This window comes from Antechinus flavipes, chromosome X (assembly GCF_016432865.1).
Source record: "Antechinus flavipes isolate AdamAnt ecotype Samford, QLD, Australia chromosome X, AdamAnt_v2, whole genome shotgun sequence".
In the NCBI taxonomy this organism is placed as follows: Eukaryota; Metazoa; Chordata; class Mammalia; order Dasyuromorphia; family Dasyuridae; genus Antechinus; species Antechinus flavipes.
In genome coordinates this window covers 20351518-20422992 of record NC_067404.1, presented here as the reverse complement: position 1 = coordinate 20422992, position 71475 = coordinate 20351518, and the positions used below count along the sequence as shown (strand labels likewise).

The window sequence follows — 71475 nt, the reverse complement described above, 5'->3', positions numbered from 1 at the left end:
ATTTGCTCCCTATTTGGGAGTGGGCAGAGGGCTCCTTATATAATTAGGAGGCCCCCTGGGATGTGAGAAGAGTGGGTAAAGGAATGGCACTTGACTTTATCCCCATAGTAGCGAGTGTTGGTGATATTCGCTTTCCCTTTGGGAGGGAGGTGAGGGGTTCCAACTTTATTGGGGAGGAACCCTGGGGGGGGAAGGACTAGAAAATCAGAATTGACCTAACCTGACCACCTCAGAAAGAATGTTAATGAGATCTTTGCCCCCATTGGAAAGTGGGGGAGGGGCTCTAATAACATTTGGGGTCATCACAGGGCAAAGAAGTAAGACTTAACCTGATCTGATGTCCCAGAGTAGACTGTTAATGGTACTTGGAATCCTTTTGGGAGCAGAAAGAGTGGTTGAAATATCATTATATGGCACCTTGTCTTGTAGAGGGTCAGAGTCAGTGGGGAAACTCTGGGAGAGCTATAAGACCTTTGAGCCCAGAGGGAACCCGCTAACAATGTCCAGTCCGGCTGCCCATTTCCCCTAAGGGCTCTCGGCCTTTCTGAGATGTCAGGGGACAGTGACAGCAACAGACGTTGAGGCAGAGGGATAGCAGGTGGAAGAGTGATACCAGGTGGCAAACTCCATACAATAGCAACTCGTCTCTGTGGTCCCACATGCTGGGTGTTATTTTGGTGACATTGTTAAAAGGGGAAATAAACGGAATTCATTTGTCCACCCTCCTCAGGAGTCCTGCCTCATCACTTGTACACTAGGAAGGTATATTGAATCACCCTGGTGTGGGGACTCTAGAGAGCAACAGTACGTTTTGTGACCCCTATTTGGGGACTCTAGAAAGCAGGACGGAACACTGTCTTGGGATAATTTAGGCCAAGACATAAGACTTGACCTGCTGTACTCAGTAAGCTCTGTTGGTGATATGTGGCTTCCACTTGGGAGTAGGGAGAGGGGTTCTAATGCCATTACAAGGTATTCTGGGGTTTGGAAAATGGGGGCAAAGGCATTGGACGTTACCTTATCTCCTCAGTCATGTCTGATGGTCATATTTACTTTGAGCTCGGGAGTGGGGAAAAGAGTTCTGTTACCTCTAGGAGACACCCTAGGTTGGGAGTAAACAGAGTAAGAACTCACCTTTGACCTGAGCTGGTCTCCTCAGGAAAGACTGTTGGAGATGTTTGTTGCCCATTCTGGAATGTGGAGAAAGGTTCCGATATCATGAGCAGGCTCCTGTGGTTGGAAGAACGGGGCCACCGAAAGTGGACATAAAACTGACTTTTGGTGTTATTTGCTCTCCTTTTGGGAGTGGGCAGACGGATTCGTATATATTTAGGGGGCACCCTGTTATTGGATCAGAGAGGGCAAAGAGAGGAGACTGGTTTCCATACATGTGACTGTTGCTGCTGTTCTCCTCCCCTTTGGGAGTGGGGAGAAGGGTTCTAATATAATTAAGAGGCACCTTGGGGTGTGCGATTATTGGGCCCACACATGAGACGGGCCCCTATCTCCTCAGTAAAACTTGTTGCTGATACTTCCTGTATGTGTGGGATCTCAGAGAGGGCTTCTAATAGCACTAAGAAACACCCTCGGTTGGGAGTAAAGGGAATCAAAACTCACATTTGAGCTGACCTGGTCTCCTCAGAAAAGACTGTGGAAGATGGTTGCTCTGCAATGGGGAGAAAGGTTCTAATATCAACAGCAGTCGCCCTGTGGTTGGAAGAAAGGGGGCAACAAAATGAGACTGGACCTCATCTCCTCAGTAAACCCTGTTCCTGATACCTGCTCTGTATTGGGGAGTTCAGAGCAGGGTGCTAATTATCACCAGGTGACACCCTAGGTAGGAGTAAGGGGAATAAAAAGTCACATTTGACCTGACTTGGTCTCTTCAGAAAGAGTGTTGAAGATTGGGAGATAGGTTCTTCTATCACTGGGAGAAATCCTGCGGTTGGATAAAACGGGGCAAAATTGAGCCTGGATCTGAAGTGATTCCCACAGGAAAGACTGTTGGTGTTATTAGTTCCCCATTGGGGAGTATTGAGCAAGGTCCTGATACCATGAGAAGGCTCCCTGGGTGTGAGAATTATGGGCAAAGAAATGAGACATGACTTTACCTGATTCCTCAGGGTGGGCTTTGATGATATTCGTTCCCCTTTTCTGAAGTAGAAAGAATGGTTGAAATTTCATTTGAGGGCCCCCTATCTTGGGATAAATTGGGCCAAGACACAAGACTTGACCTGCTGCACTCAGTAAGCTCTGTTGGTGATATGTGGGTTTGATTTGGGAGTGGGGAGGGCGGCTGTAATGTCATGAGAAGGCAACCTGGGGTGGGAAAAATGGACGAGCGAAATGAGACTTGACTGTGTCTCCTCAGCCATGTCTGTTGGTGCTATTGGCTTCAAATTAGGGAGTGGGAAACTGAGTCATATTATGATGTGGGGGCCCCCGACTGAGGGAGAAAAGTGGGTATAGAAATGACACTGGACTTAATCTCCCCAGTGAAGAGTGTTGGTGATATTATTTAATTTCAATTTGGGAGTGAGGTGTGGGGTTCCAACATCATTGGGGGCAGCCTAGGGTGCGATTAAAGAAAATAAATCCCACCTTTGACTTAATGTAGTCGCCTCAGACACGGCTGTTGAAGGTGACTGTTGCCCCTTCTAGAATGGGGAGAATGGTTCTAATAACCATGTACTTGGCTTAAAGGGGGCAAAATCATGAGAATGGACCTGACGTGGATTCGATAGAAATGGCTGTGGGTGTTGTTTGCTCCCCCTTTGGGAGTGGGGAGAGGGAGTCTAATATAATTAGAAGAAAACCTGGGATAGAAGAAGAGAGGCCAAAGAAATACGGCTTGATCTTCCCTCCCCCCTAAATAGTATTGGTGATATTTGCTTTCAATTAGGCAGTGAGGAGACGGGTTCCATCATCACTGGAGGGTACCCTGGGTTGGGCAAAAAGGGGATAGAATGTCAGATTTCCCTGACCTGATCCCCTCAGAAATAGAATGGTGATATCTTTTCCCTGATTGGAAGTGCTGGAGAAAATAGGGCAAAGAAATACAACTTGGCTTGATGTGATGTTCTCAGAAGAGACTGTTGGTGAACCTTGGTCCTTTTTGAGGAGTGGAAAGAGTGGTTTGAATATCATTATAAGGCACCCTGGCTTGGGATAAATTGGGTAAAGGCATAAGACTTGAGGTACTGTAATCAGTGAAATCTGTTGGTGATATGTGACTTCCATTTGGGAGTGGGGAGAAGGGTTCTAACACCTTTACAAGATATTCTGAGTTGGGGATAATGGGGGCAAAGACATTAAACATTACCTTATCTCCTCAGTCATGTCTGATGGCCATATTTACTTTGAGCTCGGGAGTGGGGAAAGGGGTTCTGTTATCTCTAGGAGACACCCTAGGTTGGGAGTAAACAGAGTAAGAACTCACCTTTGACCTGAGCTGGTCTCCTCAGGAAAGACTGTTGGAGATGTTTGTTGCCCATTCTGGAATGTGGAGAAAGGTTCCGATATCATGAGCAGGCACCTGTGGTTGGAAGAACGGGGCTACTGAAAGTGGACATAAAACTGACTTTTGGTGTTATTTGCCCTCGTTTTGGGAGTGGGCAGAGGGATTCTTATTTAGGGGGCTCCCTGTTATTGGATCAGAGAGGGCAAAGAGAGGAGACTGGTTTCCATGCACATGACAATTGCTGTTGTTCTCCTCCCCTTTGGGAGTGGGGAGAAGGGTTCTAATATAATTAAGAGGCACATTGGGGTGTGAGATTATTGGGCCCACACATGGGACGGGCCCCTATCTCCTCAGTAAAACTTGTTGCTGATACTTGCTGTATGTGTGGGATCTCAGAGAGGGCTTCTAATAGCACTAAGAAACACCCTAGGTTGGGAGTAAAGGGAATCAAAACTCACATTTGAGCTGACCTGGTCTCCTCAGAAAAGACTGTGGAAGATGGTTGCTCTGCAATGGGGAGAAAGGTTCTGATATCAACGGCAGTCGCCCTGTGGTTGGAAGAAAGGAGGCAACAAAATGAGACTGGACCTGAAGTGGTTTCCAGAGAAAGCACTGTTGGTGTGATTTGCTCCCCATTACGGAGGGGGACACATGGTCAATATAATGAGGAGGCACGTTGCGGAGTGAGAATAGTGGGTAAAGAAATGAGACCTGACCTTATGTCCCCAGTTAATAATGTTGGTGTTATGTGCTTTTCATTTGGGTGTGAAGGGTGCTGTCCCAGTATCATTGGGGGGCACTCTGGGGTGGGAGTAAAGGGGATAAAAACTCCCATCTGTCCCAACCCGATCACCGCAGACAGAATGTTGGTGAGATCTTTGCCCTCATTTGAAGGTAGGGAGAGGGGATCTAATATCATTTGGGGTTATGCTACAGTGGGAGAAAATGGGGCAAAGAAACAAGGCTTGACCTGATCTGATTTCCTCGGAATCGACTGTTGGTGATACTTGGTCCCCTTTTGGGAGTGGAAAGAAGAGATTAAATATCATTAGAAGGCAACCTGTCTTGGGATAGAGGGGGTAAAGACTTAAGCCTTGGTCTAATGTACTCAGTAACCTTCTTTGATGCTATGAGGGAGGAGAAATGGGGGAAAGAAATTACACTTGACCGTGTCTCTTCAACCATGTCTGTTGGGGCTATTGGCTTCAAATTAGGGAGTGGGAAAAGGAGTAATATTATGATGCGGGGGACCCCGACTGAAGGAGAAAAGTAGGTACAGAAATGACACTGGAATTTATCTCCCCAGATATTATTTGCTCTCAATTTGGGAGTGAGGTGTGGGCTTCCAACATCACTGGGGGCAGCCTAGGGTGCGATTAAAGAAAATAAAACCCACCTTTGACTTAATGTAGTCTCCTCAGACACGGCTGTTGAAGGTGATTGTTGCCCCTTCTAGAATGGGGAGAATGGTTCTAATAGCATTAGGAAGCACCCTGAACTTGGCTTAAAGGGGGGCAAGAAGGTGAAACTGGACCTGACGTGGATTCCATAGAAATAGCTGTAGATGTTGTTTGCTCCCCATTATTGAGTGGGGGGGTCTAATATAATTAGGAGAAAACCTGGGATAAAAGAATAGAGGCCAAAGAAATGGGGCTTGACCTTCCCTCCCCCCTAAATAGTGTTGCTGATATTTGCTTTCAATTAGGCAGTGAGGAGAGAGTTTTAACATCATTGGGCAACACCCTGGATTGGGGGAAAAGGGGATAGAAAATCAGAATTGACCTGACATGATCACTCAGATCTTTGCCCTCCTTGGACAGTGGAGAGAGTAGTTCTAATATCATTTGGAAACACTCTAGTGGGTAGTGGAAAAAGTGGTTTGAATATCATTATAAGGCACCCTGTCTTGGGATAAATTGGGTAAAAACCAAAAACTTGAGCTATTGTAGTTAGTGAAATCTGTTGGTAATATGTGGCTTCCATTTGGCAGTGGGGAGAGGGGTACTAACACCTTTACAAGATATTCTGGGTTGGGGATAATGGGGGCAAAGACATTAGACTTTACCTTATCTCCTCAGTCATGTCTGATGGCCATATTTACTTTGAGCTCGGGAGTGGGGAAAGGGGTTCTGTTATCTCTAGGAGACACCCTAGGTTGGGAGTAAACAGAGTAAGAACTCACCTTTGACCTGAGCTGGTCTCCTCAGAAAAGACTGTTGGAGATGTTTGTTGCCCATTCTGGAATGTGGAGAAAGGTTCCGATATCATGAGCAGGCACCTGTGGTTGGAAGAACGGGGCCACCGAAAGTGGAAATAAAACTGACTTTTGGTGTTATTTTCTCTCCATTTGGGAGTGGGCAGAGGGATTCTTATATATTTAGGGGGTGCCCTGTTATTGGATCAGAGAGGGCAAAGAGAGGAGACTGGTTTCCATACACGTGACAGTTGCTGTTGTTCTCCTCCCCTTTGGGAGTGGGGAGAAGGGTTCTAATATAATTAAGAGGCATCTTGGGGTGTGAGATTACTGGGCCCACACATGAGACGGGCCCCTATCTCCTCAGTAAAACTTGTTGCTGATACTTGCTGTATGTGTGGGATCTCAGAGAGGGCTTCTAATAGCACTAAGAAACACCCTCGGTTGGGAGTAAAGGGAATCAAAACTCACATTTGAGCTGACCTGGTCTCCTCAGAAAAGACAGTGGAAGATGGTTGCTCTGCAATGGGGAGAAAGGCTCTGATATCAACAGCAGTCGCCGTGTGGTTAGAAGAAAGGGGGCAACAAAATGAGACTGGACCTGAAGTGGTTTCCAGAGAAAGCACTGTTGGTGTGATTTGCTCCCCATTATGGAGGGGGACACATGGGCTACTATAATGAGGAGGCACGTTGCGGAGTGAGAATAGTGGGTAATGAGACCTGACCTTATGTCCCCAGTTAATAGTATTGGTGTCATGTGCTTTTCATTTGGGTGTGAGGGGCGCTGTCCCAGTATCATTGGGGGGCACTCTGGGGTGGGACTAAAAGGGATAAAAACTCCCATCTGTCCCGACCCGATCACCGCAGACAGAATGTTGGTGAGATCTTTGCCCTCATTTGAAGGTAGGGAGAGGAGATCTAATATCATTTGGGGTTATGCTACAGAGGGAGAAAATGGGGCAAAGAAATAAGGCTTGGGCTGACCTGATTTCCTCAGAATCGACAGTTGGTGATACTTGGTTCCCTTTTGGGAGTGGAATGAAGAGATTAAATATCATTAGAAGGCAACCTGTCTTGGGATAGAGGGGGTAAAGACTTAAGCCTTGGTCTAATGTACTCAGTAACCTTTTTTGATGCTATGAGGGAGGAGAAATGGGGGAAAGAAATTAGACTTGACCGTGTCTCCTCAGCCATGTCTGTTGGTGCTGTTGGCTTCAAATTAGGGAGTGGGAAAAGGAGTAATATTATGATGCGGGGGCCCCCGACTGACAGAGAAAAATAGGTACAGAAATGACACTGGACTTTATCTCCCCAGGTATTATTTTCTTTCAATTTGGGAGTGAGGTGTGGGCTTCCAACATCATTGGGGGCAGCCTAGGGCGCGATTAAAGAAAATAAAACCCACCTTTGACTTAATGTAGTCTCCTCAGAAACGGCTGTTGAAGGTGATTGTTGCCCCTTCTAGAATGGGGAGAATGGTTCTAATAACCATGTATTTGGCTTAAAGGGGGCAAAATCATGAGAATGGACCTGACATGGATTCGATAGAAATGGCTGTGGGTGTTGTTTGCTCCCCCTTTGGGAGTGGGGAGAGGGAGTCTAATATAATTAGGAGAAAACCTGGGATAAAAGAAAAGAGGCCAAAGAATTGCGGCTTGATCTTCCCCTAAATAGTGTTGGTGATATTTGCTTTCAATTAGGCAGTGAGGAGACGGGTTCCATCATCATTGGGGGAAACCCTGGGTTGGGCGAAAAGGGGATAGAATGTGACATTTCAACTGACCTGATCACCTCCGAAATAGGATGGTGATATCTTTGCTCTGATTGGAAAGTGGGGAGAGTAGTTCTAATATCATTTGGGGACACGCTAGTGCTGGAGAAAATGGGGCAAAGAAATACAACTTGACCTGACGTGATGTCCTCAGAAGAGACTGTTGGTGAACCTTGGTCCCCTTTGAGGAGTGGAAAGAGTGGTTTGAATATCACTATAAGGCACCTTGTCTTGGGATAAATTGGGTAAAGGCATAGGACTTGAGGTACTGTAATCAGTGAAATCTGTTGGTGATATGTGGCTTCCTCTTGGGAGTGGGGAGAGGGGTTCAAATACCATTACAGGGTAATGTGCAGAGTACAAGTTACTCTCTATTGGGAAAAATGGGGGCAAATACATTAGACTTTACCTTATGTCCTCAATTATGTTGATTGGCCATATTTGCTTTGAACCCAGGAGTGGGGAAAGGGGTTCTGTTATCACTAGGAGACAAGCTAGGTAGGGAGAAAACAGAATAAGAACTCACCTTTGACCTGAGCTGGTCTCCTCAGGAAAGACTGTTGGAGATGTTGGTTCTCAAGTCTAGAATGGGGAGAAAGGATCTAATATCATTAGGAGGCACCCTGTTATTGGATCAGAGAGGTCAAAGGGAGGAGACTAGTTTCCACATGCATGACTGTTGCTGTTGTCCCCTCACTTTGGTAGTGGGGAGAAAGGTTCTGATATAAACAGCAGTCGCCATGCGGTTGGAAGAAAGGGGGCAACGAAATGAGACTGGACCTCATCTCCTCAGTAAACCCTGTTCCTGATACTTGCTCTGTATTTGGGAGTTCAGAGTAGGGTTCTAATATCACCAGGGACACCCTAGGTAGGAATAAAGGGAATAAAAAGTCATATTTGACCTGACTTGGTCTCTTCAGAAAGAGTGTTGAAGATTGGGAGATAGGTTCTTCTATCACTGGGAGAAATCCTGCGGTTGGATAAAACGGGGCAAAATTGAGCCTGCATCTGAAGTCATTCCCACCGGAAAGACTGTTGGTGTTATTAGTTCCCCATTGGGGAGTGTTGAGCGGGGTCCTGATATCATGAGAAGGCTCCCTGGGGTGTGAGAATTATGGGCAAAGAAATGAGACTTGACTTTACCTGATTCCTCAGGGTGGGCTTTGATGAAGTTCGTTCCCCTTTTCTGAAGTAGAAAGAATGGTTAAAATTTCATTTGAGGGCCCCCTATCTTGGGATAAATTGGGCCAAGACACAAGACGTGACCTGCTGCACTCAGTAAGCTCTGTTGGTGCTATGTGGGTTTGATTTGGGAGTGGGGAGGATGGTTGTAATGTCATGAGAAGCTACCCTAGAGTGGAAGAAATGGGGGAGCGAAATTAGACTTGACCGTGTCTCCTCAGCCATGTCTGTTGGTGCTATTGGCTTCAAATTAGGGAATGGGAAAAGGAGTAATTTTATGATGTGGCAGCCCCATACTGAAGGAAAAAAGTGGGGATAGAAATGACACTGGACTTTATCTCCCCATTAAGAGTGTTGGTGATACTATTTACTTTCAATTTGGGAGTGAGGTGTGGGGTTCCAACATCATTGGGGGCAGCCTAGGGTGCGATTAAAGAAAATAAAACCCACCATTGACTTAATGTAGTCGCCTCAGAAACGGCTGTTGAAGGTGATTGTTGCCCCTTCTAGAATGGGGAGAATGGTTCCAATAACCATGTACTTGGCTTAAAGGGGGCAAAATCATGAGAATGGACCTGACATAGATTCGATCGAAATGGCTGTGGGTGTTGTTTGCTCCCCCTTTGGGAGTGGGGAGAGGGAGTCTAATATAATTAGGAGAAAACCTGGGATAAAAGAATAGAGGCCAAAGAAATGCAGCTTGATCTTCTCTCCCCAGTAAATAGTGTTGGTGATATTTGCTTTCAATTAGGCAGTGAGGAGACGGGTTCCAACACCATTGGAGGGCACCCTGGGTTGGGCAAAGAGGGGATAGAATGTGACATTTCAACTGACCTGATCACCTCAGAAATATATTGGTGATACTTTGCTCTGATCGGAAAGTGGGGAGAGTAGTTCTAATATCATTTGGGAACACGCTAGTTCTGGAGAAAATGGGGCAAAGAAATACAACTTGACCTGATGTGATATCCTCAGAAGAGACTGTTGGTTCACTTTGGTCCCCTTAGGGAGTGGAAAGAGTGGTTTGAATATCATTATAAGGCACCCTGTCTTGAGAAAAATTGGGTAAAGGCATAAGACTTGAGCTACTGTAATCAGTGAAATCTGTTGGTGATATGTGACTTCCATTTGGGAGTGAAGAGAAGGGTTCTAACACCTTCACAAGATATTCTGGGTTGGGGATAATGGGAGCAAAGAAATTAGACTTTACCTTATCTCCTCAGTCATGTCTGATGGCCATATTTACTTTGATCCCGGGAGTGGGGAAAGGGGTTCTGTTACCTCTAGGAGACACCCTAGGTTGGGAGTAAACAGAGTAAGAACTCACCTTTGACCTGAGCTGGTCTCCTCAGGAAAGACTGTTGGAGATATTTGTTGCCCATTCTGGAATATGGAGAAAGGTTCCGATATCATGAGCAGGCACCTGTGGTTGGAAGAACAGGGCCACCGAAAGTGGAAATAAAACTGACTTTTGGTGTTATTTGCTCTCCATTTGGGAGTGGACAGAGGGATTCTTATATATTTAGGGGGCGCCCTGTTATTGGATCAGAGAGGGCAAAGAGAGGAGCCTGGTTTCCATACACATGACAGTTGCTGTTGTTCTCCTCCCCTTTGGGAGTGGGGAGAAGGGTTCTAATATAATTAAGAGGCACCTTGGGGTGTGAGATTATTGGGCCCACACATGAGACGGGCCCCTATCTCCTCAGTAAAACTTGTTGCTGATACTTGCTGTATGTGTGGGATCTCAGAGAGGGCTTCTAATAGCACTAAGAAACACCCTAGGTTGGGAGTAAAGGGAATCAAAACTCACATTTGAGCTGACCTGATCACTGCAGACAGAATGTTGGTGAGATCTTTGCCCTCATTTGAAGGTAGGGAGAGAGGATCTAATATCATTTGGGGTTATGCTACAGAGGGAGAAAATCGGGCAAAGAAACAAGGCTTGACCTGATCTGATTTCCTCAGAATCGACTGTTGGTGATACTTGGTCCCCTTTTGGGAGTGGAAAGAAGAGATTAAATATCATTAGAAGGCAACCTGTCTTGGGATAGAGGGGGTAAAGACTTAAGCCTTGGTCTAATGTACTCAGTAACCTTATTTGATGATATGAGGGAGGAGAAATGGGGGCAAAGAAATTAGCCATTACCTAATCTCCACAGTATTATTGCCTGCTGGTGACCTTTGCTTCAAATATGGGAGTTGGCAAGGGGTTCTGTTATCAAGGGAGGCTCGCTACTGTGGTTCTCTACTCTCTGCTGTGGGAGAAAAGTGAGGAAAGGAATGAGACTTGACCTCATCTCTTCAGTAAACCCTGTTCCTGATACTTGCTCTGTATTGGGGAGTTCAGAGCAGGGTTCTAATATCACCAGGGACACCCTAGGTAGGAGTAAGGGGAATAAAAACTCACATTTGACCTGACTTGGTCTCTTCAGAAAGACTGTTAAAGATTGGGAGATAGGTTCTTCTATCACTGGGAGAAATCCTGCGGTTGGATAAAACGGGGCAAAATTGAGCCTGGATCTGAAGTGATTCCCACAGGAAAGACTGTTGGTGTTATTAGTTCCCCATTGGGGAGTGTTGAGCGGGGTCCTGATATCATGAGAAGGCTCCCTGGGGTGTGAGAATTATGGGCAAAGAAATGAGACTTGACTTTACCTTATTCCTCAGGATGGGCTTTGATGATATTCGTTCCCCTTTTCTGAAGTGGAAAGAATGATTGAAAGTTCATTTGAGGGCTCCCAATTTTGGAATAAATTGGGCCAAGACACAAGACTTGACCTGCTGCACTCAGTAAGCTCTGTTGGTGCTATGTGGGTTTGATTTGGGAGTGGGGATGGCAGTTGTAATGTCATGAGAAGGCACCCTGGGGTGGGAAAAATGGAGGAGCGAAATTAGACTTGACTGTGTCTCCTCAGCCATGTCTGTTGGTGCTATTGGTTTCACATTAGGGAGTGGGAAACTGAGTAATATTATGATGTGGCAGCCCCATACTGACGGAAAAAAGTGGGTATAGAAATGACACAGGACTTATCTCCCAGTAAAGAGTGTTGGTGATATTTGCTCTCAATTTGGGAGTGAGGTGTGGGGTTCCATCATCATTGGGGGCAGCTTAGGGCACGATTAAAGAAAATAAAGCCCACCTTTGACTTCATCTAGTCTTCTCAGAAAAGGTTGTTGAAGTTGATTGTTGCCCCTTCTAGAATGGGGAGAATGGTTCTAATAGCATCAGGAGGCACCCTGAACTTGGTTTAAAAGTGGCAAAACAGTGATACTGGACCTCATGTGGTTTCCATAGAAATGGCTGTGGCTGTTATTTGCTCCCCCTTTGGGAGTGGGGAGAGAGGGTCTAATTTAATTAGATGAAAACCTGGGATAAAATAATAGAGGCCAAAGAAATGTGGCTTGACCATCCCTCCCCACTAAATAGTGTTGGTGATATTTGTTTTCAATTAAGCAGTGAGGAGAGAGTTTTAACATCATTGGGCAACACCCTGGATTGGGGGAAAAGGGGATAGAAAATCAGAACTGACCTGACATGATCACTCAGATCTTTGCCCTTCTTGGACAGTGGAGAGAGTAGTTCTAATATCATTTGGAAACACTCTAGTGGGTAGTGGAAAGAGTGGTTTGAATATCATTATAAGGCACCCTGTCTTGGGATCAATTGCGTAAAAACCAAAAACTTGAGCTATTGTAGTTAGTGAAATCTGTTGGTAATATGTGGCTTCCATTTGGCAGTGGGGAGAGGGTTACTAACACCTTTACAAGATATTCTGGGTTGGGGATAATGGGGGCAAAGACATTAGACTTTACCTTATCTCCTCAGTCATGTCTGATGGCCATATTTACTTTGAGCTCGGGAGTGGGGAAAGGGGTTCTGTTATCTCTAGGAGATACCCTAGGTTGGGAGTAAACAGAGTAAGAACTCACCTTTGACCTGAGCTGGTCTCCTCAGGAAAGACTGTTGGAGATGTTTGTTGCCCATTCTGGAATGTGGAGAAAGGTTCCGATATCATGAGCAGGCACCTGTGGTTGGAAGAACGGGGCCACCGAAAGTGGAAATAAAACTGACTTTTGGTGTTATTTGCTCTCCATTTGGGAGTGGGCAGAGGGATTCTTATATATTTAGGGGGCTCCCTGTTATTGGATCAGAGAGGGCAAAGAGAGGAGACTGGTTTTCATACACATGACTGTTCCAGTTGTTCTCCTCCCCTTTGGGAGTGGGGAGAAGGGTTCTAATATAATTAAGAGGCACCTTGGGGTGTGCGATTATTGGGCCCACACATGAGACGGGCCCCTATCTCCTCAGTAAAACTTGTTGCTGATACTTCCTGTATGTGTGGGATCTCAGAGAGGGCTTCTAATAGCACTAAGAAACACCCTAGGTTGAGAGTAAAGGGAATCAAAACTCACATTTGAGCTGACTTCGCCTCCTCAGAAAAGACAGTGGAAGATGGTTGCTCTGTAGTCTGCAATGAGGAGAAAGGTTCTGATATCAACAGCAGTCGCCGTGTAGTTAGAAGAAAGGGGGCAACGAAATGAGACTGGACCTGAAGTGGTTTCCAGGGCATGCACTGTTGGTGTGATTTGCTCCCCATTACGGAGGGGAACACATGGTCAATATAATGAGGAGGCACGTTGCAGAGTGAGAATAGTGGGTAAAGAAATGAGACCTGACCTTATGTCCCCAGTTAATAGTGTTGGTGTTATGTGCTTTTCATTTGGGTGTGAGGGGCGCTGTCCCAGTATCATTGGGGGACACTCTGGGATGGAAATAAAGGGGATAAAAACTCACATCTGTCCCGACCTAATCACCGCAGACACAATGTTGGTGAGATCTTTGCCCTCATTTGAAGGTAGGGAGAGGAGATCTAATATCATTTGGGGTTATGCTACAGAGGGAGAAAATGGGGCTTGAGCTGACCTGATTTTCTCAGTATCGACTGTTGGTGATACTTGGTCCCCTTTTGGGAGTGGAAAGAAGAGATTAAATATCATTAGAAGGCAACCTGTCTTGGGATAGGGGGGTAAAGACTTAAGCCTTGGTCTAATATACTCAGTAACCTTTTTTGATGATATGAGGGAGGAGAAATGGGGGCAAAGAAATTAGCTATTACCTAATCTCCACAGTATTATTGCCTTCTGGTGACCTTTGCTTCAAATATGGGAGTTGGCAAGGGGTTCTGTTATCAATGGAGGCTCGCTACTGTGGTTCTCTACTCTCTACTGTGGGAGAAAAGTGGGGAAAGGAATGAGACTTGACCTCATCTCCTCAGTAAACCCTGTTCCTGATACCTGCTCTGTATTGGGGAGTTCAGAGCAGGGTTCTTATATCACCAGGTGACACCCTAGGTAGGAGTAAAGGGAATAAAAACTCACATTTGGCCTGACTTGGTCTCTTCAGAAAGAGTGTTGAAGATTGGGAGATAGGTTCTTCTATCACTGGGAGAAATCCTGCAGTTGGATAAAACGGGACAAAATTGAGCCTGGATCTGAAGTCATTCCCACAGGAAAGACTACTGGTGTTATTTCTTGCCCATTAGGGAATGTTGAGCGGGGTCCTGCTATAATTAGCAGGCTCCCTGGGGTGTGAGAAATATGGACAAAGAAATGAGACTTGACTATCTTTCAGTAAATTGCTAATGTGGAGAGGGGTTTTAATATCATTGGGAAACAACCTGGGGTGGGGGAAAAGGGGGATACAAAAATGATATCCTTACCTGATCACCTCAGAACGACAGTTGGTAATATTTGCTCCCCGTTTTTGTAGTGGGGAGAGAGGTCCTAATATAATTAGGAGGCACTGTGGGATGGGAGAAAAATGAGACTTTATCTGGTCTTCTCAGAACAGATTATTGGTGATATTTGCTCTGAATTTGCAACTGGGGAGATGGGTTCTAACATCATTAAAATTCACTCTAACCTGGGAGAAAAGGGGATAAAAAATCAGACTAGGTCTGATCTGATCTCAGAAAAGACTGTTGGTGATATTTGCTCCCAATATGGGAGTGGGGAGAGGGGTTCTAATATCATTATAATATCATTTGGAGGAATCCTGGGGTGAGAGACAAGGGAACAAATAGAAGAGAATTGACTCGACACAGTATCCTCAAAAAAAGAAACATGGTGGTATTTGCTTTTCATTTGAAAGTGGGGAGAAGGGTTCTAAAATCATTGGGTGGCTCCATGGGGTGGGAGACAAAGAGAAATAAGACTTGATGGAAAATGAATGGATGCCCATCAATTGGAGAATGGTTGAGTAAATTGTGGTATATGAACGTTATGGAATATTATTTTTCTGTAAGGAATGACCAGCAGGATGAATACAGAGAGGACTGGCGAGACTTACGTGAACTGATGCTGAGTGAAATGAGCAGAACCAGGAGATCATTATATACCTCAACAAGATACTGTTTGAGGATATATTCTGATGGAAGTGGATCTCTTCGATAAAGAGAGCTAATTCAGTTTCAATTGATCAAAGATGGACAGAAGCAGTTACACCCAAAGAAAGAACACTGGGAAATGAATGTAAACTGCTTGCATTTTTGTTTTTCTTCCCAGGTTATTTATACCTTCTGAATTCAGTTCTCCCTGCGCAACAAGAAAACTTCGGTTCTGCACACATATATTGTATCTAGGATATACTGTAACCTATTCAACATGTAAAGGACTGCTTGCCATCTGGGGGAGGGGGTGGAGGGAGGGAGGGGAAAAATCGGAACAGAAGTGAATGCAAGAGATAATGCTGTAAAAAATTACCCTGGCATGGGTTCTGTCAATAAATGTTATTAAAAAAATAAAAGAAAGAAGACTTGACCTGACATGGTCTCTTTATAAAATGTTGTTGGTGATAATTTCTCCCCCTTTGGAAGTGGGGAGAGATGCTATAATATCATTAGGAGGCACCCTGTAGTGGAAGAAAAGGAGATACAAATATGATACTTGATGTGACCTGCTCCCCTCAGAAAAGACAGTTGGTGATATATTCTCTCCATATTACAGTGGGGCAAGGCGTTCCAATACAATTAGCATGCACCTTGGGGTGGGAGAAGTGGGGTAAAGACATTAGCTTGACTATCTCCTCATTAAAAAGGTTAGTGATATTTCCTTCCCATTTGGGAAGATTAGAACCCCATCTCCACATTTGGAATGAGGAGCAAATATTAGTAACAGTCTTTACTGAAAGAATGGGGATTCCCATTCTTAATATTAAGAAGCGCCCTAAGATGTAAGAAAAAGGGGATAAGAAATCGGACTTGACCTTATTTAATCTCCTCAGAAAAGACTGTTGAAGATCTTTGTTGCCCATTTGGGAGTGGGGGGAAAGGTTCAAATACAAATAGGACGCACTCTGTGTTGGATAAAATGGGAGTTAAAAACTTCTCAGTAAAGTCTGTTGGTGGGATATTCTTTCCACTTTGGACTGGGGAGGGGGGTTCTGATATATTAGGAGGATCCCTGGGGTGGAAGAAAAGGGAACAAAGATGTGTGAGTTGACTGGATCTGGCATCCTCAGAAAAGAATGGTGGTGCTATTAGCTCCACATTTGGGTATGGGGAAAGGCATCCTAATATCATTTGGAGGCCCCTTGCTGTGGGAAAAAAGGGAGCAAAGCAAGATGACTTGATCTGACCTTTTCTCATTAGACAAGATAGTTGGTGATATTTGCTCCCTATTTGGGAATGGGGAAAGGAATTCTCATATCATTAGTAGGCAGCTTATGGTGGGATAAAAGGGGGTAAAGAAATGAGACTTGACCTCATCTCTGCAGAAAATAACATGAATGATATTTGCTCTCATTAGGGAGTAGGTAAAGGGCTTCCAATAATATTAGGAGGTACCCTGGAGTGGGGAGAAAAGGTGATAAAGACTTGAGACTTGACCTTATCTTTCAGTAAAGACTGTTACTAATATTTGCTCCTCATTCCAAATGTGGAGATGGGGTTCTAATACAATTAGGAGGCAACATAGGATGGGGGAAAAGGGAATACAAAAGTGATACCCTGATGTGATCACTTCAGAAAAACTGTTAGTGATGTATGCTCCCCAATTTACAGTGGGGAGAAAGGTTGTAATATAATTAGGAAGCACTTTGGGGTGGGAGAAATAGGGGTCAATAAATGAAACTTGATTTGATCTCCTCAGTAGAGTGTGGATGATATTAGCTCCCCATTTGGGAGTAGAAAGAGGGGTTCTAATATATTAGGAGGCATAATGGGGTGAGAAATGGAGGCAAAGAAATGAGACTTGACCTTATCTTCTCAGTAAAGAGTGTGGGTGATATTTGCTTCGAATTTGTGAGTAGGGAGAAGGGTTCTAATATAATTTGGAGGAACCCTAGGATGGAAGAAAGGGGGATAAAAAAATCATTCTTGGCTTCGAATTTGTGAGTAGGGAGAAGGGTTCTAATATAATTTGGAGGAACCCTAGGATGGGAGAAAGGGGGATAAAAAATCATTCTTAGCCTGATCTGGTCTGTTCAGAAAAGACTGTTTAAGATGTTTGTTCCCCATTTGGGATTGTGGAGAAAGGTTCTAAGATCATTTGGACACATCCTGGTGTTAGAGAAATGGTTGCAAAGAGAAGAGACTTGACCTGACCTGGTCTCCTCAGAAAATAATGCTGATGGTATTTTCTTCCCATTTTGGGGGTATGGTAAGATATTCTAGTATTATTAGGAGGCACCCTGGGATGGGAGAAAAGGAACAAAGATTAAAGCTTTGACTAGACCTGGTGTCCTCATAAAAGAATGTTGGCAATATTAGCTCCCGACTTGGGTGTGGGAAAAGAGGTTTTAATAGCATTTGGAGGCCCCCTGCTGTGGGAAAAAAGGAGGCAAAGAAAGGAGACTTGATCTGACCTGGTGGGGTGATGTCTGGTCTCCCTTTGGGAATATGAAGAGGAGTTCTATTATCATTTGGAGGCATTTTGGGTTGGGAGAAAAGGGGATAATACTTAACCTGAACTGATCACCTCAGAAAAGACTTTTGGTGATGTATGATCCCCATTTTACACTGGGGAGAGGAGTTCTCGTATCACTATGTGGCATCCTGGGGTGGGAGAAATGGGGGCAAAGAAATGAGACTTAAACTAATGTCCTCAGTAATGTGTGTTGGCGGTATCTGTTCAGAATTTGGGGTTGGAGAGATGGGTTCTAATATCCTTGGAAGGCACACTGGCGGTGGGAGAAAAGGTGGCAAAGAAATGAGACTTAATCTGACCTTGTCTCCTTAGAAAAGATTGTGGGTGATTTTGGTTCCCATTTGGGAGGGAGAAGAGGGGTTCTATTATCATTTGGAGGCACTCTGGCCCTGGAGAAAAGGAAATAACAAATGATACTGAACCTGACCTGGTCCCTTCAGAAAAGACTGTTGAAGACATTTGTTCCCCAATCTGGAATGGGGAGAAAGATTCTAATATCCTTAGGAGATACCCTGTGGTAGGATAAAAGGGGACAATAAATGAGACTGGATCTGAGGTGGTCTCTTTAGAAAAGACTGTTGATGATATTTGCTCCCCATTTGGGAGTGGGGAGAGGGATTGGAATATCATTTGGAGGAACCCCGGGGTGAGAGAAAAGGGAGTAAATAGAAAAGAATTGACTTGACACAGTATCCTCAGAAAAGACACATGGTGGGATTTACTCTTCATTTGGAAGTGGGGAGAAGAGTTCTACTATCATTGAGTGGCCCCCTGGGGTATGAGACAAGGGCACAAAGAAGTAAGACTCAATCTCTTTATAAAAGACTGTTGATGATATTTGTTCCCCCTTTGGGAGTGGGGAGAGTTGTTCTGATGTCACTGGGAGGCACCTTGGGTTGCAAAGAATTCAAAGATGAGACTTGACTTGACCTGGTTGATTCAGAATGTATTGTTGGTTATATATACTCCCATTTTCACAGTTGGGAGAAGTCTCCTACTCTAGGGTGGGAGAAATGGGTGTAAAGAAATGAGGCTTGACCTTTATCTTCTCAGTAAAGTCTGTTGGTAATATTTGCTCCAGATTTGGGATTGGGAATAGGGGTTCTAATATAATTTAGAGGCATCGTAATGCAGGGAGAAGTGGGAGCAAAGAGAAGAAACTTGACCTCATGTGGTCTCAGAAAAGATACTTGGTGATATTTGCTCTCCATTTGAGAGTGGAGAGAAGAATCCTAATATCATTAGGAAGCATCCTGGGGTGGGAGAAAATGAGATAAAAAACGAGAGTTGACCTGATCTGGTCATGTTAGAAAGATTGTTGAAGATATTTGTTCTCCATTTGGGTTTGGTGAAAGGTGTTCTAGTCTCATTTGGAGTCTCCCTGTTGTGGGAGTTAAAGAATTAAAGAAATGTTACTTGACCTGACCTCATGTCATCAGACAATATTGTTGGTGATATTTGTCCCCATTTGGGAGTGGGGAGAGGTGTTCTAATATCATTTGGGGATGCCATAATGTGGGAAAAAAGGGAGTAAAGAAATGAGACTTAACCTGACCTGGTCTCCTCTGAAAACACTGTTGGTGAAACTTGGTCCCCATTTGGGATTGGGGAGTGGGTCCTATTATTTTTAGGCACACCCTTGGGTGAGAGAAAAAGGAGCATAGAGAAAATCTTTAACTGACCTGGTCTCAGAAAAGACTGTTGGTGATATTTGCTCCCCATTTGGGAGTGGAGAGAGGGCTTTTCTTATTATTAGGAGGCACTCTGGGGTGAATGAAAAGGGTCAAAAAATAATACTTGACCTTATCTCCTCAATAAAGCTTCTTGGTGATATTCTCTCCCGTTTTGGAGTAGGAAGAAGTGTTCTGATATCATTAGGAGGCATCCTGGCATAGGAGAGAAGGGAGCAAAGAAATGAGACTTGACCTTATCTCCTTAGTATAGACTGGAACATTTATTCTCCTTTTTGAGGTAGATCATAAAAGAGAAGGGAATCAGTGGAGTTGAGTATGATCCTAGTTCATCTGGTTTCCTCACATAATCATATTTGACAGGAATTTTCATCCTAGCAATGGGACAGGAAGCAGTGAATGGGGATGATAGAGTCAGTCTTGTTTCCTCTGAAAAGGCTGTGGAGGGAAATATTTACCCCCAGTCTCAGAGCAGGAGACAAGAATTGGCAGGAGAGATGTGTATTTGGGGGCAGTTCCAGTCTTCTGAGAAGAGATTGTAGTCTATATGTGATGGGGGGCTTATTTTTTTTATCTTAGTGCTAGATTGAGGCAGCAGTAAGGGGATGTGAGCATCCCCCGTTCAGTCTCCTCAGAAAATAATGGTAAGACAAAGGAGGGGAAGGGTCTTATACCCCTCACTTAGAAGAGAATGAATAAATATTTGTTTTCATTTTAGTAGGCGGTAGGAAATTAGAAAGGGGAGGCATGGGGAGGAAGAGGAGAAAGAATTCTGCTTTAGTGTCTTCAAAAATAGGCTTGGGGGCTTTGTTTGCTCTTCTGGAGACAGAACAGCAAAAACTGAGGGAGGAAATAAGTATTTATTAAGTGTTTAATATGTGTCAGGTAACATACTAAGTGGCTTATGTATTTCGTCTCATTTGATCCTCACTACATCTCTAAGAGGTAGGTGTTTTGGTCTCCATTTTACAGATGAAGAAACTGAGATGGAGTCAGTTGCCCAGAGTCACAAGGGGCTGGGAAGTGTCTGGGGCTATGTATGAATTCAGGTTTACCTGACTCCAGGCTAAGGGTGCTATCCACTGTACCACCATCTGCCACAGGGTAAAAAGGTCTCAGTTCAAGTCACCTTCAGAAAAGGCACTTGGGCAGCACCAACTTGTCTGCTGCCCAATGGAAGAAGATGGAATTAAGGGGACAAAAAAGCCTTTGGAACAGTTTTTTCAGGGAACAATGAGATTTGCTCTCCAATTTGAGGCAGATGATTAGAAGCAGGGAGCAGGCCAGTTAGAAATAGATCCCAGTCTTGTCTCCTCAGAAAAGGCTGTTGGGATTGGAAACAAGAAAGAGAGAAAAGTAGGGGATATCTCCAGTCCTCTCAGGAAAGATATTTGGGGATTATTATTTCCCATTCTAGGGCAGGAGACAGGGAATAGAGAAAAAATGGGGCCTCAGCATAATCTTTTGAAAAAAGACTATTGAAGTTCATTTGTCCTCCACTTTGAGACAAGACATGAGGAACAAGATGGGGGAAGATCTTGCTTCAGTATTTCCTGGGAGAAAAAACAACCATTTGGGGGACCATTTGCTCCTTACTTTAAGATAGGTGATAGTTATGATAATAACAGTTTTCATAAAAATCCTTAGAGGGTATTTTTTCCTTGTTTGGGACAGGAAGAAAGAAAGAAGGGGGAAAGGATGATTCTATAGTTGCGTTTCCTCATCAAAACACTTGGGGTACATTTGTTTCTCAGACAGAAGGCAAGAAGCGGGGCTCTCAATCCTGTTTCTTGAGGAAAGGTTGTTGGGGGTAGGAGAGAATATTTAGGGTAGGAGATTGGAGGCAGGAAGGAGAGGGAGAAGTTCAACTCTAGACTTCTAAGGAAAAAATATTGTGAGGTATGGAATTTATTTCCCATTTTGGAGTAAGAGGAAGGGGAAGGGGGAGGGAGGCCCTAGTCTAAGCTCCTCAAAGATGAGTTTTTAGATCCTCAACCCCCTCAACTAAGGTTGGAGTAGTCTTTGGAGGGGCAGGCGAGGGTGCTATGTTTTGACTAGAAAAAAATTTCTCTTTCTGAACATGTTATTGGATATGTGAACATCTTGGCTTAGGCGCAGTCTTGTTATAGGCTGAGCCCTGTCTAATTCTATTTAAGCAGTGAGAGAGGGTTGACTCTGGGCCTATGTCTAGGCTTGCTTGTACTCCAGAATTCTTGCTTCTAATTTGGGCCTTAAAGAGGAAGGAGTGAGTTGATTTGAGGGAAAGAAGCAGACCCTAAAGAGATAAAATGGATAGTTATAACCAGGAAGGCTATCTCATTTCTCTCCTTTATCTATCTGATGAAAACAGCCATGGAACCAATGGTGTACATCTGTTTCTTCTTTGCTTTTTACCAGGTAAGCTCTGACTTTTCCAGAACATGAGCTGGACACAGCTCTTCTTCTTCTCTGGGTGATTTGGAGGAGGGCCTACAGGATCCTCCCATCCCTTTCCAGCAACCCTTTAGCTGAGTGGATTGCACTTAAAGCTGAAAGTGGCTTTCTGGCTCAAGAAGTGTGCTGATCCCTTACCCTAGTCTTCATGTTTGGGGCAATTGCACCTCCCCAAACTGACTACTCAGGAGTCACTCCAGATGATGTACGGAAAGAATTTATTAGAATCTCGAGAAGCGGACCGTCCTGGCCTGTGGGCCCGAAAGGACAGCAAAGATACCCACAGGAAGAGAGTCATTCACTTGAAGATGTTGACAACTTTTATACATTTCAGACAAAGAACCCCCAAAATCCCACCCTTTACAGGCTGTGATTGGTTACATAAATCTTTATCCCCCCATTTGGACAATGGAATGCAGTCCAGGTCTCATCTAAAATCACGTGACTGGGGCCTATAGGCCTGATCTACTTTAGTTAACAGTCTCTGATCAATATGTGCGTAATCTGTAAGTTCTTCACCTTTCCACACATTCACATCATCATGTAGGAAAGTGATGGGAAAGGCTTCCTTATATGTTCCCTCTTCTCAGGAGGAGATATGTTCACCTCATCCTGGCCTCTGGGCTCATCTCGCCTTTGGGGAGATCTGAATTTCACAGAAAGCAGCAATCAAAATGGACAAATTCTCAGCCTTCTGAAGGGGACTGGAGGGCTCTATAATGAGGAGGCCAGTAGAATATCCGACAATCTGCCTTTGTCTTTCTCCAGGAGTATTTCTGATCTCATTCTGATGGGAGGTAAGAGTACAGAAAATCCCCCAACTCCATGTTTGTGTGTGTGTGTGTGTGTGTGTGTGTGTGTGTGTGTGGGAGAGAGAGAGAGAGAGAGAGAGAGAGAGAGAGAGAGAGAGAGAGAGAGAGAGAGAGAGAGAGAGAGAGAGAGAGAGAGACTTAAGCTCCCTTCATCGTGGGCAGCCATGAGGAATGGGGATAATACTGCTGCCTCTTTCCTTTCCTATTAGATCTACCCACAGGCCTTGAGCCCAGGGGCTGGCAAGGTAAAAGAAGAATCCCTCTGTTCTCCTGCCAGTTCTGCAAAACCTAGGTGCCCAGCTCTAAGCAACTAAGATCCCTGGACCTAACACCTTCCATCTCAGTGTCTTTGCCAGGAGCCTGAAGGCAGAAGCAGCAGATGAGAGGGAGCCTGAGGCAGGCCCAGGAAGCCTTCTGAGCAGCACTCCTAGCAATGGGCCAACTGGCCCCTTGGTGGCAGTGTTGGCATTCAGTGTCCTCTGACGTCTCTCCCTGAGCTATAATGAGATCCCCAGTGGCCAGACAGAGTCATGCCTCTGCCCCCTCCCCAACCCTCCTCCCCTCCCCTGTGGCCTCCAAGCTACACGGAGAGAAACTGGGGGGCCAGAGTGGGGGGGAAATGAGGAGGGTGCGGCTTAGAATAGTTCTGCTAGCTTCCTCCCACCCCCAGCAGGAAGTGCTGGGGATTCAGGGGTGCTGTGGCTGCTGCTTTGTAATCACTGGGTATTTGTTTCAGGAGAAGCAGTCTGCAGCATCTGCTGGACAGCTGGACTGGGCCAACAGAGGGGCTCTAGCTGGGGTGGACAGCATAACCGGGGTGGCTCCCCTGGTTATGCTCCCCCTTCCCCCCAGGTCATTCAAAGGCTCACTGTGGGAATGCCCAGGAACGTGACTTCTGGCTGCAAGAATCAGAGAAGGCCCAATAGAGGCAAGGGACTGGGCCTGGCTGTGGGCTGAAGAGGGCTGGGTGGAGATAATGCTGCCAGGTTTCCTGGGCGGCCATTTTGTGGTGCTTTGCAGCTGCTGTCTCTCGGGCCTCGAGACTGAGGTAGCCTAATGATATTAAGCAGTAACACTTTTCATTTGGTCTTACTTGAGTTTATGAAAATCCCAGCAGATTAGTTGATAGCCCTTTTTTTCTTTCTTTCTTTTTAAGAAACTGTGGTTTTGTGGGTGCTCAGCACTCCTGGAGTGTCAATTCCATCCCCTGATGCAGAATAGTAGTTGCCTATCACTTAGTCTGAGCAAGTTACCCGAGATACTTAGGAGTTAAATAACTTCCCCACAGTCACTTAGATGTAAGTGATTTAATGTAAATAATTGGTGATTTAGCTGGGTCAATTGATAGACATCATGAGCAAAATTTCCAGTCTAGTTCCTCCTTACTCCAAGATCTTCCTTCTTATAGCCACATCATTCTTACATTTCTACAGATAATTTCTGAACACAATATTATCCTAATTTTACCATAAAATACCAAAACCCAAAAAACTATCAACAGAGTTGTGAGAGATGTAAATTAACTTGTCCAAGGACATGTGGCTAGTGAGTTCCAGAGCCCTGATTGAGACCTAAGTTTTCCTGGTCAAAATCCAGTTGCCCCAAGTGGTGCTTCCTGCCCTTTTACATGGGGATGTTAGAGATTTCAGTAGCAAAGGTGGCATGTTTCTCTAGATCTCTCCCTATCTAAATATAATTTTCCATTTGAACCTTCTTCACCTAAGGCCTCAGTTTGTCTGCCAGTCCCTAAACCGTGACTGAGTCAGTCTACGACTGAGCTTCTATATCATTCCAACTTTGCCAATGCAGGGTAGAGTTGTCAAATTGAGGCACTAAATGAATGAATGAATGAAAAAAAAACATTTTTAAATACTTCTAGTTATCAAGCACGGTGCTAGGCTTCAGGGAGCAAAATAGAACAAGAGCCCCTATTCTTAAGGAACCCATGCTCTAACTTGGGAAGACAGCATATAAAATATAGGGTACATGGAAAGACCTGAAAGGCTTAAGGCAGTGGTTCTCAAAGTCTGGTCCAGAGCATCCTGGGAATCTCTGAAATCCTTTCAGAGAGTCTACAAATTCATAATTGGTTTTTATTTTTAATGTGATCAATATCTATAACTATAATCCACATAAACAAAAACTCTTTGGACAGTTCCTCCATTTTTAATAGGATAAAGATATTGAGAACAAAAGTTTGAGGACCACTGCCTTAAGGGTTCTGGGGAGGGCAGTTGGCCCAATCTAGGCAGGGGTCCTTAGCTAAAGTCAGCAGGTCAGATGACAACAGGGGTTTGTAGGGAAGAGAGACAAGGGAAATAATTGCTAAGTCTTATGGTTCTCCACCTCAGTAAATCAACTTGATGACTCCCATCTCATCCAAACCATGTGAGCAATGAGATAGGCCCAGATGTGTTCTGAATAGCTCTGGTCATGGCAAGGGCTGATGGCAAAGGCCAGTAAGTAGCTTCTAGATGGGGGGGAAAGAACCCAGCTGGGATTTCTGGGGTTTTGTTGATCAGCCTAGGTATGGGCAGAAGAAACCCAACAGATTGCTTTTGTGCCATATACTGGCAAGTCATAGTGATTACTGTGTAAGCCACAGGGGAACCACTGCTCTTAGAGTTTCAGTTGGGACCCCCTGATGCTCTATTGAGCCTGGGGCCAAACAGCTACCCGAATGAATGAACCCTTCTCTCTTCTCCCTAGAGTGTGGAGATGAAGCAAGACTCATTTGGAGTAACAAGCTGCAACAGAACTTAACCTACACATCCAACATCCTGGTTCCTGCTTCTTACCTGGACATTGTTAACAGCCCTCTCTCAACTGTCTTTAGTAACATCAGGGCAAGAAGACTGGTAAAGTTTCTATTCTACAAATACTTCTTATATCCAATATGTGAAAAACATTGCTAGACAATGGGGCTATCACACACACACACACACACACACACACACACACACACACACACAAACAAACCCATACACACAGAGCAACAACCCATGCTCTCAGGAACTTTCATTCTACTGAAACCTTAGCTATTTCCTGGGTTCTGGAAACCGTAGAGTCCCCATTTACAATAATGCCATAGCTGTTTCTAACATCTGGGATTGGACATCTGTAGAATTAAGTGGGGTCTTTTCTTCCAAAGGCAGTGGATGGGAAATCTAGGTGGGAAATCTTATCAGTGCCTCATTGGCCTTGGAACACAGACTAGATATCCCTCTGACAGCCTAGTGAGAACAAGGCCTTGGCACCAAGCCCAAAGCACCAGTCTGTGGTTCATAAGCTCATTGATTTAGAACTCAAAGGGACCTTAGAGTTCATTCTAGAAAAGGATGATTGGGTATAGGGTTCCTGTGGTATAGAAGTCAACCTCATTTCTGTAATGATATCATTTTGGCTCAGTGACCCATTCTAAAAGGCCCTGGCATTAAAATACTTGGCAATTTAGAAAGTGGAGGAAGGATTGAAGGAAATTAAGGAAGAGGGTACCTTAGGAAAAAATGTCCCCATGGTGACTCCAATATGTCTCCTCCCTCAGGGTCTTTACGAGACAAAATCAACCTGAGAAATCCTGGGGTATTGAGAAATTCTCCCTATGTCACACATCATCTAAGTCGGTTGTGTTCTTTGACCCATAGCCCTTGGAATGCTCTACCAAATGGATGTTACCAGCAAGTATACTGGTGAGCGGAGATGTAGACATGAAGCGTGTGTGTGTGTGTGTGTGTGTGTGTGTGTGTATTACTTGAGGGTTGGCCCCTTGTAGAGATTTCTAAATACAATCAATTTGTGACTGAGAGAAAATTGATATTTTTGCCTGAATCTTGATCCATATTTGCTCTATGGAATCTGCCCATTTTTTCACTCATTACATATCATTGTGCCTTTCATTCCCTTAGGAAAGAATGTATTCATAGCTTAGGATGTGTTGGGACCCTCTGTGGGGTACTAGGGAAATAGAAAGGTGAGTCAGAGCTGAGGCCCACCTTTGTAGACTAAGTAATACATATGAACAGCTTGGTCAGATTACTTGGCAACCAGTGCTGGCTGACCTGCTTCAGAAAGTAGTTGGAAAAATAGTAGAATGAGGCTGAAGAAGGTCAAAAAAGAATGGGAAAAGTTGCTAGGGAAAGAGGTGGTACACGCAGGGCCTGGAGGCAGGGAGATCTGAATTCAAATTTGACACTAGTTTTCTCACCTTGGGCAACTCACAACTTCTGTCCACTTTGGTTTCTTCATCTGTAAAATGGGGATAATGATAGCCCCTACATCCCAGGGTTGTTGTGGTAAATAATTGTAAAGCTCTTAGCATAGTGCCTGACATATAATAAGTACTATATAAACTTTAGCTATTATTGTTATTGCTATTCCTCAAACAAAGTAAAAGGGAGCAATGGAGCAAAGAGCAAGAAATCCCTCTGGAGACAGGGCCTCTTTGGTAAGGCTCCCACTCAATTGGGAGCCTTACCACTGGTGGCCTCCAGGGCACACTCCTTTTTCATGTAGGTCGGGCATCGATCCTTCCCTTTCTTCTTCCTTCTCATATTTGCTTGGTTGCCAGGTCTTATCCTTTCTAACTACACAATAGTTCAGGTATATTTCCTTTTCTCCATGTATCAGTAGCAGTATCTAGGAACATTTGTATACAGCTGCCACCTTAACTCAGACCCTGGACTGGAGGCCGGAGCCTCCTAATTGATCTCTTTGCTTCTCCATGTCATCCTTCCCACAGACACTCAAATCTGTCCAAGGTATACAACATTTTGCTTGGAAATCTTCAGGTGCTCTTTCTAGCCTCTAGGCCCAAACATAAACTTCTTAGCCCGACTTTTAAGGCCTTCCACAATCTGGCTTCGATTGATTTTTCAAGCCTTATTTCCCAGACTGTTCTCTCATGTAGTCTATGTTCTACTGGATTATTACTACTACTATATTCTACTAGATTATTAACTGTGCGTGTATGCACACACATGTAGTATAGCCCTCACAAAAGGGCCTAAGACTCAACCCACCAACGATTCCCTTACATGTAGAGCTGGACGATGGGAGAAACGACAATCAGTCAGCCAATAAACATCTGTTAATCTGTGCCCCAGATTGTGCTAAGCAAAAATAAGGCAAAAATAGGGTCCTCTCCCTCAAAGAGTAAAAATTCCACTGAAGAAGAGCACATGTATACAACATATATATATTCAGAATAAAGAGGAAGGTTATGTCAGAACACCAGCCCTAACCGTGGGGGGTGGAGATGGATGGGAAAGGCTGCTTTCCCATATGCTCTGGTTGTAGGAAGAAGGGCAGGCAGGAATCATTAAAACATGGCCTCTTGCTCATTCATTAAATTTCTTTGGACCCTAGCTCTCTCTGGTAAGCAAAGGATACCTGAAGAATAAATCCTGTGATAAGAATATCCCTATGGCAGATGAAGGCTCAGTGTATCCAGATGAAGGGTAAGTGGAATGAAACCCTTGTATCTGGGCTCTATACTCACAACTTCCAGGGATGAACTTTGACTTGCTGATGCTGGGGCCGCAAGGCTATGTTGATAAGAGCCTTGATCTTGGCCTTCAAGAGCTGGCACGTGATTTTTTTGAGAATGGTGTACCTGCTTTCCTGGGAAGTGAGTAGAATCACATAGAGGAGTAGCAATAACAATAGCAGCTAAAGTTTGTATAGTGCAACTCTACTCTCGGGGAGTTTACCATGCGTGGAAGATATCCCTGGTGGTTGCACATAAGGAAGGCGATGAATACATTAGTACAATTCTTTTTGGGTGTAGTAACCTTTAAGGAGTTAGATTCTCCAGGTGTCCTGAGCTAATTCCCACCATCATGAATTGAGAGAGTAGCTAACCATCTATGAGAGAGTTGTTCAGAACGTTTCATCTAGTGTTCTGTGACAAACACTCCATCCCCATAATTCTCTTTTCAAGTACCTGAACAGTTATTTTTTGATTTGATATTTTTCCAACTATTATTTCTGTTTTGGTCCTTGAAGGCAATGAGGTACTCTGGGTAGGCTCCTGCTGCCCACCTGGATTTTGACATGTTTTGGGCTTACTACCATTGCCACTGAGGTTGATGGAGCCCAGGTATAGGAGGTTGGAGGCTGAAGCTCCAAGTTTGTCTTGCCGTGATCCTAAATTAAATACCAAGGAGTGTTCTTAATTCAGCAAACATTTAATGAGCATCTACTTTGTATAGCACAAAGTACAGATTCGAGGAGATATACTACCTGTCTTTAAAAAGCTTTCAGTTGATAGGGGGACATGACCTAACCTCTTCCAACCTTGCTAGTCTTTCTTGCTATTCCTTGCATGACTCTTCAATGTGGTGCCACTGATCTCCTGGCTGTTCTATGAACAAGACACTCCCTTCTGCCCTAGATATTTTATTTGGCTGTCCCTCATGCTTGGGATACTCTTCTTGGATTATTTTAAGGCCCAGCTAAAATCTCATCTCCTACTGGAAGTCTTTCCAACCCCTCTTATTCCAGTGCCTTTCCAGTGTTCATTATTTCTCATTTATCTTGTGCACTGTATATACTTGTTTGCTTGTCTTCTCTTCCTTCCCTTCCCCCACATTAGATTGTAAGCTTCTTGAGGACTGGGACTGGTTTTTTTGTTTGTTTGTTTGCCTTTTTTCTTTGTATCCCCAGCCCTCAGCTCAATGTCTGGCACATAGTAGGTACTTAGCAAATTTGATGGATTGATGACCCATTCAGAAAGATAACAAGTTTCAAAAAAGATAACGATAAGCTATAAAATAATACTTTGGTGATAGTATGGCTGCATGAATAAAGCTTTGGATTTGGAGTCAAGAAGACGTGGGTTAAAAAGTTCTCTCTGATAATTGTTTGCTTGGTGACCATGGAAAAGTGACCACCTCTCTGAATCTAAAATGTGGATAAAAATTTAAATAATTTTTATTTATTTAATAATGCCTCGATAAGTTGTCGTGAGGCTGCAAAACAGTTTGAAAAATGTCAAGTAGCCCAATGAACATTGATTAAATGCTTACTGTGTACCAGTGTCCAAGGCACTGTGCTAAGCAGTTTTAATTATCATTGTAAGCTCAGGCCTGAAGTGTAAGAAAAGTGTGGTGTGAAGTTTGGGAAAAATTGGAGGCTGTTACTAGCTGGAGGGACTGGAGTTGGGTAGGGATTCAACAGCCAGGGAATCAGGTGGGGGGGGGGGAGGAAATAGCATGAGCAAAGGAGAAAGATGCCCAAGTGATAAAACTCGCGGCCTTCGGTGTCTGCGCCAGAGTGCACGTAGGAGAGATTGCGACGGTGACTGCCATGTAGGGCCTCATGCATTGACCACTTCAGCATGATTGAGGCCCGGTGGGCTGGGATCTGGGAGCACATTTGAACCCCAAAAGGTGAGTACTCCTGAATTTGGGCCCAGCACTCTATTCACTGTGCTGTCTCATGTATAGGGATACACAATAGACATATACCTAAAATAGAACTGGAGAGACAAAGGTTATCATGGATTGGCATTATACACACATATATATATGAAAATAGAGATGGAGAAGATAGAGTGTATTGTATGCACACATATTTACATAAAATTGGTAACGGGGAAGATGGACTGGTATTGTATATATCCATGCATAACTGACATGTATATTCATAGATCTCACGGGGAGAAGATAAATAGCATTGTGTGTATATGTATATGTATATGTGTACATATACACATACGCGGGGAAGATAGTACCATTATCTACCTATCTACATATATGCACACATACATGTGGAGATAGACTGTCATTATATATGCACATAGATATGCATATATGGGGAAGATAGATTGACATCGTGTATATACACACAGAGATGTACCTAAAATAGATACGGGAGAGATAGAGGGGCATTGTATGCACACACATACATACACATATATGAGGGAAAAAGTGGCATTGTGGTTATATGCAGACACACACAAGTGAAGCGGATATAAAGTCACATTATATACACATGCACACAAATATATATGGGGGAGCTGGACTGTCATTCTGTGAATATGTATTATATATGTATATACAGACACATACACATAGGCATGTATATATTTAGAAACATATTGGAAGCATAGAGTAGTATTATATATGCATATATAAATAAGTGAAATGGACTCTAGTATATATATATATATATGTAGAAATAAGTATATATATCTATACACAGACACACATATAAGGAAGATGACATTGTGTGTGTATATATAGAGGCATCACATACACACATATAAGAGGGAGATCAAGTAGCATTGTATATACACATACATATATATCTACACGTGGTCCTATACACATATTGGGGTTGGACTACCATTTGTAGATAGTATAGAGATAGAATAGCATTGTGTACATATACACACATGCATAATACAAATATGAGGAAGGTAGAGTGAACTCATATATATGTTTACAAATATATGGGCAAAGTCAGGGTATATACACACATAACCCACGTCTTCTTGACTCCAAATCCAAAGCTTTATTCTGAAGCTAGAGTATTATATAAATAAATGTCTATACATATGTATATGCACACACATATATTTGGGTGAGGCAGTGTCACTGTATATGAACATATACACGCTGATTCTACATAGACATATGCATAATACATATATATATGGAGGAAATGCACTGGCATGAACATATGCATATATGGATGTATAGATACATACATACATATCTGGGTGGAAATGGTATGTAAGTATGTGTATCATATGCAATATGTGTAAATGACACATATACTTATACCCACACATATATGTGGGAAATTGGGTGGTAGTTGTGTGTGTCAGTATACATATGTGTGTGTGTGTGTGTGTGTGAGAGAGAGAGAGAGAGAGAGAGAGAGACAGAGAGAGAGAGACAGAGACAGAGACAGATGGACAGACAGTGGAAATATCTAGCTATAGACACATGCCTAATATACATATAATGTACAATATACATAAAGATAAGATATATTCACATGATGGCGTGGCACTACACAGTCCCCAAATACATGTTTCTAGGAGGAGCTAGAGTGGGATTGTTAATGAAGACATTTAGGTGAAGCCTCTCCTGCAGACTTGGTGGCAGAAAGGTGGAATTATGAGAGGAGCTGGAATTGGGGAGGCTGGGGAAGGTGAAACCTAAGTGATAGGGGTTTCTCCATATGCCAGAATGCTCCCTGCACCCAGCTCACAGCAGCTCCTCTCTAATTCCTGTCCTTCTGTCTCAAATTCTTCTTTCAAAAGTGGGAGAAGTTAACGAGGAGACTACTCTCTGGGACCTGATTTTGACTAAAGCTGAAGTGGTCGTTGGTATGGAAATGGTGAGAACCTTTGAGGGAAGGGGCTGCTTCATGGTAGACTTAGCGATAAAGGAGAAGAAAGTGGGTTTTAAGTTGTCCGGAATGGATTTCCCAAGAAAGGAAAGTCGGTTCCCTGACCTAAAATTCCATAGGGGAAGTCAGGCCTGGCAGGAGCAGGTGCTCTCAAGAGTGAAATTTGGAAAACACAATGAGAATCAGAGGAAGATTGTGGAGAGGGTAGATGCTCAGCCTGCCTGGAGGGTAGGGAATATGGGAGCAGAGAAGTGTGACATAAGGCTAGAAAGGTTGGGGGGAGCCCCTTGAATCTGGAGAAACTTGAATGACAAGCAAAGAAGTTTGAACAAACTTCTGCCCCAGTGTCTGAAAGGGACTGACTTTTTTTCATTTGTGAATTTCATCCTACAACATAAAAAACAATTGTGCTTAAACTTTCGGCTGTGTGGATATTCCATTCCAGGCTGATCATCTCTTAGCCCCAAACTCAATATTCATGAGAAACCAAGCAGGAAATAAATTGTGTCAATGGCCACTGCCTTTTCATTGACTAGTGCATTTTGTGTGTGTGTGTGTGTGTGTGTGTGTGTGTGTGTGTGTTACTACTCACAGGGAGACATGTCACTCTAGTTCCTGTTAGTGGAAAAGGGGCCTCTTTTTCCCAGTCACTCCCTCCTTCCTCCCTACCCCAGCCCCATACAAAAACCTCCCTGTTCCCTCTCCCATTGGTGTTTCAGCAGGACACTGGGGCTTACGCCCTTTTGCAAGACTTGCGGAATTTGGGCTTTGAGCCACGATTGTGTGACAGTGGTGCTGAGAGAGCTCATTCTGTGGCTTGTGACCTGTCACTGCTTCCGGGTTCTATCTGGACCAGGCCTGGTGAGGCAGGAGTTTCTGATGTGCTGAAATCACAGGACCTCCCCTTTGTTACATAGTTACTGTTCTAATTAGAATTAACTCAGGGAGACAACAATGTCCATCTTTAGTTCTCTCTCAGGGGGTGATGGGATCAAATTCCTGTAATCCCAAAGCTGGGTTGGGGGAACCTTGGGAGTTTATCTAGGCCATACCCCATTTCCGGACAGGACTGTTTGAGATTGTTTCAGATTCGCCTACCTGAAGCCAGGCAGTTGCTCCACTGTGCGGCTATTCAGCTGAGGCACCATTCTGAAGGAGAAGGTAGCGGGTACTTGCTTCAAGATTCTCTGAGAATAGTAAGTTGTGTTTCAGCTGCCCTTACTTCCCTGAGGCTGGGAATGAAGACTTCCCCTCTCCACCCCAGAGTCAGGATAGTAGGGGTCCCCTTTTGTGCTTGCCTCTCAGGTGATCTGAAGCATCCTTGGATTTTAGGCTTGTGGACCCAAGGGCTAATGGAGTGTTCCTTCTAATCCTTGGCTATGTATCTTCCGGTCAGGTAGGAATTGTTCATAATGTGGTGGCGGAAGGACTAGGGGGATGCAGGTCAGGACATAAGAGTCTAAGCTATATTGTCTTTAGCTTTATGATCCTGTAATCTCTCCCACGGTCAGTTTCTTCATTTGTAGAATGGAGGGAAGGAAGGGAGGGAAGTGAATCAGCCTGCATATAGCACCTACTATGTGCCAGGAGCAGTGTGAAATGCTTTACAAATATTTCATTGGGTGGAGGTGGAGGAGGAGGGGCATCAATCTAGCTGAGCTCCAATGAAAGAGTCCATGAGGAAGCATCTTTTCCCATCAGCACTGCATACAATTCTCCTGGCTTCCAAAGGGTTTTCTTTATCTCCACTCCTGTTCTGGTGCCCACACTGGGAGGTTTTCTTACAGCTGGTCTCTAAGTCTGCTCCATTGGCTTTATTGTGCTGTTTTCTTCTTATCCCTGAGTTTTGCTTTCCTCGTCACAAAGGCCAGCTCTGCTAAACCTATCATTCCTGGAAGTTGGCCCCGGCTGGGCCTGATCCTGCCTCTGAGGAACCTGGAGCAGCCACGCTGAGGGTGGTAGGATTGTGGCCAGTAGAGAGACCTCTGCTGCCCACACTTCACTGGCCCAGCCCTGGCATCCGATTCTGCCAGGGGAAGGGGAGAGAAAGAATGAGTGAGAGCGAGAGCGAGCGAGAGCGAGCAAGAGTGAGAGCAAGAGACAGACAGAAAGAGAGACAGCGGACAGTGACAGAGACAGAGAGAGACAGTGGACAGTGACAGAGACAAAGATTGGAGAGAGAGAGAGAGAGAGAGAGAGAGAGAGAGAGAGAGAGAGAGAATGAGTGAACTTCCCTTGTACCTCTGGAAAAATAATTTCAATTTGTGTATTTGTGCATGTATGTGTGTATGTGTGTGTGTTCTACAGGTCAGAGACAAGAGGGAATCCTTCCCTGCCTTCACGCAGGGAGACAGGAGCTGTTCCCTGTACAATGTCTTCCAGACAGTGTGGTTCCTGGGGCTCTTGCTCTGTCACCGTCTTCAGAGGATCTCCTAGCCCCTTGGGCAGCCCAGGTGACCTGGGCCCTTAGTTATTTCTGGCTGACACTCAACACACATACATGTGTGTCCGTGTGCTTTGTGCATGGCTGCGGCCTGTATCCACCATTCTATTTGAGGTAGGCCACAGGACCATGTGCTCCAATCCAGCAGGGGCCTGGAACCTGGAGTTTCTTTAACTTTAGCATCCTCTGCCACCTTCCTGTTACCTGTTACTTCTTGACCAACTAGGATCACTCCTCAGTCTTGAGAATTCAGGAAGATGGAGAGGAGGAACAAAAGAATGTTTTCCTTTAAGCCCAAGTAGGCTCAGAGATTGCTTATAGAACTATGAGCAGTCTGGGTCCCTTAAAATGTCACTAACAAGCTTTCTGCTTGCTAACAGCAATAGCTCCCGGCCCTTGAGCCCAGCTCCCTGAAGTCAACCATTTCTGCTTGGGTTGGTTTCCTTGCCCACATTGATGACTATGGAATCGAGAGGGGCGGAGAAACCCCCTTTGAGACTTCTCATCTCACCTCCTAATAGCAGCTGGATGAAAAGAGGCCCAAGGCCCCATTTTGTGTGCTAGTTCCTATCTCAGTGCTGGTCTATTCCTTACCTAGCCCCGCAGTGTCCTACGGGGTAGGTGAGGGTCCAGACAGACCCTGCTGGGATGCAGGGTCCTGCTTTCTTGCCAGGAGGTGCATTTTAGTGTTCCTTTGGCAGGGGGGAGGGTCTTACAACAATGCAAGAATCGTCAAGTCGGCAAGACTGCACTGGTTCCACCAGTAAACCCTTCTTCCCGCCCTCTGGGTAACTGGACCTGCGTGGGAAATGCTCACCTTAGAAACCATCGCTTAATCAGAGGCGTGGCCCTCAGGTAAAGAGGCTGATTGTTAAGACCAAGTATATCAGATCCTATGCAGTGGCATGCATTGAGTGGTGTCCCCTCATTAGGGCTTCATTGGTGTCAAGGAGGCTCCCGATTTTCACTCCCCAGGGGGCCCTGATAGCTCCTTAGGAACGATTTTTTGGCCATACTCAGTGTGTGGGAAGCAGGTCATCTCTGTCCCCTAAAAGTGACCAATCAAAACATGTTCAGAGGCAAGTGTGGTGATTCAGATGGGCAAGCCCACTGGAGCATTTGGTTTCAGGTCCCAAGTGTTGGGTCAGAAGTGGTGGGGGAGATTTTCATCTGGGTCCCTCCTACACTGGCTTTGAAGGTGACAGTTCCCAAAGAGATTCCTGGCGTAGTCGGGGCATCATCAGACCACTGTGTAGCCTCTCGGGGGGATACTACTCATTTACATAGAAAAGTTCATATATTTTGGTTAAAGGAACATGAATTTTTAAGTTGCACCAGACAGTAGTAGAAACCACAGTACTTGTGACTTTTCCAGGTGTTTTCCCACTCATTCATTAGGTCGTTTTCTACTCCTTCACGCCCTAGGAGTAATGATAATGGTATGCCCCTAGATATGCCCATGTGGGGTGTTCCAAAAGTCTTAAGCTTTAATAGCTATCGCATAGAATATGTAGAATATAGAAAATATAAATAACTATTATTCCACATTAAGATGATTAATGTTAATTATTTTAATATAGAACAAACATTATTCTATATTAAGATAATAAATGTGGTCATTAAACATTAATTAAGATAAATATAACACTATAAGAATTAATAGAATAGAATGAATAGATCTATTACATACAACTATTAAAGCTTCAGACTTCAGTAAGACTTTTGGAACACCACGCGTGTTATGACTGCCAATGGCTCTGTGCATTTCAGAGACTGGAGCCCTGCTCAAATCCGCACCCACCATGAACTTTGCATTTTGTCTTTAGCAAATTCCTGCCTTGGTTGGTGTGATTCTAAAACGCTCTATATAAGGTCTCTGCTCCCCCCCTCCCCCGCTCCTCTGTTCTCATCTGATGCCTTCTTCTTTGACCCTATGCAGAGGGCTCCTTGAGGCTCTCTAGGACTCATCTATGTCCCAAGCAAGCCCTTTCCTCCCTGGGGAGGGGTCAGAGTTAAGGTGTAGCGGGGCCTTGTTCAGTAGGCTTCTGAAGAGACAGCATCTTTAAGCCAAGGGGGTCATAGAGCAATAATGGAAGTTCCGGGCCCTCTAGTTCAGGAAGTCAACATATCTACTTGCAATGATGGATTCCCTTCCAAGCATTCCTTTCAGCAATGAAAGGCCCAACAGGGCTCGCCAGGTATCCCTGCAGAAGATTCAAGGTTTGTATCAGCATTTGTATCAGCGGAGATTGCTGGGATGGGTAGATATTGCCATCTAGGATTATAAACAAGAGTGCCCAGGCTAGTCGCGCATGTTCAGTAAGGGGAGGGAGGCGGACAAAAGGATGTGAACGGATCAGAGTCTGCCTAACATCCAATCCCTTCCCTGACAGAAGTGTTGCTCAGAGGAGGAGTGAAATCCTCATGGATGATTCCAAGCCCTGTATCAGCACAGTACTGATTGACTTCCTGGCCTGAAAGAGTTACTCACTCTTCATACCTGGGGGCTTCTGGCCTAGTGATGAGCTGGGCTCCTGGAAGCATTCTAATCACCCTTTCAGTTCCCATATCCCTCCTGGCAGAGGCCATCGCTTGCATGTTCCGGGTATGATCTCAGTAATGGGTAGGTTCTCCACAGCAATAAAAGCGAGCACGGACTGAAGTCTAAGCCCAGAAACCAATAGCTTTTATGACAACTGGCGCCTCTCTGTTGATGAGTACATACTGACTGAGGAAGTGTGTGCTGAGTTGGTAAATTGTAGCGGGGCTGCAGAAGTGAGCCCCTTTCCCCACTGCCACCTGGCTTGGTGCAACTAGATTTGGCCTGCACCCACACAGAACTATTTGTGTTCCGAGAAAAGTTACACAATCTTGTCTTTATGTCATTTCCTCAGTTCCCGTGATAGAGGATTGGCCGTTGAGGGTGCCCTAGAGGACATGAGTGGGATGGAGATCACCGCCATGAAAAAGCAGGTGAGATCCTTGAGGAAATCAAGCTACTATAGCCTCAGTTTGGACCTACTGCTTCGTATTGGACTCGTGACCACAGGAAGGGGAGTCTGGAGCCCCTCATGAGACACACAGAGCACTGAAAGTTCAGGGATCTCAGGGGTCACTTAGACCAGAGCTTCTTAAACTTTCTCCACTCAAGACTCCTTTTCTCCTGTGAAATTTTTATGCCACCCAGGGTATACACGTGTATAAAATAGATACACAAATCTAACATTTGCTAATATAAATCATGATTTCACGCCCCCCCCCCCATTCAGGTAAAAGACACCACATGCGGTCTCGTAGCACAGTTTAAGAAGCTGGGACCTAAGCTATCCTTCCATACAATAAAACTCTCTCTCAACCATTCTAAGTCCTTTCCACTTGAAGATTGCCAAAGATGGAAAACTCACCATCTCAAGAAACAGCCTAGGCTATTGTTGCACAGTTCTAATTTTTAGGAAGTTCTTCCTTATATTTCCCTGAAATCTACTTCCCATAGCTCCCTGAGAAAGAAGCTGAGATCATTCAACATAACAAAAACAATCTTTTTTGACTGGGACAAGTGATGTGCTAGAGTGAGAAGAATACTGGGTTTGGAGTCAGAGGCCCTGGGGTCACAATTTAGCTGTACTGCCTATTACTAATCTGTTGACCTGGGCAAATGACTTTCCCTCTCTGGATCTCAGTTTCCCTATTTATAAAGTGAGGGCCTTGAACAAGACCAGTGATATTCAACTCAAATAGAGACTGGGGTCATTAATCCCTTCCACAAGGATCCCCTGTGGCCACACGACTTCATTTGAAAAAATGTTCTCTCTGTTCTATTGTTTTTGCATTGATTTTGTTAAATATTTGCCAATGACATTTGAATCTCCTTTAGCTGCTTTGAGTTCCAAAATTCCTGTCGCTAGGTATTTAGGGAGCTACTAGGAGTGGAAGAGTGAGGGTGGGGTGGGGCAAAAGCAGACCTCACCGTGATCTGCCTGACTGGTTTAGGGAAGTTGGCTCAGTTTCCTCAAGTTTCTGATAGCCTGTGGCATGCCTAGGAACTCTAGTGCTAAGTCTTGAAGAAGTCAGAGTTTTCCAGAAGTTCTTGGGAAGAATCCCCCTCCTCCCTCTCCAGAGGGGATCTGCTTTCTGTTGGTATCTGCTCACATGCATTTTTCCTTTGTGTGCCCAAGTGTCTCCTTTCAACTTCCCCTGCGTCATGGTGATTTGATTATTAATTTGTCAGCCTTTGGCCACGGAAGCCCCATTGGGATCTTCCCCAGGCCTTCTCCCTCCGCCTCAGCAGCTCCCAGCTTCAGGCCTGACTGACCCCTCTGTGATATCTGTCTGTCTGTCTCTGTCTCTCTCTCACTCACTCTCTCTCTCTCTCTTTGCAGCTTCATAAGATCTCTGGGAGACTGCAGGCCCTGGAGGCAAAGTGTACCGGTTGGCGTCAGAAGGAGTTCATTCTCTATTCTGCCCTGCTCTCAGCCTGTGTTATTAACACATGGCTCTGGATGAGAAGATAAAGCAGTTGGCCCCTCAGAATGCCTAGAGGGCATGAATGGTGGAAGACTACTGGGGAAGTGTTCTTGTAAACTGTATTAGCAAACATAGATTGATCCTTTGATCTCTAGAATTTCCATGGAAAAAGCTACCTTTAAAATAATTTCAAGGCACAAATTATACTGGTCTTATTGTGGGTAGTGATGGTGTTCAAGGGGGTCAGAGGGGAGATGATACCTTGTCGTGTTTGGGGGAGGAATAGGGTAAGACCACCACAAGCGACCTAAGCAAACATTGCCTCTCAGAGCATTGCGGTAACAGCCCCTCCGACTGCTCTTCTGAATGATTGTTCGGGGATATGAATGTTTGGGACAAAAAGACCTACCCAAATTGACTACTACAGAGATCACTCATAGAACCAGAATGATTTATTAGAATCTCGAGAAGCAGATCCCATCCCGGTCTGGGAGCCAAATTCACAGCAGGAGAGGGCCACTCTCTTGAAAATGTTCACAATATTTATACATTTCAGACAAAGAACCTCCAAAATCCCACCCTCTATATGGTGTGATTGGTCACATAAACCTTTATTCCCTTAGTTAGTCAGTGGAACACAGTAGACAAGGTGATCTACAGCTTCCGCCCATAATCCCTTCTTTGGACAATGGAATGCAGTCCAGGCCTTACCTAAAATCACATGACTGGGGCCTATAGGTCTGATCTACTTTAGTTAACAGTCTCCGATCAATATGTGCTTAATCTGTAAGTTCTTCACACAATCCCTCGTTATTCATAAATATATATGTATATATATTTCCTCATGAAGAGCTAACATTGCAATTAAATCCAATGAACATGTCTACACATTGCTTGTTAATCGCTTCATCAGGATCATCCCCTGCTACCGCTTTCCATCCCTCCTTCTGTAAAATCATCATTTTAATGGCATCTTCTGTAAGATTCTTGACAGTGACCTCCGAACTATTTTTTGTTACCAATGTAATTATACAGGATAAACATAGTGGCAACAGAATAATACCATTGATTGTAATGTCTGTACCATAAGAGCTGTTTCCACCAGCCCCCACTGAACCATGACCACCAGCCATTTGTAAAGGGAGATTTCCAAACCTCCACGGGTACATGTGCAACCTTACGGATGTTCTTGATTTCCTTAACAATTTGCCCATTATCATCAATCTGCATACAGCAGGTAGACAAATTCAGTTTCCCACAGACTCTCCTTCCTCTGCTAGCAAATAGTCTAGGACTGGCCGATGTTGTAACACTGCTTCCCTTGTCTGAGTTGCCTGATCAGCCAGTAAGTCTAAGGCTTGAGCGGTTTGGTTGGTTATTACCTCTAGGACTGCCTGTAGCCTAATCAACCGATTTAACACATATATCAGCGTTCGGTGCCCCCAACTACCATCCTGGGCCCATGTTGCCGGTCCGTACTCTTTTATAATTCTCTCCGGAGGCCGGGCATCTCCCACCCATTGGCATCATTTGTCTGGGTCAAAGAAGTATCAATGTAGGTTAGGGAGCGGTCGGAACTTCGTGTTTCCCTTTCCAAATCTTCATATAACCATATCCCCAATTGCCTGCCAATGCTTGATGGGAGAAGGAAAAATTTAGCTCTAATTATACCTATATAACAAAGCTCAGTTCAGTTTTTGGGTAAATGGGTATAAGCCCCCTCACCACAGATCCAATAATGCCCCTTCAGGGCAGGATTATTTTCATACCAAAATATAACGGGTCCACTTGAAGGTGGAAAATACCTGACATCCCAGGGACCTAAGGGCCTCCTCCCGTATTAGAATTACATCTCCAAAGATGACTTTCAACTACCCACTGGCAGGTGCGACCATTTTCCCCAGTTAGATCCTGACGGCTCCAGAAATTATTAAACATTTTCCTGACAGTGCCTTCTCTATTTTCCCACTTCCATTCCATCGAAATGTAAGTTGAATCCGGTGCTGTGCTCTTCAAGGTTATACATGTCCATATTTGGGGTCCCTCTGGGTCAGGGATTAAACAGGCAGGTGGCATTTTCCTCGCACACCCCTCACTTCTATTGGAACATCGGATACAGCGAACCACTGATCTGTCATAACAAGTTATACTGGTTTGATGCCATCTATTCACATACGTACTGCAGGCTATGACAGCTCACTTCTCTGGTCTTCGAGTAAATGTCCATGTACATTCACTTTCTCCCATCCGTGGCCCTGTACCAGTCTGATTCAGGCAATATCTCCCTAAAACTGTACTGGTCAGGGTCCAGTGATGCTTTTCTTCTGCTGCCCAGAAACCTGTTCCGTTGTGTATCACTGACCTGTTGCTCGAGATTCAGGCCGGAGACAAGGGAAACAGGAACCCAGGGCCATTGTGTAAGTTGATCAGGCCCCCAACATATGCAACAGTCAGTCAATCTAAAGCTAGTGGCTATTGTTTGGATCAGGGTTTGAAAGGTATTTTCATACCCCACTGGCTCTCGAGGTACCAGTACAAAAGATGTACCCACATAACATCATACATGCATATACAAGGCACAGTCTCCAACCCTTTGGGTTTGGTTCACACCCCATTCTTCCTGATAGTATATAATATCCCTAATCCTAACAATACAGTTCAACAAAATGTAATACCTAATACAAACAAGAAAAGTCCCAAGAGAGTTCCCCAAATGAGACAAGTCAAAAAGATTTTACATGCACAATTCATCAGTCTTTGCTAAGTTTCCTGTAATTTCAGCCACACTTTCAATGTTCCTGGATCAGTCTCTACTGCCTACTTCTTTGGCGTATCTACGGGACCTATGACTCGAGTGTGATATGTCCAACCTCTCTCTTTGGTGTATATCACCGTATCTGAAGTCAACAGGATCCGGAACGGTCCTTCTCAGCTCAGGGTCAGCTTGTCCTCCTTCCACGTCCAAACCAGGACCCGGTCTCCAAGCTAAAACTTGACTGGGAATCCTAAGGGAGGAGTCTGAGCAATAAGCCCTTTTAGTTGTGAAGTTTTCAGATGTTACAGTAAAGACAGAACATATTTCTTTGAAAACAAATCCTTGATCTCAAATACTGGATCCAAGGAAGAATTTTGAATCCCTTTTGGATAAGGGAGACCATACAATAATTCATAAGGTGATAATCCCACCTCCCTTTGGGGTTTTGTTCTATTCTTAATAAGGCAAGGGGAAGGCACTTGGTCCAGGACAATTGTGTCTCAGCCAATTTAGTCAGTTGCTGTTTAATTTCCTTATCCATCCTTTCCACTTTACCTGATGAGGGCGGAGGTCATGGGATATGTAAGACCCATGATATTTTTAGAGCTTGGGCCACAGATAGGAGGATCTTAGCTGTGAAATGGGTGCCTTGGTCTGAATCTACCTGCTCCACCAACCCATAACCCGGAATGATATGTTCAAGGAGAACTTTTACAACTGCTGAGGCAGTTGCCCGGGCAAGGGGAAAGGCCTCCCCATGAGGTCAGATGGTCCACTAAAACCAACAGGTATCTGAGACGCCCCACTGATGGCAGCACTGATGGCACCTGATGCTTTGGAAAGGCCTGATACCAGGGGGCCTTCCTCCTTTTTGGGCTTGTCATTGGGCCGCCCTATTCATCCTTTGACAAACAAGACACCCACTGACCAGTTATCTGCTAGTGTGTACAAGCTCAGTGCCACAAACTTAGTCAGCTCCATGTCACACAGGTCTTGGACACCCCAAGGACTGCCCTGATGTAAATGTTGGAGCACATGTCCCATACTTGCTGTGGTCAGCACCTCTCTGCCGTCAGGGAGGAGCCAGTGCCCCTCTTTATCCTCCTGAGTGCCAAGGCTTTAGATTTCCTGCTTCTCTTCTGGGGTAAGGGAAGGTGGAGGCATTTGAGGCAGAAATGCCAGAACTAGCACCATCATCTCCTCCGTGCTTACAGATTCCTCTCCTCCAGCCCATTTCGCCTCCTCATCCGCAAAGCAGTTTCCCCTCGTCTCAAATGAATCTCCTCTTTGGTGCCCCTGCACGTGAATCACTGCAATGTTCTTAGGTAACATAAGATTAGTCAACATTTCAGTGACCAATGCCCTGTGTGCCAATCTCTTTCCTTTACTGTTTCCATTCTTTCCTCCAAGTAATTTATAGGATCTATTTCTTTTTTCCTTCACTTATACAGTGACCTAAATATTTTACCTCACATTTCACAAATTGCAATTTGTCTTAAGAAATTCTCAGTCCCCGTGCTCCTTTAACAAATTTAACAAACGGATAGTGACTTGGACAATGTCACTCTTTTTCCTCCCTGCCACAAGATGATCATCTACACATTGTAAGACTTTTAACAGTAAGAAATTTATCCCAGAATGTTCACACAATTCTTACATACCCAAGTAGATGTTTCATAAGTTGAATATTATACCAATCATTTTACTTTTAAAATACTCAATATACAGAAAAATCCCCAACTACATATTGTTCATAACAAAACCATTTTCAAAAGGACGAAGGCAAAAACTATTATCCTTGGAGTCCCTTTAAATAATTGGCATCAATACAGTTAATTAAAACTTCCTATTTTCACATAAGAGAATCTGAAAAGTTCTTAAAAACACCAATTAAACTTTATGAAATAACCCTTTCAAACTATAGATCGCATTTATGATCATATTCCTTAAACAAGAAAACCATTATGTTTCAAAGAAACAAATATTCAGTCAATTAACCAAGCCACCACAGGAAATGACTGGAATGCACCTGATGGGGGGCATGGAGGAGAAGATTCCATGTGGCCACCCTTCCCCGACTTCTGCACTCTTACACAAAGGATTCCCTCCTATTTCTCCACTCAGTTTCCTACACGGGAATCCTTCTCAAGATTTAGGCAATCAGTTTATTTCCTTTCTTTTTCCAACGGATTCCTTCTTGATATCATTCAAGCTCTCAATTTGCTCCTACAAATCAATCCTTCATAAATCTCCTGCATTCCCCTCTCCAGTTCCCTTCAGAACTTTTAAGATTCACAATACAGTGAATAGCTAGATAACTCCATAAAGCATAACTTACAATGTTAACAAATGACCCAATATGTTTCAGAAGGTAACATACTGAATCAAACTAAGTACAGCTGTTTTTAAAAGTTTTTTCTTTTTTTTTTTTTTTTTTTTTTTTTTTTTTTTTTTTTCATTTTCGCCACATTCCTACTCACAGCAATTAGCATCTTATCTCCAGAGCTTTTTATTGCCCAGGCCAGGCTAAGCTTGAATGTTATTGCTCTTTACTCTAGCAGGCTCTGAAAAACTCTTCAGCCCAGTTTTTCCTTACTTACAAATTAGTACATGAGGTTAAAAAGTTTAAAATCACAAGCAAATTGTCAAATAACCAATCCCCAAATTTCTTAATCATTGTTCTTAAAACTTAACAGAGCTTTTAAATCAACAAAATAGACTAGGGGCTTTTCCCAGGATTCCCCCTGGAGAAGTTTGTTTCACCTTGAATTCCCTCCCAGAATCCAGGGGGAGCTTCTGTAAACTTCCAAGCCTGTTTAGTGCATCTCTCTGCCTTCACAGAGAATGCCTAGATGTTCCATTCAAACTCAACTTTCTAAATTTTCAAATTCCTTACGAGCTTGCTAACTTTTTAACACAGCACACAAAATGCAAAGCAAACAGACACATGCAGGCTCTATTTTTCCCTTTTATTGTAATGCCGAAGAAACTGAGCAAGACAAGAGATTAGAGACCAATTCAATAGTTTATTAAATGGAGAGAAATACTGGGACCAACTGATCCATGTTTGATCTCAGGGCTGGACGAGACTATCATCTCTAAGAGTCTAGCCCAGAGTATCGGGGACAGCAAGCTTTTTTATAGGATAACAAGAACAATGACATAGTGAGGGAGGCACCTAGGTGGGGATAACCTAATAGTGGGAGAGGTTACTGATATTCTATGACATCTAAAATGGATAAACCTTTATCTTGTCAAACATTAAGAAGGAATGTCTATAACCTAAAGATATAAAACCTTTATCTCAAACATTAAGAGGGAAAGGTTATAACCTAAGGCAGAATAACTAAATAGGACAATTGGAGAAACTGGGTCACGACATTAAAAAGGGAACTTTGGCACAACATTATCTTTCCTTTTATACCTAGCTACCATCCTGACAAATTCTTGGACTGTGTCTTTCCCATACTTAGTTCCCAAACGAAGTTCACCAGTTTCACGGAAGCCTCCCTCGGCAGTTCTTTACCACTGGGGCCTTTCACAGTCCAGCACTCAACAAGACCCCACCAATAAGACCCCCAAATTGTTCCAAGAGCTTATTGAGCCGGGTAGTAGTCTAAGAGGGAGGGAGGCTGTGATGAGGACAATACCGACAGCCTCGCCCAGAACAACTTAAGTAGATTTACATTCCCTGGGAAAAACCCCGAAGAAAGACTCTTACACACAAACGATATAGTCCCACACCCTCTGGAAGCAGGAAGAAAGTTTATCTTTGTCGTTGCAAAACTTAAATGGCTTTCTGTTGTTTTGTTCCTGTATAAAGTAAGCCCTTAGAAAATGTCTCTTTGCAATCCTTTGTTACTGCCCACTAAGAGAACATCTTGGTGTCTCTTTAATAAAAAGCTTTTCTGATAAAGAAAATTTTTGTGTAGCAAATTTCTCGCTTCCAACTGGCCCTAACTTGGTGTTCTGGAGAACTAGGAGACCAACCCATATTCCTGCAATGATCTCTACCCCATCAGCTGCACACCAGCCAGAGACCATGGAGAAAACTGCTCTGTGGGCGCCTGTCCCTGTCCAGGGTACACAGCCATCTCCTCCAAAGACCCCATCCTGCAGAGATCACTCATAGAAAGCAGAATTATTTATCAGAATCTCGAGAAGCAGACCCCATCGTGGTCTGGGAGCCAAATTCACAGCAGGAGAAAGCCACTCCCTTGAAAATGTTCACAATATTTATACATTTCAGACAAAGAACCTCCAAAATCCCACCCTCTATATGGAGTGATCGGTCACATAAACCTTTATTCCCTTAGTTGGTCAGTGGAACACAGTAGACAAGGTGATCTACAGCTTCCGCCCATAATCCCTTCTTTGGACAATGGAATGCAGTCCAGGCCTTACCTAAAATCACGTGACTGGGGCCTATAGGCCTGATGTACTTTAGTTAACAGTCTCCGATCAATATGTGCTTAATCTGTAAGCTCACTTTTCCACACATGAATTTAGCATGTTGGCCCCTTCTGATGAAGAGGAACCTTTGGATCAATGCAGCAGAGAAGGTGGTTCGTTGCAGCTTTAGGCTCCTGGACCCGAAGGAGCTGGTGTATCCAGCTAGTAGGTCTCTCTTGGGCCATCCCCCAAATCACCCAACACTCCAGGGCAGTAGCAAGCAGCCAAATTAGGACCATTGGCCTTTGGTCAGTTGGCTTCTCCCTTGGCTTAACTTCCCTTCCCTTCCCTTGGGATTTGAGTTGCTGCTGCTTATACATCTGTTCCAAACCTGACCCTTGTCTCCTTGTCTCCCGAGAAAGCCGCCTGGACTGTGTGTGATGGTGTGCATGTGCGTGTGTGCGTGCGTGTGTGCGTGCGTGCATGTGTGTGTGTGTGTGTGTGTGTGTGTGTGTGTGTGTGTGTAGGAAAAGTCTAGTTGAAAATATGTTGTGAAACATCAATGCACCCTGGGGAACAATTTAGCTGGGAATCAAACACAGGCAAACAAACAGGTGCTTCGTGGCCCTAGAGAAAGTACTCCTGTGATTTGGGCCAGCTACAGGCAGGAACTTGCCAACTGTCTGGGCTTTCCTATAGCTTCTTCCCTATCCTTTTTTGAGGCAATTGGGGTTAAGTGACTTGCTCAGGATCATACAGCTAGTAAGTATTAAGTGTCTGGGGCTGGATTTGAACTCGGATCTTCCTGACTTCCATCTAGCTGCTTCTCTTCCCTATTCTTTAAGGTCTTCCTTAAGACCTTCCTAAGGTCTTTAAGGTCTTCCAATATCCTGGGCCAAGTCAGCCACTTCCCCTCTCAAGGAGGGAGCAGGCAGACCCAGTCGGGTGGAGCTTGGGAGGGAGGCTACCTTCTTTACTCCCTCTCAAATCCATGAATTACCTCAATGAGTTTCAGCTGAAGAGAGCCAGAGGTACAGCTGTTCCTTCTGGGTCAGACAGGAACGGGAAGAAGCTAGCTAGCTCCTCAGAAATGTTGTCCGCTAGCAAGTGTTGCCAACTGAAGTCCTCCACACTCTAGGACAATAAAAGAACTGAGCTCTTGCCTGCTTCCTGACAGTCTGGGACTTTGATGCCTCAGGAAGGAAATGGAGAAACTCCTGGCTTGTTTTTCATCCCAAATCTGCCACTTTTCTCCGGGAACTGACCTTTGATGGTCCCTCTACCCTCCCATTGCAATGACTCAGTTTCCTCAGCACAAACCCCATGCCGTTAAGAAGAGTAACTCAGATGATAGGTAGGTTCTTTAAGACAGACCTGCATGGACCCACACTTAACACCATATACCAAGATAAGATCAAAATGGGTCCATGACCTAGGCATAAAGAACGAGATTATAAATAAATTAGAGGAACATAGGATAGTTTATCTCTCAGACTTGTGGAGGAGAAAGAAATTTGTGACCAAAGACGAACTAGAGACCATTACTGATCACAAAATAGAAAATTTTGATTACATCAAATTAAAAAGGCTTTGTACAAACAAAACTAACGCAAACAAGATTAGAAGGGAAGCAACAAACTGGGAAAACATCTTCACAGTTAAAGGTTCTGATAAAGGCCTCATTTCTCCAATTGATAAATGGTCAAAGGATATGAACAGACAATTTTCAGATGATGAAATTGAAACCATTACCACTCATAGGAAAGTGTTCCGAATCATTATTGATCAGAGAAATGCAAATTAAGACAACTCTGAGATACCACTACACACCTGTCAGATTGGCTAAGATGACAGGAAAAAATAATGATGAATGTTGGAGGGGATGCGGGAAAACTGGGACACTGATGCATTGTTGGTGGAGTTGTGAATGAATCCAGCCATTCTGGAGAGCGATCTGGAATTATGCCCAAAAAATTATCAAATTGTGCATACCCTTTGATCCAGCAGTGTTTCTATTGGGCTTATACCCCAAAGAGATACTAAAGAAGGGAAAGGGACCTGTATGTGCCAAAATGTTTGTGGCAGCTCTGTTTGTAGTGGCTAGAAACTGGAAAATGAATGGATGCCCATCAATGGGAGAATGGCTGGGTAAATTGTGGCATATGAATGTTATGGAATATTATTGCTCTGTAAGGAATGACCAGCGGGATGAATACAGAGAGGACTGGCGAGACTTACATGAACTGATGCTGAGTGAAATGAGCAGAACCAGGAGATCGTTATACACTTCGACAACGATATTGTATGAGGATGTGTTCTGATGGAAGTGGATTTCTTTGACAAAGAGACCTAACTGAGTTTCAATTGATAAATAACGGACAGAAGCAGCTACACCCAAAGAAAGAACACTGGGAAACTAATGTGAACTATCTGCATTTTTGTTTTTCTTCCCGGGTTATTTTTACCTTCTGAATCCAATTCTCCCTATGCAACAAGAGAACTGTTCGGTCCTGCACACATATATTGTATCTAGGATAAACTGCAACATATCTAACATATATAAAACTGCTTGCCATCTAGGGGAGGAGGTGGAGGGAGGGAGGGGAAAAATCGGAACAGAAACGAGTGCAAGGGATAATGTTGTAAAAAAATTACCCTGGCATGGATTGTCAATATAAAGTAATTATTAAATAAAATTAAAAAAAAAAAAGACAGACCTTATTCTAAAATCCTTTAAAATAATTGCCTTCTCGCAAAATGTTCTGGTAAAGAAAACTTCCCTCTCCCCGCCCCCTCTCCCCCCCATTCTTTATAGATTGTCCCAGAAACAAGGTTAGGGAATGTGGCTGAAATCAAGATGGGGAGGGGGAGTGTGGTCAGGGGCTAACTATGACTTCTATAGTTTCCCTTAGCTCTGGAGAAAAGGAGGAACCACGTCTAGTATGCCCATCATTTTCCTTGTTCCCTGGCAGGAGTGGCGCTCCTGGATTGTGGACCACTCTTCCATTTCCAGTCTCTTCTTCTTGGTTCTTCACTAAGGAGAAGGAAGTGAACTGTTTCTTTTGCCCACCCCATCCCCTTTCCTGGCCCAGTAAGCACTAGGGAGCAAAACAGAGGCAGTGGTCCTAGTTTCCTCGGAGCGAGTGGCCCCTTTGTGTAGATTAGTTACCTCCCCTGCCTTTGATTCCCCAGACAAAAAGCTGGGCATGATTAGCTCCTGTGAAGTCTACCTACTGAGAGCTCCCAGGAGGGCGGGAGGAGCCTCCCTCACAGCCAGCCAGCAGAGAGCAGAAAGCTATCCAGCTCTCTGCCTGTTTGCCCTACTGGGTGGGTCAGGAAGCTCACTCGGGGTCCTGGGCCACCCCAGTGGCCAACAACCGTCCCCGTGGTGGGGCTCAGGCCGCGCCTCCTCCCCGGTGGCTTCGCCCAGCAGTGGTCAGACCTCAGATCTTCCTGGTGAACTCCTGCGCCTTTCCCACGATGTGTTCCTCCAGGCTGCTCCCCAACATTACCATTTTAACAGGCAGCGGGAAAGTCCGGGAGACGTGCTGATATAGTGAGGTGGGTGTCCAGGACACGGGATCAGGGCCGGGGTGCCTGAAGCAGGGTTTGACATCAAGGACCTTCTCACTTCTGTACCCGGTGAAGATCTCACCTGCCTCGGGGCTACTTGCATATTGGTCAGGGCTACATAATACTTCATTTCCCACGGTTATCCGACTGCTAAGGAAGAGGTAAGCATCTTGGGGAATGGGGGGGGGGCAGGCTTTTCAGGAAATCCATGGGTCTTAATATATTAGAGCTAGAAAAGGCCTTAGAGGTCATAGAACCATGGAATATCAACTGTAGAAGGGATGCCTTCTTTTTTCCATTTGGGGTGGCGTGCCCTGAGTAGAAGGCACAAGGTGAGAAGAAGCATCTGGTAGTTCATGCACCTGACCATGCCCTGATGACAGTGCCTGGGACAGCCTTCATTAGTCAGGGACAACGGAACCAGGTAACTGTCCCCCAGAGCCTGAGATGCTGAGGGATGGATCTCGTAATTTGCTCAAGGGGATCGAATGTGGCACCAAAGTAAGACGGGCTTACTGACCAGGAGCAGTCAGGAAGTGGGGTTTGTGGGAAATCTCATTCAAAGGAAATAGTGAAAGTTTGGGGGCTTCAGTATTGAGAAGGCCTCTCTACAGGGTGGTCGGGTCTATCTTGTTCTCAAGTGCCCCACATTGGCTTTTGATGACCACTTCCTTCAGAGAGAGGATTTGTTTTGTGAAAGCAGTCTCCAGAAGGACCTAGATGGAATTATACTGTGTGTATTTAGGAATATGTGCTCTTCTCCAGTGGCTCCCATCTCTCCCCTTAGCCCACCTTGAACACGCTGTATATGGACGGTATCTGGGTACATGTGCCCTTAACTTAAGAGAAACGGCCTTAAGGTGAGATCGGGAGCTCCGAGTCTCTTATCATACAAGTCATTTCCAAGGCAGGGAGCTTCTCAGAGCCATTCCCAGGCGGTACGAAATCAACAGCATCATTTCCCTGGGAAGTTGAACTGCGTTCAGTGGGGACGGGGAGGCTTTCTTTCCCTCTCCTGCTTCTTTCCACAAGCCCCTGCTATCCCAGACCCGGGGATAGTTCAATCTTTCTTAGTTCTTATCTGTCTTAGTTCAATCTGTCAGTTCCAAGGGCCACTTGAAGTTAATGGACATACAGCAAAGGAGCGGGGACGTGCTCTGAACGTGGTTGATGACGACCCCGTGTCCCTGCTCCCAGAGTCCCGTGAATTGTCCACCCATGCCCGCCGAAGTTAGCATTCCCATTCGATGAGGCACGATATGGTGACTGAACATTCTGAACACTGAACTGAAGCCACACTGCCTATACTTGAATGGACTCTGCTGTTTACTGTATGACCCTGAACGAGTCCCTTCTCCCTCTTCTTCCTTTCAGATGAAGGGAGAAGTGTTAGATTAGTCTAGGGATTCTTAACCTGAGGTCTATGACTTTTCTATTTCAGTGTAGTTTTTTTTTCTTTTGTAATCTTATACATTTCATTTGATGAATTTAAAACCACAATTCCGAGAAGAGATTTCACAGAGTTCTCTAGACAGAGTTCTCTAGAAGAATCCTTTTGGTGTTTAATCATTTTCAGTCATGTCTGAGAGATTCTGGAGTGGTTTGCTATTTCCTGATGCAACTCATTTGACAGATGAGGAAACTGAGGCAAACAGGAGGGTAAAATGACTTGCCAAGAGTCACATAGCTAGGAAGTGTCTGAGATCGAATTTGAACTCGGGTCTTCCTGACTTCAGGCCCAGTGCTCTATCTGATGGGCCACCTAGCTGCCAGCCAAGGGGTCTAGAACACGATAAAATATGAGAACTGGCATTAGGAGATCTCTGAGCTCCCTTCCAGGTCTGAATGTTAGAATCCTAGGCCAAATCAAGTCATTTTCATGTGTGTGTGAGTGTGTGTCTATGTAGGGACAGAGAAACATCGAGAGGGACAGAGACAGATAGACAGCGAGAGAGACAGTGACACAGAGACAGAACCAGTGACAGAGATAGACAATGATAGAGAGACAGAGAGAGACAGTGACAGAGAGACAGAAAGAGAAGACAAAGAAACACACAGAGAGACAGAGGACGGAAAGAGAGGGAGAGACACACAGAGAGACAGAGACAGAAAGGGAGACACAGAGACAGAGACAGTGATAGAGAGACAGAGAGAGACAGAGACAGAAAAAGAGGGAGAGAGACACTGACATAGAGAGAGTAACAGAGAGACAGAGACAGGCAGAAACAGAGAGACAGAGGCAGAAAAAGAGGGAGGGAGACACAGAGAGAGACAGAAAGGGAGACACAGAGACAGTGACAGAGACAGAAAGAGACAGTGACAGAGAGACAGAAAGAGGAGATAAAGAAAGACACAGAGAGACAGAGGACGAGAAAGAGAGGGAGAGAGATGGAGAGACAGAGACAGAGGCAGGCAGAAATAGAGAGAGAGACAGAAAGAGGGAGAGAGACAGACAGACAAGAGAGACAGAAAGAGGAAGAGACAGAGACATCCACAGAGACAGAAAGGGAGACAGAGAGACAGTGACACAGAGAGAAAGACAGAGAGAGAGGAGAGAGAGAGAGAGAGAGAGAGAGAGAGAGAGAGAGAGAGAGAGACATACAGAGAGAAAGAGATACAGAGACAATAAGATAGAGATGGAAAGAGACACAGAGAAACATTTGAGATACAGAAAGATTTCTGGAAACACCTCCTTCCTCTTTGGCTCTGTTGTATTTGACCAGAGCTGCAAGCCTCCCCAAAGCTTCTACTTTTACTTTTGAGGGTCTCCTCATATTCTGGACCCTCTGCTTCCCCCTTACTTCCTTTCATAGCTCGCCGCTCCAGGCGGACATTTCTTGTCGGCCGTGCCCATAGAAGAATCTCGGTATCCAAGCCCTGGGTGCTGCCCGGTGACCGGGTCCTCGATTGAAATATTTCAGGGTCATTTATATTCTAGTGCTTGGGATGTGATTAGTCAATTAGTGTGATTAGTTCAATTGAATATATAATTTGCTGGGCTGGAAGCGAATCTCCTCCACTGTGGCTTTGGTAGGGATTCAGCACTGAGCACTTTTTTGTTTTTTCTCCTACCAAGTAGACCCCCGTCCCCTCCAGGCTCATTCCCAGAGGCTCCCTCCTCACACATATGGCAAAAAATCAAGGTGGAGCAGCAGCATGATGTGGTTCCCAAGGAAAATAGGCCGTGGTCTTAAAGTCGTGAGCCCTGGGCTTCAAAGTCCCACTTCTGCACGATGCGACCTCAGCGACCTCTAAGTCACAGTTCTGCTTCCGTAAATTGTGTGTGTTCAATTCGATAATCCCTAAAATCCCTCAACCCTTTGGAATTCCACGGTTCTAATAGTTCCTTAGGGAGTGAATTGTAAATTATTCAGAGCCATTTAAACTCCAGACACTTTAGACCAATGGTGAGGACGCTAAATCATATATTAAGAGTCCCTGTGGGTCAGATATTGACTTAGAAATCCATGTTAACATCATCTATGTTATACTGTATTTTTATTTATTTTGTCAAACATTTCCCAATTATATTTGAGTCAAGTTCGGGTCAGCGGTTGACTCCTCTGCCGCCCCGACTTAGAAGACCGGAAGTGAAGGCGTTGCGCCGCCGTGCCAGGGCCAGAAAAGGAGCCTTAGGTACTATCTGGTCTCAAGACTCTTCACTTGGGGTTCATGGTCTTGTTGAAAATATCTACATAGATTTTCATTTTTAGAATTTTAATATGATCGGCTTCCTTTTTAATTTCATGAATTTGGTTTTGTGCATTTAAAAGAAGAGGTCCGTGGATTTCATCAGATTGGCAAAAAGGTCTTGGACACACAAAACAACCGTCAAGAATTCTTACTCCGGGCTAACTTCCCCGTTTTACAAAGAGGGCAACTGAGTCCCAGAGAAGAGAAAGACTCACATCAAGTTAAGGGCAGTGCTACCACTAGAAATCATCTCCTGAGGGAGCCTACATCTCCAGAAAGTCTATAGAAGCAGGTCAGGGAGAAGGGAGGGCCCAGGATGAGGCAGCAATTTTGTGAGGCAGCCGTAACATTTCTGGAGTGTTTTGATCTACCCAGTATAGATTTGCATTTCTGTGAGCAAAATGTGCAGAGCTAGAGCCGCCTTCTCAGTCCAGTAAGTGTAGCAAATCTGGAGATGGATATCTCTTCCCCCAGGGTGCTGTCATTTTGAGCTCTGAGTTTCTGGTACTGGACCATCAAGGATATTTGGTTTCCTTTGCCTTTTGTTTCTTGATTTTTTTTTCCTTCTTGGATTTCTTAATCCCTCTTTCTAATCCTCCTTTCCCCAGCTTTCTGTTCTCTCACTGTATCCGGGAGGGAGTCGATGAAGGCTTTGTTAGCGGCCTCCCAACAAATAGAGGGCAAATAGCCCTCAAACCACCTTCTTGGGGTCCTCCCTACGTGTGGAGGCAAGGTTCTTAGGCTGACTGGGCCACGGGGTTGGTGTTGGCGGGATGCCCCTAGTCCAGTGGTACTTCCAGAGTAAAGGGCTTTGAAAATGGCATTTGGTAGCAGATTGCAGAAAGAATCACACCCTCAGAAGTAGCAAGGAAATCCATCCCAGCAACTGAATGCCTGCGCTTGCTCTCGCCCCAGATTTAGCTTTACTTATTAATGTCCAAACTTCAGACTTGAGAGGAAGAGGATTCCCCCGCTCCCACCCCCACCTGCAGCCTGACTTTTTATATAAAGGCAATACCGGGGATAGAGCTTCAGTTGGAAATTTCAGTGTTCCAAAAGGATGAAGATAAATTGCTCCTGGTTAGTTCTGGATTCGGTCTTCCTATATTTGCCTGTTCTCCGATCATCCCCACCTTCCACCCACGCCCTTCCTGTCTTGCTTTTGGAAGGGAAACTCCTCCCACCCTCCACCATATTGCAACCCCAGTTAACCAGTAACCTTTTCCTTGTGGGATATCCCCTTCATCTCTAAAGGCTACCATTTAGCTCTTCTGAGTTCCTCAGACACTGCCGCAGAGAGGGCAGAGTCTAATGCCCGTGTTCAGCAAGGCCCAGTCTTAAAAGCTACAGATCCCTGGTCCAGCTCACATAGCTCTAGCCTTGGCAGACCAAGCAGTAGAGCACAGGCTAGCAGGCCTGCCTTCCTCAATGGCAACCTTGGAGCATGTCCCAAACATCCCCAGTTCTTCTTAAGAATGATTCATCGTGGTATATCAGCCGTGGCTTAACTCTGAAACCCCCTCATGTGACTTTGTTCCCCCCCCCCCCCGCTTCCCCTCTCCCCCTTTGCCGCTTTTCTGGGACCATGAGTGCCAAAGTTGATTCCCAGCCATGTAATAGCGGACTTCTTTTTATTTGCCCCAAACCCACCTCTTTCTAGCCTCAGGGAATGCCTGTTCTTTCTCCCATTGCTGGAGTATCTGACCAAATCTGTGCTAATTTCAGTTGCCTTTCATGATTAAATAGACTGTGATCATTTCCTTCTCTCCCTTCCCCTTTATCTCTCTAGTTTAATATTCTCATGGTAACTCTCACAGAAGTGATCTCTACACACATCACAGGTAAATATGCCCCTTCCTCGATCTATTCTTGTCTCTTGTTCGGGTTTTGAAGTCTTTCGCATTTGGCAGCACTAATTCCCGAACTCCCGTGCCTCTTTCTTCGGGCCACCCACGCCATATGGAGGAAAGAGCCCTGGTTTGGGAGAAACACATTCGAGGTCTAGGCTGGCTCTAACTTGTTAGATGATCTCAGGCAAGTGACTGTCTGTCTGAGGGTCTCAGGTTTTTTCCTGTATAATATATAGGTTGGACTAGATCTGGAGGGACAAGCTTCCCCCCACCTTTTCTTTCATTTAAATGAAGAAAATAGTCATCAAGGACACATTTTCTTTTGATGCTCAATGAAGAAAAAGAAATCTCTCATCCCTAGATTATATTACCTCTAAGGTCCTTCGCAGCTCTATATTTCTGTGTTTCAAATCTTGGCAAAGCATCGTGTGAGTGAATGTAGCTGGATATCATACAGGGGTACAGAAAGGCTGCAGAGAAGAGAGACGATCTGGCATGGAGGGGGAATCGTTTAAGGAAATGCTAACGTGGATGCCAACTAAGCTTGGTACGTCCCCCAGTCAGCCGGGTCTTTGCTTCTAGGTCTCAAACCTGAAGGGTAGCTGAAAAGAGAGAGAATGCTTGAAAAGAGACTTTTCTCCACTTCAGAGGATAATAGACTTTAGAGCTGGAAGAGGTCTCAAAGTACAACTTGATCATTTTTCACAAGGGGAAATTGAGGCCTGAAGAGGTGAAGTGAGTTGCCCAAGGTCACACAACTATTGAATACTCGAAGTGATACTTGGACCCAGATGTTCCTGGTTCCATGTCCAGAACTCTAAACCCTTTATAGTACTATGTCCCAAGGATCTCATCTCTGAAAGGCCAGCTTTATATATATCTGGAGGAGGGGAAAAGGGAGGAAGATGGCCTGGTCTAGGGGGAGCAGAGTATGGCCCTAGAGAGGGATCTGTCCCCAAGGGAAAGAAGGGCCCTGGTGAGGACAGAACCCGTATGGGCTTCATCTCAAGCTAGGTCTCTACTGTGGTAATAGTTAAATTGAGTTTGAGATGGTTGAAAGGTATGTGGGGGTAGCTGGGGGGTTGGTTAGGAGGAGATGAGGAGAACTAGACAAACCAGTCAGGCCCAGGCCAATGGAATTGCCTGGCCTGGAGTGATCAAGTACACTTGAGTTTAGGTTTGTTTTCATTGCCTGGTTTCCATGACTAGAAGCCAAGCCCTCACTCCTCTGGGAGCCTTAGTAGGGAGGGGGTTTGGGGACAAACTACTCTTTTCCCCTGGGGTCTCTTATTGCTATCCAGGTGTCACAGCCCCACTGAGAGCAATGAGAAGTAGCTACCCTGGAGCTTGTGGCTTCGGCAGGGCCTGGGGAGTCTGTGGTCACCATGGGAACGACGTCAGCAGCCACAGTTAGCTGGAGAAGGATCGCTACACTCTCTGTGCCAGGAATGGGCCGGGGTAGGGAGGGCAAGGAGCATAGCAGGGCAGAAGGACCCCATGGAAGGGGCAAGTCGGGGGAGAATCAAGGGTCTTCCATTTCTTTCTACCCGCCCCCCAGCTCCTGTGACATTTCTATGAATCACATGATCCATTATCCCATGGAAGGGCCAGTATGCTAGGAGGAATGGTCAAGAGCTCTAGGCAGGAGCTGGACAGCTCCCCACTCCTGACTAATATTGTTCTTCCAGGACTCCTACATCCCCAGCTCTTCTCCTTTTGCTTGATCTTAATGTTATCGATGACTACTGATGATGTACTTCTTTGCTCTCTGCTGCTTCTTGGAGCTCCTTACATGGAGGATGTCGGAAAAAACGAACGGCGTGAAGAGCTCTCCGGCCAATAACCACAACCATCACCCACCCCCGTCGGTCAAAGCCAATGGCAAGGATGAGCCCGAACGTAGAACCAGCAGGTCAGCAGCCGGATGAGCCTGCGTGGTCACAGTGAGGGAGATGTCTGGCTAGTGATTATGAGGTTGAAGTGGGCAAAACGAGACACCTAAAAGGATTCCGGGGAGAAGGAGGCGGGAAGCCCATTCTGGCCCATTCCTTAGGAATACTGGGTAAAAAATGCTCTGAAGTCTAAGAGGATGGACAGAGACCAATGGTTAGGAGTCGGGCCCGGAGAGGTCATGCTCTGTGGAAGCTTGTTATCTTTTCTCCAGCTGGTCTTATGAGGAAGTCGGCTGACCCAGGCAAATCATATCCACTTCTGGCCCAAAGGATCCTAACATAATCATTAGGAGAGGCCAGCTGGAGAAAATTCTGGAATGAATGGAATTAGGAAAGGGAACTCCCATGTATCCTGGTCCAGGGATCAGGCAAGGGTTTGATTCCTTGGGTACTACATAGGGAACTGTTCTGGGAGAGGCTATAATCTTGGCCATGGTATTTCTTGTTCAAAGCAAGGAAGTGGTAAAGCAATGACTCCATCCTATTCTGCCGGCGACTCGTGTTGGGAGAGGGGATAAGGACATATAATATGGGTCCTCTCTCCACCCCAGCTTGTAGTACGGTGAGATGGCGATGGTATGGGAAGTGGAGGGAATGGGGTTTAGAGGGAAGCATGGCAAGAAGAATCCTTTCTCTTCTTCTTGCCCTAAAACATCTGTGTCCCGGGAGCCTTGTGCAGATCGTCCTGCAATCACAGCAATCACAGCAGCTTGTGGTTTGAGTTCAGGCCCTGAAAGTAGCCACTGCTGGCATTTGGGTGAGACTCAGGAGCCCACCGCTGCCAAGCTGACCCCTTTTCCCTCCGCAGGCCCCAGTCGGCAGCTGATGATGACACCTCCTCGGAGCTGCAGAGGCTGGCAGCGTTGGACAATCCCCAACAGGGGAGAGGGGGTTTTCGAAGGTATGGTCAAGCTTAGAGTGCAACTTCCTGTAAAAAGGGAGATCTAGGACTGCCTGGGCACCAAGACCCTAGAACTTCCAGCTCATCCACTGGTTTTTAATCTCTTAAGAAAGAGAATGCCCTTTCACTAAGCATTTTTGTCCTCAACTTCCCATTCTACTGGAACCCCTGCCCTTCTCCCACCCACTGTGAACATCTGAACAAGTTACAAGTGTGCAAGGTTTGATACGAAATAAAGAAACAAGAGTTGGATTAATTTGCAGACTCAAGTGGCTTAAAACATTGTGGGAAGAGAGAGAAGGTCAAATCAAAAGCTCGCTGCTCATCCGGCCATGGTCGGATGGTCAATAACTACCTAGGTCTTCACTTTGGAAGATTAAAAGCCCGTGATTTTCTGCTGCCCTGTTAGAGTTGTCTTTCCCCAGACCTATGCCAAGAGACATGTATGATTTTCCTCAGTTTACCTGGGTATACTGAGTAGGCTGTTGCAGAGACTGCTTCCTCTGTGATCACAGGTCCCGGGTCCCTCCCTTCCCCTACCCAAATGGAAGCGTAGGCCTACGTGAGCCTGGAGTTTGGCCACTATCTCCTTAGATTTGTGACCTACCCACATTCGTGAAAGAAGGAGCCCTCCGAACGCCATATGTGGAACTTTTACTGGGGCTACTTCTGGGACGAGATAGATGAGCGGGAACCCCACCCACTTCCCTGGGTTTCCATTCTCCAAGGAAACAAAGGCTCTAGCGAATCCCTGTCCTGCCTGAGCATCCTCTTAGGCCAGAGCCCAGTTTGTTTAGGGCCCATAGGTAAGTTGATAGCAGACTCAGGATATGAGGCACAAAGCTATCTAGTTCGCTTTTTCCACAGAGGCCTTCACTCTCAGAATGTCCTGCTCACTTTGACCACTGGCTCTCTTTTCCTCCTTTAGGATCGTTCGACTGGTCAGAGTCTTGAGAGACTGGGCCAATAAGAATTTCCGAGAGGAAGAACCAAGACCCGATTCATTCCTTGAGAGGTTCCGCGGGCCTGAGCTCCAGACTGTGACTACTCAGCAGGGCGATGGCAAAGGTGACAAAGATGGCGACGGCAAAGGCAAAAAGTAAGGTTCCCCTGTGGCATGTTGGTTAGGCTTCAGAACTAAGGGGATCGGGAGAGGCAGAAATGAGGAGGGAGAATATTCCACAAGGGATATTGTACAAAAACATGGAGGTAGGAGATGGAATATGCTGAGCTGGGTTCAGTTTGAAAAGAGCATATGAAGGGAAGCGATGAGAAATCAGTCTGAAGGTAAGCTGTAGGGAAGCCGTGAAGGGCTTTAAAAATGTTAAGCTGAGACATTTGTATTTTATTCCAGAGGCAAAGGGGAGCCATTGACTATTCTTGGAGAAGGGTCAGCCTCAGACCTGTGATTTTTAGCAAGATTGTTTTTATAAATGTACGGAGGCTAGATTGGAGAGGGGAGAAAGTAGAAGCGAGGAAGTCAATTCAGAGGCTATCGCCGTCATCCAGATGAGAGGCGACTCGGGTCTGAATTAGGGTGGTGGAGAAAGCGGTTGCTGTTGACGTAGAATTCCTATGATGTGGCAAACTGATTGGATGGAGGGAAGGGGGGAAGATGAAGGAGAAAGAGGAGTGGGCGTGACTCCAGTGTTACAAGCCCGGCTGACTAGAAGGATGGTGGAATCTTTGATGGAAACACGGAAAGTTGGAGCATGGGCAAGCTTATTGGATTGGATTTTTGATGCCCGTGGGACCCCCCAGGAGCTGATGCGTAAGCATGGTCGTTGCTGGACGCTTGGAGATTAAAACAGCTTGGGGCTGGATGTGAACTGGTGTCCCAAAAGTCTTTGTGTGATTTCAAGCTATTACCACCTGGTCCTGATGGTGAGCAGCCTCAGAACTGGGCATTCCAGGACTCGGGACAGGGCAGAGGGCGTCTTGCTTTTTATCCGTGAGGTGGCGGATTCAGGTTCTGAGATCATGGAGGTTTAGAGTTTCAGATTCTACAGGGGATCATCGATTTGGAGCTGGTGGGGGCTTCACAAGTCAAATTTGAACCCGGGGTTCCCTGACCCAAAATCCAGCCCTCTCTCTGCTACACTCTAGGGGTGTACATTCTTAGAAGTCTTCAGGGCCTACTCGGTACTTTCATCCAGTCAGCCCCAGGATGAAAGTGATGCAAGTGATTTTCTCTTGGCCCTGGCCCTGTGACTTCCTGGGTGGAGAGAATTTCCGGTGAGAAAATGCCCTTTGCCAATGCAGGCTTACATCTGCTCTGCATTTTATAGTTTAGTGTGTAGTCTTGTGACTTGCTTAGAGTCACGCATTCAGGATCAAAGGCAGAACTTGAATCCAGATCTCCATGTCTCTTGGTGCAAACTCTATTACCCCCATTTTACATATTAAAAAAACAGCAACTCAGGCTCAGAGAGATCAAGTCATTTGTCTAGGGCTGCCTAATGAATGAGTTTGGGAGCCTTTGCATGGCACTCCACTGTGGTTCTCTTGGCCTGTCACGGGCAGAAAGACCGTCTGGCATTCACCACCCCAGCAGGGCTCCCGGGCCTCCAAAATGCCGCTGTCTCCAGAGGAGTAGCATTCACTTGGAACTCCTGGGAGGGGAGAGGAGAAGAAACGTAAAGGGCATTAAAACTAATTGGCTTGTCTGCAGCTCCATATTATACAATACCCCGTAATCAGAGCACCAAGCAGAGAATTGGTCTCGAAGTGATTGCTTGATCAGGGGAAGAAAACCAGAGGGGGCACCGTGGGCAGACGCTTGCTGCAGCCCAGACAGGTCATCTGAGGTCCCCTGTTCTCAGGAGCTGGAGGCTGAGTGACGTGGGCTCCCCCTTCCCCCAGCCCAGAACATGTTGGAGTCTCAGCATAGAGGAGGCATCTCATCAACATTTGTGGGGAGTGTGATTCTTCACAAGAGACGCACAGAGGCCTCAGGGCCTGGAACTTCCCTGAGCGGGGTTCTTGCATCTTGTCTCTTGGTAATCCTCCCCCCCTCCCTTAGTCTAAAGTTATAGGTATAGAAACTGAGGTCCAGGAGGTAGTAAAGAGAGAAATCAGCCCTTCATGAAACCTTCTTAAGACCGCTGGAGCCAAGAAAGCAGACTACTTCTGGGGGGGCTGTTTTCACATTTGAATGAGCCCTTCTAGCCCCTGAGCTTCTGTTTTGCTCTATCCAGGAAAAAATTTGAACTCTTTGTGCTTGACCCTGCTGGAGACTGGTACTACCGCTGGCTCTTTGTTATCGCCATGCCTGTCCTCTATAACTGGTGCCTGCTGGTGGCGAGGTGAGCTTGACTTCTGGCCAGTCCCTCATTTTTTTTCTCTCCTTCCCCCCGTTTTATATCCCGGAGTATCCCCACCTCTGCCGGACACTGTCATGTAGCGAGAAAACCCACCAGCTGCTAACTTTGCTGGCACAGAAACAAGTGGGATTAGAGGGTATCCCAGATGGGCAGATGCTAGCCCCAGAGGGGGGGAACCGGTTTGGTCCTAAGAGCCTGGGCTGCTCTCCTAAAAGACCGGGCCGCTCTCTCAAGCTAATGTTTCTGGGAACTTTGTCTGGGGACGATTGGATTTCCTGACCGATCCCTTCCTTCACAGGGCCTGCTTCGGTGACCTGCAGAGGGGATACTATCTGGTGTGGCTCATACTCGACTACGTCTCTGATGTCGTCTACATCGCCGACCTTTTCATTAGGCTTCGAACAGGTGACATGAAGCACGGGCGGCAGGGGTTGCTTCGGGCATTCATGTTTTCACAGATGTGGGCCTTCTGGCCTCTGAGGCAGGTGACGATCCCTCCACTGCTAGATCATCTTAGTGTGTTTCAGTGGTAAGATGAATCAAAGTTAAAATGATCCCCTCCTGACCAAACCTCAAATTTTGCCTTTGTCACTTCCCATCTCTTCTTTGGGCCTCAGTTTCCTCCTCTGTTCAATGAGGGGATAGGACTCGGTGGCCTCTCAGGTCCTTTCTGACATCATAGGATCCCGTGGGGATGAGTCTCTTTGCCCTTAGGTCATCCTTGGACACAGACTTCCAGTCAGCCTCTCCTCGGGTTGGTACTTGAACCCTTTCCAGCTGAGTAGGGCCTGCCAGAGATTGTATTTCACTGGCATAGTCTTTGAGAGCTCAAGGTCACCTCCACGCCAAGGTGAGACATCACAGGGGGACTTCAGTGGAGGAAACAGCCCAATTTTAATACTGACCTAAGCGAGACACAAGAGGGAAGATGAATTGGCTGCAGCTATTAAAAAAAAAAGATCCGAATGCATTTCAAGGCCAAATAGAGATGATTTTTTGATTCATTGGCTATTTTACTTTCTTCGTATCTCTGTTCCTGTCCATTTTCATTGAAATCTGAGAGGTGACTGTAATTAGAATCTCCCAGAAAGAAACTTTCCCATTAGGAGACTCGGCATCGGAGTTCTCGCCTCTCCTTTGGATGACATTCCTTGGAAACACCCGAATTAGGTTGGCCTGTGGCATATTAAGACTTAGCTCTGTGTGAGTGGGGGGGGGGGGAGGGAGGAGTTGAAATGGGTCCTGAATTCTCTAATTTAGCTCTGCAAAAAAGAAGGCAGTATGTTCAGGAGCCACAGGGAAGGGATGGCTATTCCATCCGGCCCCGCTATTGACTGGGCCCTCATTGACTTTGGGGGACCAAACCCCGCCTCCCAAGAGGTCTGGGCCATTGCAGTCACTGGCCAGGCTTTAGCAGGGGGCTCTTTCTCTCCCCTGTGCTAGACTGAGCACTTCAGAACTCTTATTTTGAGGGATTCAAATGAGATGAGGCTGGAGTTCATTAGCATCCAACTTGTTTTCAGGTCCAGTGGAAGAGGGGCAGAGATAATTTCTTGCTTTGCATCTCCATCAGGTTTCCTAGAGCAAGGGCTGCTTGTTAAGGATCCTAAAAAGCTCCGGGACAACTATATCCACACCCTACAGTTTAAGCTAGATGTGGCTTCCATCATCCCCACCGATGTGGTGTACTTTGCCGTAGGGATTCACAACCCCGAGCTGCGCTTCAACCGCCTCCTTCACTTCGCTCGCATGTTTGAGTTCTTCGATCGCACGGAAACCAGGACGAGCTACCCCAACATCTTCAGGATCAGCAACCTTGTGCTGTACATCCTGGTCATCATCCACTGGAATGCCTGCATTTATTATGCCATCTCCAAATCCATTGGGTTTGGAGTGGACACGTGGGTATACCCCAATATCACAGATCCCGAGTACGGTTACCTGGCTAGGGAGTACATCTATTGCCTCTACTGGTCCACACTCACCCTAACTACCATTGGAGAGACACCTCCCCCGGTGAAGGATGAGGAGTACCTCTTTGTCATCTTTGACTTCCTGATCGGTGTCCTCATCTTTGCGACAATCGTGGGAAACGTGGGCTCCATGATCTCGAACATGAATGCCACTCGAGCTGAGTTCCAGGCCAAGATAGATGCCATCAAGCACTACATGCAGTTCCGCAAGGTCAGTAAAGAGATGGAAGCCAAGGTCATCAGGTGGTTTGATTATCTGTGGACCAATAAGAAGACTGTGGATGAGCGCGAAGTCCTAAAGAACTTGCCAGCCAAACTCAGGGCTGAGATCGCCATCAATGTCCACCTGTCGACGCTCAAAAAGGTGCGGATCTTCCAGGACTGTGAGGCCGGACTGTTAGTGGAGCTGGTGCTGAAACTTCGTCCTCAGGTCTTCAGTCCCGGAGATTACATCTGCCGGAAAGGAGACATCGGCAAGGAGATGTACATCATCAAGGAAGGAAAACTGGCTGTGGTTGCAGATGATGGCGTTACCCAATATGCCCTGCTCTCAGCAGGGAGTTGCTTTGGAGAAATCAGCATCCTCAACATCAAGGGAAGCAAGATGGGCAATAGGCGCACAGCCAACATCCGCAGCCTGGGCTACTCGGATCTCTTCTGCCTGTCCAAGGATGACCTCATGGAGGCCGTGACAGAGTACCCGGATGCCAAGAAGGTCCTGGAGGAGCGTGGGCGGGAAATCCTCATGAAGGAAGGGCTACTGGATGAGAACGAGGTGGCTGCCAGCATGGAGGTAGACGTCCAGGAGAAGCTGGAACAACTGGAGACCAACATGGAAACCCTTTACACTCGATTTGCCCGCCTGCTCGGCGAATATACCGGTGCCCAGCAGAAGCTGAAACAGAGAATCACAGTCCTCGAGACCAAGATGAAGCAGACCAGTGGGGACGACGACTACTTGTCCGACGGCCTGGACACCCCCGAGCCGGGGACAGAGGCCAAGGAGGAGACGGCCGCTGAGAAGCCTTGAGCTCCAGAGTCTTTGATGCTCCGATCACGGGCCCATTTGGACAACAGGTCAAGGTGGTCCTCTGCCTTTCGAAAAGGGACCGGACTACTCATCTGACCTTGCGTTCCGGCCTCGGGCCCAGCACTAGAAGAGCCACTTTGAACCTGAAGACGCAGCATAGTATTAGTTGAAAGAGTTCCGGATGTGGAATCACCAGAGAGACCTGGATTTGAATCCTGTCTCCATTGCTTTTGTTTGCTGTGTAATCCCGGGTAAATCACTTCATTTAATTTTGTTTCCTCTTCTGTAAAGTGGGGAGGGGAACAGTAGTACCACCCACCTCACAGGGTTATTGTGAGGCAAGCACTTTATGTAACCTTAAAGCGCTACAGAAGTGACGGTTCTTATTACCGTTTTGTAGACTTGAACGGTGGAGTTGGAAGGGACCTTAGAGTCGAACCGAGTCATTTTACAAAAGAGGAAACTGAGGTCCAGATAGAAGTCTCTTCCTTAGAGTTAAATCCAGCCGGATGTGGGACTGCAACTTAGGTCGCCCAACTCCCAGCTGAGGCTCTTTTATATCATGGCTTCTCTTTCTTCTTAGAATCTTCACTTTTAGTTCTTGTATTTTCCAATTCCCAGAGCCAGGAGGCCCTTTTCCGAAGGGGACAGAGCTCCCCGGGCCAGACCGTGTCTGGTTCTGGGGAGACCATATATGTTGGGATGCTTGGAACTGTTGATTCTGTCAAAGTCACCGGAAAACAGAAAAGAGAAGACTCCATACTCTTATTGGCTTGAAATTGAGCAAGGAAGCCAGGGAACAAGATGTTTTCACCAGCATCCAACGATGGTCAGATTTCAATAAATGCCACTCCCCCCAATTCCTCTTTCCTTGCTCCATTCCCCTCACCCCCACTCCATTACCCCTAAGAAAAGGCACAGATGCACCCCCCCAATATGCATGCGTACACATGCACATACAAGCATACATGTACACACATGCACACAAATACATATATCCACATAATGCTCATATGCATGCATGCGATGCGTACACATACACATCTCCAATCTTGCCTCTGGCTCTGTAGGGAGAAGAGGGAGTGAAGGGGCCTTCTCTGAGAAATTCCCCAGTTCGGATGACTTTATCAAGGCATAACAGAAGGAGCGATTCCCAAACAAAACGGAGGTGAGCTAGGGAATTTCTCACACAGGAGATGGTACGAGACTCTTTGGGGAAGTACAGTGGAAACAATGACTGTACAAGTTAATGTCTCTATTAGAGTAGCTGACAACTCAATAAATGTGTCGAAGCAAAAATGACAAGACCACGTAAAATAGCTACCCCGGAACTACCCAAGTCCCGTGGAGAATTGCAGCCCATGGGGCTTCATCTCAGAAGCTTTCTTGGGGAGGCTGAGCTTTGGGGCACAGCTTTAAAATAATGGAGGTCAATGATTCAGTGGGGCCTCTGAAGAGTGTGTCAGAAATGGAAGAGAAGGGGTGCCTCAGAATCTTTTTGCTGGCCTGGAGTGGGGAGCGTGACCTAGGGTAGGGGTATTGATTTTGATTTTTTGGAGGAGGGGAATAATAAACAAATGATGGAGGGCTTAGAAATGCATGCTTCAGAATCTTATATTGGCTCACTAGGAAACTAAGGATTGCTACACAATTAGGTGGAAGAGCTGTAGGGTACCGTATTATGGGGAACTTGATCTTTGGTAGATCAGAGGAGAGAGAGGGAGGTCCGGAGCGTGGAGACTGGCTGCCTCTTCTGTAATAATCCAGTGGTAACATAGGGCCCGGCCCAGCCCAGCACGGTGGCTGTGGGAAAAGAGATGAAGGGGTACTTTGGACAAAGACTCTATAAAGGATCAGAGGTAGGGTGAAGGATGGGCAGAAGAGCCAAAGATGATGTGGGGCTTATACAGACTGAGACTGGAAGCTTCTTCAAGCTCAAGTGCAGAACCTACTGGACCAGTGAGGCTCTAGAGGTTAACTAGATCTCGAGTCCATCATTCTTGGGATTGTTGAGGTGGACCCAGCATTTTCTCTCTTGTGTTGGTTCATGTGTCTTGAAGGAATAGAGAATCCACAGAGTGCTATCCCCAAGTCAGGAAGTGGTGATTCCTGCCTTAGATTCTTAGTGGTTGTGTGACTATGGGGAAGTCATTGCAACTCTCTGAGCCTCAGTTTCCTCATTTATAAAATGGAAATAATACTAACACTTACCTCACAGGGTTGTTGTGGGGATCAAACGAGCTAACTCATATAAAGTGCTTTGCAAACCTTAAAGCTCCATATGAATGTCAATCATTATTATGAATTTATTATCTTTGCTTAAATAATTTTAATGGCAAGTTCAAAGAAATCTCTCAGATATTCTCAGATCAGTGACCTCTAACATCATTCAGTAAAAGTGCCTCGGGATAATCCATCACTAAAATATGTGATTATTCTTCTCCAAATCTGGGCTGTTTTTGTTTACGTCCTCACTGGTTCAAAGAACGTGGGATTTGCGATCAGAATGTGGATTAAAATTTTGTCTCCTGATGACTATCTCCGTGACTTGGGGGAATTTACCCAACATCCCTTTGCTGATTCAGTTTCCTCACCTATAAAATGAGGGTGTTGACACCCAGTGACTCCTCAGTCCGATCTTAATTCCGTAGGTCCCGGGCCCAAGTTTCTGGGTAGAATTGCGCTAGCGTAAAGGTTTGCGAGGCTGTCACAACAACCCAGTGGTCTACTCCCTGCAAGAAGGGATACTTACTTGGAGAAAGCAATCGACCTGTAGAAAGGGTGGCACCAGGGCTTTGACTGAAATGAGGAGCAGTTCCCCACCATTCTCTTTGCTTCCCATTCTCCTGCCCCTCTCACCCCATCCCTGGAAGCATAGTATCACTGACTCCCAGATTTGTGATGTGAAGGTAAATGTTGGCAGTGGGGAGGAGGCTGCAGTTGATTGCCTACAGGGAGGCTAAGGTAAGCTTTCCTCCTCATCCTACCCTGTGAAGGTGTTTTCTGATAGGTGACATAGTATGTTGAGCAACTCCCCCTTCAATCCTGACACCTTGCGTGATATGGGGAAATTATTATTGAAACGACTTCCTTGTCATGTGTAAAGTATTTTGCAGTTTGTAAAATGCTTTCACATCCATTTTTTTGGAACCTCACAATCCAGGTACCATTTCCCATTTTGCAGATGAGGAAAACTGACTCTTAGAGAATTTAAGCACCCTGCTCAAGATCTCACAGTCAGTCAATAGCAAAGTCATCTTAGGTATTTCACAATTTTTTTTTATTATAACTTTTTATTTACAAGTTATATGCATGGGTAATTTTTCAGCACTGACACTTGCAAAATCTTCTGTTACAAATTTTCCCTCCTTCCCCCCCCGCCCCCTCTCCTAGATGGCAGGCAGTCTAATACATGTTAAATGTTACAATATATATTAAATCCAAAATATGTATACATATCTATACAGCTATCTTGTTGCATGAGAAAAATCAGATCAAGAAGAAAAAAAAACTGAGAAAGAAAACAAAATGCAAGCAAACAACAACAGAAAGAGTGAGAGTGCTTGTTGTGGTCCACACTCAGTTCCCATAATTCTCTCCCTGGGTGTAGACGGCTCTCTTCATCACTGAACAACTGGAACTGGTTTGAATCATCTTGTTGAAGAGAGCCACGTCCATCAAATGGATCATCGTATAGTCTTGTTGCCATGTATTTCACAATTTTGCCTGAGATGAGCTAGGTTTCCGGCAAAAGACTGGCAAGGCTGAGCATGGAGTATAAATTTATGTTCACCTAACATGGCTGGTGGCCTGGAGCACAGTCCTTCAGGCTTGAATCTTGGGGATAGGGTATCAGTTCTTGGTTTTAAAAAAAAGCCATCAGTGATGCATTGTGACAGTGTTTTGAACGGTTCCATGACCCGGTGCCACCCATAGGGCCCAGTGCCTTCTCCACATCTGATTGACCTAATACTGTTGCCCATGTGCCACTGATGATGGGCAGGTTCCCCTTGGGTTCTCTAGGTGAGCTTGGGAGCCTAGGTCTTTTTGCTTCTGGTGGGGAGAAAAGACTGTGGGCGGCACTTATCTGGCCTCCAGGTAATTAGAAAATCTTTAGACAAAGCAATCTGCTTCCATTTAATTGGTCAAACGTCCTTTCCAGGTTGGCTAGAGAAGGACTTAGACTCACAGATTCACAGGGGAAATCTATACTTTAATATGTGTTATTTATTGCTACTTCTTTTGCCTGGACTTGAGATTTCATTCATGGGGAACTCCCAGTGCCCAAACTCCCTTCCATTACTCTAAAGTAAGAATCTTGACCTTTTTTTATTGGGGCTTCCTTAGCAGTCTAATAATGTCTCCTCAGAATTTTGCTTTTAAATAAATAAAAATAAAATACATAGGATTCAAAGTAAACCGATTATATCAGAAGAGTTATCAAAATTTGTTTTTAAGTTCACAGACTTTGGGTGAAGGAACCCTACCCCAAAGGTACCTTCCTTGCTGGGGTCTGGCTGAGCCAAGTAGCCTTCCAGTGGTCCTACCAAGAAGATGACTCCTTGATTACCAATTTTTTTCTGTCCGTTTCTTTCAAGAAATCCAACTGTGTTAGAACTAATTGGATGGGAACCTTAAGATTGTCTACTGTGATTCTACTGTTCTAAAGAGTGGGAAACTGAGGCCCAGGATGAAAGCTGGTTTGCCTAGGGCCCCACAGGATGCAAATGGCAAATGCTGGATTGGAAGCCCCGGACCCGGGGATTGGGGCCTTCAATAAAGGACATTCTGGGTTTCCTGAGCCCTGTCTTCTCTTCTTTCCCCCATATCATGCTCATATAAATTTGGAAACTGGCCCGATGTGAGCAATCTTTTGGGGAGCTCATGTAGCACGAGCTCTCCTTTTCCAAGCTGCCCTCCCCCCCTGCGTGAACTGATCTTTCAAGTTTCAGGCCTTAAGAGCCGAGACACTGATTCCTGGGGTGTGTAAACCTGTCTTCATTCATTTATTCCCAAGACGCACATTAAGCCCCTACCAATGTGGCTGATGACGACACCAGGCCTTGGTAGGTACAAAAAGTTGGGGTCTGATCATGTGAAGAATCCACAACTTCCACTCTCTTTGGCAAGAGGCAGGTTTATTTAGGAAAAGACGTTTCCCACAAAATGATGGAATATAATGACGCCAGGCATGGTTAATATAAAATAGAGTGGGAGAGCACAGAAAAGGGCTTTTTAATAACGATGGAAAGGGCAAGTTCCCTAGTGTTACTGGCCATTTACTAGGACAAAGGAAATGCCCCCATGAGATTGGAGCCCGTGTTTAGCTGGAAGGCTCAGTCCTGAAGGGGACTTAACCCCCTAAAAAAAGTCAAAGAGCTAAAAGGAGAAGTGGGGTCAGGAGACACAGCACAATGCACAGAGAGGTGAGGAGAGCCCATGTGGCATGGGGGAGGGGGAAGGGGGAAGCCCAGGTGGTAGTGACCCAAAGGAGGGCAGTGACCGCGGGATGGCCCGGAAGTACATTTATTGGGAGAACCGAAGCTCAGGGACGTGACTGGGATCTCTGACAGGCCGTGGCAAGCTGGGGCTGCCCGGGATCCCTAAAAGGGCCTCCGGGGGGTGGCCAGAACTCGCGTTTCAGACTGAAGGACCTCCCCGGAGGGTGGGGCCACGGGGCTAACCTGCTCCCCGGCTGGGCCTAGGATGAAAGTTGTTGTTTTCACTATTGTCGTTATCTCCTGAGGCCCACAGACAGAGCCGCTGGACTAGAACCGCATGGCTACTTTAAGTCAGAGCCCGGAGGTTAGGTGTCAGAGTTTTAGCAGAAGGGCCCTTAGTCCTGCCCCTGCCCTGGGCTGTACTTCAAGTCTAGCCATCAAGTGGCCTGCTGGCTCCCTGTAGGCCCCGAGGAAACAGATGGAGAAAATGAAGTAAGAAGAGTTCCATTTTCTGGAGCTTTTTAAGCAGGAAGACCACCCCTGATCTCCCTCTTTGCTCCAGAAGCCCCACTTTGGGGAGAGGGGGTCCATCTTCCTTTTTCTCCTTCCTGTCTTTCTCCTTTTCACATCTAAAAATGTCAGGGGCACTTCCTGTTCATTTAAATAAACACAAATCCCTCCGTCCCAGCACTGATCAAAGCTTGGGTTGTCGTGGCAACAGGCTGGGGGGTGGGGAGCGCGCAGAGGAGAGTGGGAAGGGAGCTTGGGGGTGGATCTGGGGCAGGTGGAGAATGCACCTCCCCTTTTCCCCCAACCCACCTCTGGATGTGGGAGGCCCGGAAGGAGAGGACAGGGAGGGGTGAGCCGAGGAGCCCGGGTTAATGGGTTCTGCCCTCCAAATGGCCAGTGTTTGTCGCTTCCCATCTCTCCCCTCCTTCCCTCAGCTTTGTCTGGGAGCCGGGGAGGGTTAATCTGTAGCGTGACTATCACTGATTGCAAATGTTTCCCTGGCCCCCAAGAACAGCCCAAGGGAGTAGGCTCTCCAGATACTAAATAATGAGGCCTTCCAGCCCATTCTTAAGTGTGGCTGATGAGCTCTGAAAGGCACTTGTGCCCTCTCTCTGCTGGAGTCACTGGGCTTCCGAGGCCCGTTTCTGTTCAAGGGAAATGGCAAGAAATCCCTCCTGCCGGCCTGGATACGGTTAAGCCCTTCGAGGCAAGATGACCTGGAAGGGAGGAAGCAGTGAAGTGACAGAGAAGTCTCAAGTCATCTTTGTCGGTTTAGGGATGGCCTCGGCCCCGGTCTCGGGGCCACAGATCCAAGTGACTTGTGGGTAACCACCAATCCAGTGCACCTCCTAAGTGCTTTAAGGGACAGGCCTGCCCGTCTATGTGGAATGACTTAGCTCCTCTCATGAGTGTTCCTGGAAAGAAAATTAAGTCCTGATTTAGGAACTGAAATTCTGTCAAGCTAACTCAGGACTGCTCGGACTGGAAGGTTACAGAAAATGTGTTTATCTCAAGATTGGCAGACCCCACTGAGGAGTTTGGGGAATGTGAGCTCAAATTTCAGTAATAGCTCGCATTTATGTATTTCCTCTGTGTCAGACATTGTGCTAAGAACGTTACAAATATTTTCTGATCCCTCCAAGAGCTCTGGGAGATAGGTGCTGTTATTATATCCATTTTACAGATGAGAAAGCTGAGGTCAGCAGAGGTTTGGTGACTTGTCTGGAGTCACACAGTCTAAGTATTTGAGGCTGTTGTACCCTTTGTTTTTAAAGTTTTTTATTTTTCCAAATCCACGCAAAGATAGATTTCAACATTCACCTTTGTAAAATCTTGCGTTTCAAATTT

At 45.5% G+C, this 71475-nt stretch overlaps 1 protein-coding gene and 2 long non-coding RNA genes across 3 annotated transcripts; 2 read left to right on the top strand and 1 right to left on the bottom strand.

Annotated features, from left to right (window-relative positions):
- Positions 1–2118: 2118 nt before the first annotated feature.
- On the bottom strand, positions 2119–7586 carry LOC127542707 (uncharacterized). The gene is made up of 3 exons (XR_007948792.1): positions 7562–7586; positions 7060–7115; positions 2119–2154 (listed from the first exon to the last, which is right to left on the bottom strand). It is a non-coding gene; the product is annotated as an uncharacterized LOC127542707 (long non-coding RNA).
- Positions 7587–34102: 26516 nt separating this feature from the next.
- On the top strand, positions 34103–38923 carry LOC127542705 (uncharacterized). The gene is made up of 3 exons (XR_007948791.1): positions 34103–35126; positions 37166–37244; positions 38651–38923. It is a non-coding gene; the product is annotated as an uncharacterized LOC127542705 (long non-coding RNA).
- Positions 38924–56794: 17871 nt separating this feature from the next.
- Positions 56795–64177, top strand: CNGA2 (cyclic nucleotide gated channel subunit alpha 2). The gene is made up of 6 exons (XM_051969144.1): positions 56795–56910; positions 57759–57851; positions 58780–58950; positions 61049–61156; positions 61473–61579; positions 62748–64177. Exons 1-6 carry the CDS (start codon positions 56798–56800, stop codon positions 64175–64177), a joined length of 2022 nt encoding a protein of 673 aa, XP_051825104.1. The 5' UTR covers positions 56795–56797.
- Positions 64178–71475: the final 7298 nt, after the last annotated feature.

Coding starts and splice junctions, on each gene's coding strand:
- CNGA2 (XM_051969144.1), top strand. CDS start 56,798: ATGTCGGAAAAAACGAACGGCGTGAAGAGCTCTCCGGCCAATAACCAC. Junction 57,852..58,779: donor GGGAGAGGGGGTTTTCGAAG/GTATGGTCAAGC, acceptor TTCCTCCTTTAG/GATCGTTCGACTGGTCAGAG. Junction 58,951..61,048: donor GGCGACGGCAAAGGCAAAAA/GTAAGGTTCCCC, acceptor TGCTCTATCCAG/GAAAAAATTTGAACTCTTTG.